General features: G+C 46.9%; 2 protein-coding genes across 2 annotated transcripts in view; both read right to left on the bottom strand.

Annotated features, from left to right (window-relative positions):
- Nucleotides 1–15,225, bottom strand: part of PPCDC (phosphopantothenoylcysteine decarboxylase) — a 28,431-nt gene extending 13,206 nt beyond the window's left edge. Inside the window, exons 1-3 of the mRNA XM_066592450.1 lie at nucleotides 15,092–15,225; nucleotides 2,720–2,870; nucleotides 1–59 (exon numbers count right to left, since the gene is read on the bottom strand). The exon at nucleotides 1–59 is cut by the window's left edge and continues 37 nt beyond it. Of these exons, the coding sequence (XP_066448547.1) occupies nucleotides 1–59; nucleotides 2,720–2,860 (200 nt within the window). The 5' untranslated portion in view covers nucleotides 2,861–2,870; nucleotides 15,092–15,225. The remainder of the gene's footprint in view (nucleotides 60–2,719; nucleotides 2,871–15,091) is intronic.
- Nucleotides 15,226–28,187: 12,962 nt separating this feature from the next.
- Nucleotides 28,188–60,414, bottom strand: SCAMP5 (secretory carrier membrane protein 5). Its single transcript, XM_066592449.1, has 7 exons — nucleotides 60,200–60,414; nucleotides 49,400–49,459; nucleotides 45,673–45,801; nucleotides 42,818–42,974; nucleotides 38,823–38,924; nucleotides 34,335–34,452; nucleotides 28,188–31,535 (listed from the first exon to the last, which is right to left on the bottom strand). Exons 2-7 carry the CDS (start codon nucleotides 49,404–49,406, stop codon nucleotides 31,341–31,343), a joined length of 708 nt encoding a protein of 235 aa, XP_066448546.1. The 5' UTR covers nucleotides 49,407–49,459; nucleotides 60,200–60,414; the 3' UTR covers nucleotides 28,188–31,340.
- Nucleotides 60,415–72,089: the final 11,675 nt, after the last annotated feature.

The following is a 72,089-nucleotide window of genomic DNA, read 5'->3' as shown; positions in this document are numbered from 1 at the left end:
ATGTCCTGTATGTTGTAGAAGTGCTTCGCTCTCTCTGTGGTCACAACCTGCACCTCTACCTGCAGGGAGAGGGAAATAGTTAGACTTTCAGTATAGAATAATAGTACCACAAAGAACAGTCAAAACTATATATTGTATGTAAATTCCAGATAATGCAGGATTTAATAAGGGTTAGGAAAATGGCCTCAGAAATCACTATTCACCAACTACTACCAGTTAAATCTAAAACCATTGTAGAGAGGTGCAGCTCAGACAAATGTGGTTTCTGCTCCTACATAACGCTTAATTATCCCTTAATAAAAAGTGAAGCAACTTCAAACAGTTCATCATTGTTTTCAAGATATTTGCTTAGAGTCAATGAATGGGAAATATCCAGAGGCTAAAACCATAATCATGTCCAGCTGGCACAGTTGCACAGCTTATTAACCATTTTACCACTAGCCGGTTTTCGTTTTCCTTCCTTGCCTTCCAAGAGCCGTAAGGTTTTTTAAAATTTTTTTATCAACATAGTCGTATGGCTTGTTTTAACTTTTTTGTGTGGGCCGAGTTGTAAATTTTAATGGTACTAGTTAATGGACCATCTAATGCCTTGAAAAAACTTTAATTGAAGTGAAATGGAAAAGAAACACAAGTGTGCTATTTTCCGAGGGGTTTTGCCTTTACAGTGTTCATGGTATGGTAAAAATGACATTACCTTTATTCTATGGGTCAATATGACAACAAAAGGTCCCACCTTATCTTCATGTGCTGCAAGCCTCAGTTCCGCAGGCAAGTATACTCACAAGCTGTTGCCATCCGGCTACTTCTGGCTCTGATTAAACGCAAAACAATCCAATTGCAGGAATACAGCTTATTGTGAAAAAACTTGCTTTTTATTTTCTTTTAGGTGCTTTAGCACCTAAAAGAAAGTAAAAAGCAAGTTTTTTCACAATAAGCTGTATTCCTGCAATTGGATTGTTTTGCGTTCAATATGACAACAGCCATACCAGTTTATATACTTTTTAAAGTTTTACTACTGTTAGCCTCATACGTTTTAGATTTTTTCCGTAAATGGGCTGTGTGAGGGCCTGTTTTTTTATGGAGCAAGCTGTAGTTTTTGGAAAACAGAGTTACAAAAAGGCATATCTCTGAGGCTTTATTCCCATGAGTGTATATCAGCCGGTTGGCCGATATACGCTGTGATCTAATGCACTGGAATCCAATGCATCAGATCACATGGCCGTATTCCTGAGACATAAAAGTGCCAGGCCAAGCCAATATAGGGCCGGGCCTTTTTACGTCGGGCCCAAAAGATAGTTCTGGAACTATCTTTTGGGCCAGAATACGTCGGCCGCTGCATAGGTTCCTATGGGAGCCAATGACAGCGGCCGAAGGTGGGAGGGAGTTTAGCAGTGTGGCTGCTAAACTCCCTCACTCTGCTCTCCTCCCCCCCTCGCAGGCCCACCTCTGCTCTCCTCCCTTCTCATTCTTTGCCATGGGAGAGGGTGGGACAGGGGCGGAGCTAAGCACCACCCTGTCTTCTCCCATTGCTGGCTGTGGACAAGGGGTGGGGTGGGGTCAGGCCCCGCCCCTTGTACGCAGACAGCAATGGGAGGAGGCGGGATGGGGTAGCGCTTAGTTTCGCCCCATCCCATTGCAAAGAACACAAACATGAAGCCTGCGAGCGAGGAGGCAGGGGAAAAAGGCGAGGGCATGGTGACACTGGCGTATATGCGCCAGGGCCCATGCTGTGTGAACGGGCGCACAAATGGTAGATTTATGCGCCCATTCACGAGCTTCTATGCCCCAGATGGTAGTGTATATCGGCCGGCCGTGAAAACGCCAGCCGATATATGCTCGTGGGAATACGCCCTGCCATTGTGTTTTTGTTTTTTTTTTATGTATAGCATTCACTATTATAAATAACGTGATACATACGTAGATTGCGCTTTTTTGGTCATGGCAATACCAATTATGTTTTTTTTTAAAGATTTTTTGTGGGAAAAATTGGAAAGTGTCTTGTTTTTAATTTTCTATAGACTGTATGTATTTTTTTATTTTAAAGCTTTATTTAACCTTTTTAATTTTTATTTTCAGTCCTTTTAGGGGAATTGAACTTGTGATTGGTTGATTGCTTCTCCAATATACTGTAATACTTCAGTGTATTGTAGTTTTAATGTTAGCCTATTAAGCCCTTAATAGGCTTAAAAGGCTTGATTCACTTCTAGCGCTTATAGCGCTCACTCACACAAGCATATTTTGGTTGCGTACTATGCACGTATTTTTTTATGCATGTAATATGCAGTTCTAAAACCCTATTGATTTACAATGGGCCATTTAGCTCTGCATTCCCCCCTCCCCCCAAAAAAGCAGTATGTCCTATTTTGGTGCATATTAGTGTATGGTTGTGTAAAATATGTCGTGAATATTATAGTGTTATATTACTTGTGTAAAAAAGTATAATACGCAGCCAAAATACGCTTGTGTGAGTGAGCCGTTACTGCAGGAAGCTGACAGCTCCGTACATTGCAGAGTGACCTGGGTTGGTACCAATTGAAGTGAATGGTACTCAACCTGCAGTACAAACCTGAGCCATTGATCAATGTACGGAGCTGTCTGCTCCTGCAGCTAGACGTGGGACAACTCCTAAGAGGTTTTGCAGTTTTATATAAAACAAGCTTACTTTAGGGGGAATTCATAACAACAGGAATGACCCTTTAAGGATATATGTTGCACATACTTCAGGTATCTGTAGAAGGCCAGACACTAGGACGGGTAATTTCAGAGCCGCCACACTGCCCGTTACACCAACAAGCACACGGATGGCAGAGGGTGAGGATGAAATCACAGAGTCAGGAGATTCTGCGCCAGAACTGTCCATTACTTAGAACCTGCGGAAACATAAAAAACCAAGTAAAATGTGTTTTCTCTATGTCACACAATGCATTTTGAGCCTCCCCACTCCCCTCTCCAATCTATCTTGAATGCTGCAGCCAGGCTCATCTGCCTGTCCAGCCGCTACTCGGATGCCTCTGCCCTGTGCCGGTCACTGCACTGACTGCCGGTTACATACAGAATTCAATTTAAACTCATTACCTCCATCCATAAAGCCCTCCACAGCACCGCACCGCCCTACATTGCTTCCCTCATCTCAATCCACCACCCAGCCCACGCCCTCCACTCTGCTAATGATATCAGACTGAGTGCCCCTTAAATTCGAAACTCTAATTTCTGCACCCAAGACTTCTCCAGAGGAGCACCAGTCCTCTGGAACGCGCTACCCCAAACTATCCGGGCAATCACTGACACACAAAACTTAAGGGTTATTCTAAAAAAGCACCTCTTCAGGGAGACATACCACAGCTCCTAAACCAAATCCTTCTGTACCCCGCATGATAACATACTCCCTGTTCTACTGACTTCAATCCCTGCTAGCCGCCATCAACCATCCCCTACAGTCATACCGATTCAGCCAACACACGGCTTAATGTCTGACCATTGTCTATGAGTATAGCATCCCTCACTCTCCACCTCACCATACTGTGCACATCTCCAGCTCCTTTACCTTCTGTAGCACCCCATTATCCCTATCCCCGTCTTTGTAAACACTGCAGAATATGTTGGCGCTATATAAATAAATATTATTATTAACTGCATTTATAATTCAAAGGTGTTCTCCCACTTCTAGCTATTGATGACCTATATTCAGGATTGGTGATTAATAGTAGATCAGTGGGCCACCACGGCTCATAGTCCCTGATGATCAGTGGATTTCCCGGACTTTCTGCAGACAGCCTCTTACATTGTGCAATGCCCCAGGCTGGAACTGCAAGCTCAATCCCATTCACTTCAGCTAGATGTGGAAGAACTTGTTTAATGACCTTTTACACGGAATGATCGTTCAGAGAATTATTTAAACAAACGAAAATTAACAACAATCATTCAGTGCAATCACGGCCAACGATTGAATGATGAATTCGTCCACTCATTGTGCATTTCACGCAAGCATCAAAATCATTGTTGGCTCAATCGCTAGTCATTCAGTTTAACCCCTTAACACCACAGGACGCACTTTTACGTCCTGACTGTGGGGTACTTAACGGAACCCAGAAGCTGAGCCCGCGCCATTCCGCAGTGCGAGACGGTTGTTTTACTTAACTTTTTATATAACTGGGGGAAGGGAGACTGGGGGAAGGGGATTGAGGGTGAGAGAGAGAAAAAAAAAGTAAAAAGAAGGGGGGGTCAGCGAGACGGGAGGGGGTGTGAGTCGGTTGTTACTAATAGCCAGCCTCCAGCTGCCACAGGAGCGATACATAAGAACAGCAATCCCCGCTATTATCCCGCTACATGCCGCGACATGTAAAAGGTTCACAGAGGGAGCGTGCTTCCTCTGTGACATCATCGGACCCTCACGGTGTAACCACTTATACAGCGAATGCAAAACACTGAATAATTCTGAACGAGCCAACGATGTATCTGCCTGTATAAGCAGGCTGCATGAGTGAGCGAACGAACCAATGGTGTATCTGCCTGTATAAGCAGGTTGCGCAAGCAAACGAGCCAACGATGCATCTGCCTGTATAAGCAGGCTTCGCGAGCGAACGAGCCAACGATGTATCTGCCTGTATAAGCAGGCTGCGCGAGCGAACGAGCCAACGATGTATCTGCCTGTATAAGCAGGCTGCGCGAGCGAACGAGCCAACGATGCATCTGCCTGTATAAGCAGGCGGCGCGAGCGAACGAGCCAACGATGCATCTGCCTGTATAAGCAGGCTGCGCGAGCGAACGAGCCAACGACGTATCTGCCTGTATAAGCAGGCTGCGCGAGCGAACGAGCCAACGATGTATCTGCCTGTATATGCAGGCGGCGCGAGCGAACGAGCCAACGATGTATCTGCCTGTATAAGCAGGCTGCGCGAGCGAACGAGCCAACGATGTATCTGCCTGTATAAGCAGGCTTCGCGAGCGAACGAGCCAACGATGTATCTGCCTGTATAAGCAGGCTGCCCGAGCGAACGAGCCAACGATGTATCTGCCTGTGTAAGCAGGCTGCGCGAGCGAACGAGCCAACGATGTATCTGCCTGTATAAGCAGGCTGCCCGAGCGAACGAGCCAACGATGCATCTGCCTGTATAAGCAGGCTGTGCGAGCGAACGACGTATCTGCCTGTATAAGCAGGCGGCGCGAGCGAACGAGCCAACGATGCATCTGCCTGTATAAGCAGGCTGCGCGAGCGAACGAGCCAACGATGTATCTGCCTGTATAAGCAGGCTTCGCGAGCGAACGAGCCAACGATGTATCTGCCTGTATAAGCAGGCTGTGCGAGCGAACGAGCCAACGATGCATCTGCCTGTATAAGCAGGCTGCGCGAGCGAACGAGCCAACGATGTATCTGCCTGTATAAGCAGGCTGCGCGAGCGAACGAGCCAACGATGTATCTGCCTGTATAAGCAGGCTTCGCGAGCGAACGAGCCAACGATGTATCTGCCTGTATAAGCAGGCTTCGCGAGCGAACGAGCCAACGATGTATCTGCCTGTATAAGCAGGCTGCGCGAGCGAACGAGCCAACGATGTATCTGCCTGTATAAGCAGGCTGCGCGAGCGAACGAGCCAACGATGCATCTGCCTGTATAAGCAGGCTGCGTGAGCGAACGAGCCAACGATGTATCTGCCTGTATAAGCAGGCTTCGCGAGCGAACGAGCCAACGATGTATCTGCCTGTATAAGCAGGCTGTGCGAGCGAACGAGCCAACGATGTATCTGCCTGTATAAGCAGGCTGCCCGAGCGAACGAGCCAACGATGTATCTGCCTGTGTAAGCAGGCTGCGCGAGCGAACGAGCCAACGATGTATCTGCCTGTATAAGCAGGCTGCCCGAGCGAACGAGCCAACGATGCATCTGCCTGTATAAGCAGGCTGTGCGAGCGAACGACGTATCTGCCTGTATAAGCAGGCGGCGCGAGCGAACGAGCCAACGATGCATCTGCCTGTATAAGCAGGCTGCACGAGCGAACGAGCCAACAATGTATCTGCCTGTATAAGCAGGCTTCGCGAGCGAACGAGCCAACGATGCATCTGCCTGTATAAGCAGGCTGTGCGAGCGAACGACGTATCTGCCTGTATAAGCAGGCGGCGCGAGCGAACGAGCCAACGATGCATCTGCCTGTATAAGCAGGCTGCGCGAGCGAACGAGCCAACGATGTATCTGCCTGTATAAGCAGGCTTCGCGAGCGAACGAGCCAACGATGTATCTGCCTGTATAAGCAGGCTGTGCGAGCGAACGAGCCAACGATGCATCTGCCTGTATAAGCAGGCTGCGCGAGCGAACGAGCCAACGATGTATCTGCCTGTATAAGCAGGCTGCGCGAGCGAACGAGCCAACGATGTATCTGCCTGTATAAGCAGGCTTCGCGAGCGAACGAGCCAACGATGTATCTGCCTGTATAAGCAGGCTTCGCGAGCGAACGAGCCAACGATGTATCTGCCTGTATAAGCAGGCTGCGCGAGCGAACGAGCCAACGATGTATCTGCCTGTATAAGCAGGCTGCGCGAGCGAACGAGCCAACGATGCATCTGCCTGTATAAGCAGGCTGCGTGAGCGAACGAGCCAACGATGTATCTGCCTGTATAAGCAGGCTTCGCGAGCGAACGAGCCAACGATGTATCTGCCTGTATAAGCAGGCTGTGCGAGCGAACGAGCCAACGATGTATCTGCCTGTATAAGCAGGCTGCCCGAGCGAACGAGCCAACGATGTATCTGCCTGTGTAAGCAGGCTGCGCGAGCGAACGAGCCAACGATGTATCTGCCTGTATAAGCAGGCTGCCCGAGCGAACGAGCCAACGATGCATCTGCCTGTATAAGCAGGCTGTGCGAGCGAACGACGTATCTGCCTGTATAAGCAGGCGGCGCGAGCGAACGAGCCAACGATGCATCTGCCTGTATAAGCAGGCTGCACGAGCAAACGAGCCAACAATGTATCTGCCTGTATAAGCAGGCTTCGCGAGCGAACGAGCCAACGATGTATCTGCCTGTATAAGCAGGCTGTGCGAGCGAACGAGCCAACGATGCATCTGCCTGTATAAGCAGGCTGCGCGAGCGAATGAGCCAACGATGCATCTGCCTGTATAAGCAGGCTGCGCGAGCGAACGAGCCAACGATGTATCTGCCTGTATAAGCAGGCTTCGCGAGCGAACGAGCCAACGATGTATCTGCCTGTATAAGCAGGCTTCGCGAGCGAACGAGCCAACGATGTATCTGCCTGTATAAGCAGGCTGCGCGAGCGAACGAGCCAACGATGTATCTGCCTGTATAAGCAGGCTGCGCGAGCGAATGAGCCAACGATGCATCTGCCTGTATAAGCAGGCTGCGTGAGCGAACGAGCCAACGATGCATCTGCCTATATAAGCAGGCTGCGCGAGCGAACGAGCCAACGATGTATCTGCCTGTATAAGCAGGCTTCGCGAGCGAACGAGCCAACGATGTATCTGCCTGTATAAGCAGGCTGCGCGAGCGAACGAGCCAACGATGTATCTGCCTGTATAAGCAGGCTGCGCGAGCGAACGAGCCAACGATGCATCTGCCTGTATAAGCAGGCTGCGCGAGCGAACGAGCCAACGATGCATCTGCCTGTATAAGCAGGCTTCGCGAGCGAACGAGCCAACGATGTATCTGCCTGTATAAGCAGGCTGTGCGAGCGAACGAGCCAACGATGTATCTGCCTGTATAAGCAGGCTGCGCGAGCGAACGAGCCAACGATGCATCTGCCTGTATAAGCAGGCTGCGCGAGCGAACAAGCCAACGATGCATCTGCCTGTATAAGCAGGCTGCGCGAGCGAACGAGCCAACGATGTATCTGCCTGTATAAGCAGGCTTAGCGAGCGAACGAGCCAACGATGTATCTGCCTGTATAAGCAGGCTTCGCGAGCGAACGAGCCAACGATGTATCTGCCTGTATAAGCAGGCTGCGCGAGCGAACGAGCCAACGATGTATCTGCCTGTATAAGCAGGCTGCGCGAGCGAATGAGCCAACGATGCATCTGCCTGTATAAGCAGGCTGCGTGAGCGAACGAGCCAACGATGCATCTGCCTGTATAAGCAGGCTGCGCGAGCGAACGAGCCAACGATGTATCTGCCTGTATAAGCAGGCTTCGCGAGCGAACGAGCCAACGATGTATCTGCCTGTATAAGCAGGCTGCGCGAGCGAACGAGCCAACGATGTATCTGCCTGTATAAGCAGGCTGCGCGAGCGAACGAGCCAACGATGCATCTGCCTGTATAAGCAGGCTGCGCGAGCGAACGAGCCAACGATGCATCTGCCTGTATAAGCAGGCTTCGCGAGCGAACGAGCCAACGATGTATCTGCCTGTATAAGCAGGCTGTGCGAGCGAACGAGCCAACGATGTATCTGCCTGTATAAGCAGGCTGCGCGAGCGAACGAGCCAACGATGCATCTGCCTGTATAAGCAGGCTGCGTGAGCGAACGAGCCAACGATGTATCTGCCTGTATAAGCAGGCTTCGCGAGCGAACGAGCCAACGATGTATCTGCCTGTATAAGCAGGCTGTGCGAGCGAACGAGCCAACGATGTATCTGCCTGTATAAGCAGGCTGTGCGAGCGAACGAGCCAACGATGTATCTGCCTGTATAAGCAGGCTGCCCGAGCGAACGAGCCAACGATGTATCTGCCTGTGTAAGCAGGCTGCGCGAGCGAACGAGCCAACGATGTATCTGCCTGTATAAGCAGGCTGCCCGAGCGAACGAGCCAACGATGCATCTGCCTGTATAAGCAGGCTGTGCGAGCGAACGACGTATCTGCCTGTATAAGCAGGCGGCGCGAGCGAACGAGCCAACGATGCATCTGCCTGTATAAGCAGGCTGCACAAGCGAACGAGCCAACCATGTATCTGCCTGTATAAGCAGGCTTCGCGAGCGAACGAGCCAACGATGTATCTGCCTGTATAAGCAGGCTGTGCGAGCGAACGAGCCAACGATGCATCTGCCTGTATAAGCAGGCTGCGCGAGCGAACGAGCCAACGATGCATCTGCCTGTATAAGCAGGCTGCGCGAGCGAACGAGCCAACGATGTATCTGCCTGTATAAGCAGGCTTCGCGAGCGAACGAGCCAACGATGTATCTGCCTGTATAAGCAGGCTTCGCGAGCGAACGAGCCAACGATGTATCTGCCTGTATAAGCAGGCTGCGCGAGCGAACGAGCCAACGATGCATCTGCCTGTATAAGCAGGCTGCGTGAGCGAACGAGCCAACGATGCATCTGCCTGTATAAGCAGGCTGCGCGAGCGAACGAGCCAACGATGTATCTGCCTGTATAAGCAGGCTTCGCGAGCGAACGAGCCAACGATGTATCTGCCTGTATAAGCAGGCTGCGCGAGCGAACGAGCCAACGATGTATCTGCCTGTATAAGCAGGCTTCGCGAGCGAACGAGCCAACGATGCATCTGCCTGTATAAGCAGGCTGCGCGAGCGAACGAGCCAACGACGTATCTGCCTGTATAAGCAGGCTGCCCGAGCGAACGAGCCAACGACGTATCTGCCTGTATAAGCAGGCTTCGCGAGCGAACGAGCCAACGATGTATCTGCCTGTATAAGCAGGCTGTGCGAGCGAACGAGCCAACGATGTATCTGCCTGTATAAGCAGGCTGCGCGAGCGAACGAGCCAACGATGCATCTGCCTGTATAAGCAGGCTGCGCGAGCGAACGAGCCAACGATGCATCTGCCTGTATAAGCAGGCTGCGCGAGCGAACGAGCCAACGATGTATCTGCCTGTATAAGCAGGCTTCGCGAGCGAACGAGCCAACGATGTATCTGCCTGTATAAGCAGGCTTCGCGAGCGAACGAGCCAACGATGTATCTGCCTGTATAAGCAGGCTGCGCGAGCGAACGAGCCAACGATGTATCTGCCTGTATAAGCAGGCTGCGCGAGCGAATGAGCCAACGATGCATCTGCCTGTATAAGCAGGCTGCGTGAGCGAACGAGCCAACGATGCATCTGCCTGTATAAGCAGGCTGCGCGAGCGAACGAGCCAACGATGTATCTGCCTGTATAAGCAGGCTTCGCGAGCGAACGAGCCAACGATGTATCTGCCTGTATAAGCAGGCTGCGCGAGCGAACGAGCCAACGATGTATCTGCCTGTATAAGCAGGCTGCGCGAGCGAACGAGCCAACGATGCATCTGCCTGTATAAGCAGGCTGCGCGAGCGAACGAGCCAACGATGCATCTGCCTGTATAAGCAGGCTTCGCGAGCGAACGAGCCAACGATGTATCTGCCTGTATAAGCAGGCTGTGCGAGCGAACGAGCCAACGATGTATCTGCCTGTATAAGCAGGCTGCGCGAGCGAACGAGCCAACGATGCATCTGCCTGTATAAGCAGGCTGCGTGAGCGAACGAGCCAACGATGTATCTGCCTGTATAAGCAGGCTTCGCGAGCGAACGAGCCAACGATGTATCTGCCTGTATAAGCAGGCTGTGCGAGCGAACGAGCCAACGATGTATCTGCCTGTATAAGCAGGCTGTGCGAGCGAACGAGCCAACGATGTATCTGCCTGTATAAGCAGGCTGCCCGAGCGAACGAGCCAACGATGTATCTGCCTGTGTAAGCAGGCTGCGCGAGCGAACGAGCCAACGATGTATCTGCCTGTATAAGCAGGCTGCCCGAGCGAACGAGCCAACGATGCATCTGCCTGTATAAGCAGGCTGTGCGAGCGAACGACGTATCTGCCTGTATAAGCAGGCGGCGCGAGCGAACGAGCCAACGATGCATCTGCCTGTATAAGCAGGCTGCACAAGCGAACGAGCCAACAATGTATCTGCCTGTATAAGCAGGCTTCGCGAGCGAACGAGCCAACGATGTATCTGCCTGTATAAGCAGGCTGTGCGAGCGAACGAGCCAACGATGCATTTGCCTGTATAAGCAGGCTGCGCGAGCGAACGAGCCAACGATGCATCTGCCTGTATAAGCAGGCTGCGCGAGCGAACGAGCCAACGATGTATCTGCCTGTATAAGCAGGCTTCGCGAGCGAACGAGCCAACGATGTATCTGCCTGTATAAGCAGGCTTCGCGAGCGAACGAGCCAACGATGTATCTGCCTGTATAAGCAGGCTGCGCGAGCGAACGAGCCAACGATGTATCTGCCTGTATAAGCAGGCTGCGCGAGCGAATGAGCCAACGATGCATCTGCCTGTATAAGCAGGCTTCGCGAGCGAACGAGCCAACGATGCATCTGCCTGTATAAGCAGGCTGCGCGAGCGAACGAGCCAACGATGTATCTGCCTGTATAAGCAGGCTTCGCGAGCGAACGAGCCAACGATGTATCTGCCTGTATAAGCAGGCTTCGCGAGCGAACGAGCCAACGATGTATCTGCCTGTATAAGCAGGCTGCGCGAGCGAACGAGCCAACGATGTATCTGCCTGTATAAGCAGGCTGCGCGAGCGAACGAGCCAACGATGCATCTGCCTGTATAAGCAGGCTGCGCGAGCGAACGAGCCAACGATGTATCTGCCTGTATAAGCAGGCTTCGCGAGCGAACGAGCCAACGATGTATCTGCCTGTATAAGCAGGCTGTGCGAGCGAACGAGCCAACGATGTATCTGCCTGTATAAGCAGGCTGTGCGAGCGAACGAGCCAACGATGCATCTGCCTGTATAAGCAGGCTGCGCGAGCGAACGAGCCAACGATGTATCTGCCTGTATAAGCAGGCTGCGTGAGCGAACGAGCCAACGATGCATCTGCCTGTATAAGCAGGCTGCGCGAGCGAACGAGCCAACGATGTATGTCTGTATAAGCAGGCTGTGCGAGCGAACGAGCCAACGATGTATCTGCCTGTATAAGCAGGCTGCGCGAGCGAACGAGCCAACGATGCATCTGCCTGTATAAGCAGGCTGCGTGAGCGAACGAGCCAACGATGTATCTGCCTGTATAAGCAGGCTTCGCGAGCGAACGAGCCAACGATGTATCTGCCTGTATAAGCAGGCTGCGCGAGCGAACGAGCCAACGATGTATCTGCCTGTATAAGCAGGCTGCGCGAGCGAACGAGCCAACGATGCATCTGCCTGTATAAGCAGGCTGCGCGAGCGAACGAGCCAACGATGTATCTGCCTGTATAAGCAGGCTTCGCGAGCGAACGAGCCAACGATGCATCTGCCTGTATAAGCAGGCTGCGCGAGCGAACGAGCCAACGATGCATCTGCCTGTATAAGCAGGCTTCGCGAGCGAACGAGCCAACGATGTATCTGCCTGTATAAGCAGGCTGTGCGAGCGAACGAGCCAACGATGTATCTGCCTGTATAAGCAGGCTGCGCGAGCGAACGAGCCAACGATGCATCTGCCTGTATAAGCAGGCTGCGCGAGCGAACGAGCCAACGATGCATCTGCCTGTATAAGCAGGCTGCGCGAGCGAACGAGCCAACGATGTATCTGCCTGTATAAGCAGGCTTCGCGAGCGAACGAGCCAACGATGTATCTGCCTGTATAAGCAGGCTTCGCGAGCGAACGAGCCAACGATGTATCTGCCTGTATAAGCAGGCTGCGCGAGCGAACGAGCCAACGATGTATCTGCCTGTATAAGCAGGCTGCGCGAGCGAATGAGCCAACGATGCATCTGCCTGTATAAGCAGGCTGCGTGAGCGAACGAGCCAACGATGCATCTGCCTGTATAAGCAGGCTGCGCGAGCGAACGAGCCAACGATGTATCTGCCTGTATAAGCAGGCTTCGCGAGCGAACGAGCCAACGATGTATCTGCCTGTATAAGCAGGCTGCGCGAGCGAACGAGCCAACGATGTATCTGCCTGTATAAGCAGGCTGCGCGAGCGAACGAGCCAACGATGCATCTGCCTGTATAAGCAGGCTGCGCGAGCGAACGAGCCAACGATGCATCTGCCTGTATAAGCAGGCTTCGCGAGCGAACGAGCCAACGATGTATCTGCCTGTATAAGCAGGCTGTGCGAGCGAACGAGCCAACGATGTATCTGCCTGTATAAGCAGGCTGCGCGAGCGAACGAGCCAACGATGCATCTGCCTGTATAAGCAGGCTGCGTGAGCGAACGAGCCAACGATGTATCTGCCTGTATAAGCAGGCTTCGCGAGCGAACGAGCCAACGATGTATCTGCCTGTATAAGCAGGCTGTGCGAGCGAACGAGCCAACGATGTATCTGCCTGTATAAGCAGGCTGTGCGAGCGAACGAGCCAACGATGTATCTGCCTGTATAAGCAGGCTGCCCGAGCGAACGAGCCAACGATGTATCTGCCTGTGTAAGCAGGCTGCGCGAGCGAACGAGCCAACGATGTATCTGCCTGTATAAGCAGGCTGCCCGAGCGAACGAGCCAACGATGCATCTGCCTGTATAAGCAGGCTGTGCGAGCGAACGACGTATCTGCCTGTATAAGCAGGCGGCGCGAGCGAACGAGCCAACGATGCATCTGCCTGTATAAGCAGGCTGCACAAGCGAACGAGCCAACAATGTATCTGCCTGTATAAGCAGGCTTCGCGAGCGAACGAGCCAACGATGTATCTGCCTGTATAAGCAGGCTGTGCGAGCGAACGAGCCAACGATGCATCTGCCTGTATAAGCAGGCTGCGCGAGCGAACGAGCCAACGATGCATCTGCCTGTATAAGCAGGCTGCGCGAGCGAACGAGCCAACGATGTATCTGCCTGTATAAGCAGGCTTCGCGAGCGAACGAGCCAACGATGTATCTGCCTGTATAAGCAGGCTTCGCGAGCGAACGAGCCAACGATGTATCTGCCTGTATAAGCAGGCTGCGCGAGCGAACGAGCCAACGATGTATCTGCCTGTATAAGCAGGCTGCGCGAGCGAACGAGCCAACGATGCATCTGCCTGTATAAGCAGGCTTCGCGAGCGAACGAGCCAACGATGCATCTGCCTGTATAAGCAGGCTGCGCGAGCGAACGAGCCAACGATGTATCTGCCTGTATAAGCAGGCTTCGCGAGCGAACGAGCCAACGATGTATCTGCCTGTATAAGCAGGCTGCGCGAGCGAACGAGCCAACGATGTATCTGCCTGTATAAGCAGGCTGCGCGAGCGAACGAGCCAACGATGCATCTGCCTGTATAAGCAGGCTGCGCGAGCGAACGAGCCAACGATGTATCTGCCTGTATAAGCAGGCTGCGTGAGCGAACGAGCCAACGATGCATCTGCCTGTATAAGCAGGCTGCGCGAGCGAACGAGCCAACGATGTATCTGCCTGTATAAGCAGGCTTCGCGAGCGAACGAGCCAACGATGTATCTGCCTGTATAAGCAGGCTGCGCGAGCGAACGAGCCAACGATGTATCTGCCTGTATAAGCAGGCTGCGCGAGCGAACGAGCCAACGATGTATGTCTGTATAAGCAGGCTTCGCGAGCGAACGAGCCAACGATGCATCTGCCTGTATAAGCAGGCTGCGTGAGCGAACGAGCCAACGATGCATCTGCCTGTATAAGCAGGCTGCGCGAGCGAACGAGCCAACGATGTATGTCTGTATAAGCAGGCTGTGCGAGCGAACGAGCCAACGATGTATCTGCCTGTATAAGCAGGCTGCGCGAGCGAACGAGCCAACGATGTATCTGCCTGTATAAGCAGGCTGCGCGAGCAAACGACGTATCTGCCTGTATAATGGCAGATCCCCTCCCCGCTGCCAGCAGTCCTCAGGAATAGCACGGGGTGTTTTAACAGCAGAAAAGGACAAATCATTCATTTATTATCAGTTACGATTGTCTCCCCCCCCCCCCCCCCCCATCTCATATATAAGTATCCCACTCCCTATTCTTATAGCATACACCCTAACATGCTGCACACCACTGAACACTGCCAGCAAGCTACTGTAGTCACACTGGCAGTGCCCGGCCTGCTAGGTTTAGGAAACTCAGGCAGTCTAGTGCTGAGACTGTCCATAGCAACCAACCAGTCCACACAGAAGGGCCGGAACCTGACTGGTTGCTATTGGCAACTTCGTCAACTTCCTGGTTACATGTCGCCAATCACAACATCCGCTTATATCACGTGTCCTGCCGTCTCTATATGGTGGGACACAGCGGCGCTGACCACGGCCGTCAGCCGCCATAATACGTAGAGTAATTAGTGCCATTAATTACCATGTGTCATAGTGGAGCTTTATAAACCACCACGCTCCTTGCGAGGACCCGGACCAATCAGTACATTACCAGTCCCAGAGTGCTGTGCGCGTGACAAATAACATCCGGCTTCAAGACTAGAACTACAAGTCCCGAAATCCTTTGCGTGAAGTCCAGTCTCGGTTTCTGGCGCTGTGATAAGAGAGCGGCTGCATACAGTGTAGAAGGTGGTGGTGTAGAAAACGGTGTAGGAGGGGTGTTCGGGGGGTTGTTGCTGAACTTCAATGTCGGCATGTATTAGGCTCACACATGTGTATGGGGGGGGGGTGTCATTCACAGGTCCGCATGCGTAAAACAGCAATGTATTACGCAGCGTTTTACTGCTGCGTAGTGCAGCGATTTTTGTGACTGTTTTCTTTATTATTTTTTTTTATTCTCTCTATCTACTAGCAGTGTTGCGTATTAAACGCTGCACATACACAATCTAATTGCACATATGCGGTGTTTATTACGCGCCCATTGAGAACAATAGGGCTCTGTAATATGTGGTAAAATAGTACATGCTGCGTTCTATCTTATATGCAATAAGAAAACACTCGTGTGTGTGTGTGTGTGTGTGTGTGTGTCAGTGAAAACCAATGTACTTGTATTACCCCCATTCACTGCATATTACATACGCGTAATCCACGGCAAAATTACATTCGTGTGAATGAGCCTAATACGCAGTACACACAGCAATGTGTCAAAACGTCCACAAATACGCCCGTGTGAAGGAGCCCTAAATCCCCATAGCCTACCGCACACCGACTCCACGCGTGAAAACACTGGTATAAGTGATGCGATAGAAGATGGCGAGGAGTGGAAACAAAACGTATATTATAAATCTACGATGTGCGACTTTTCCACCGCAGGCTGTTTTCATGCGGGCGAGAAAATCGTGCGAGATTTGTGCATTGTGAGACGCCCAAATATGCATGAATATGAACCGCATTCTTTTACAGGAGCAATTTTTTTTTCCTGCATCGTATCGCGATGCGGAAACCAAATTGCGCCACGTCCTATCTCTGGGCACGCCATCGCATCACCCATTGCTTTTAATGGGGCTGGCGGCAGCATCGCACCACATGCCAGCTGCACACGATTCCAGTTCTCCCCATTGAAAGCCATGGTAGAAACGCCGCAATCATACATCCCCAAAGTGATGCCAGGCGGTCTCAAGTTAAAAACGCCTCGCATCCGCGGGGAAAATCTTACGATCCGCGTGCAATTAAAGAACGCTGGGATACATATCACGCAGCTTGTTATGACACTGAAATAGTGTTTGATGACGGGAGTGGTGCATGTGTCAGCGATGTAGTGATGACAGCTGCTGGTGGTGTTCCATCATAAAGACATCAGGCGTACGTTATATCTGTGTAGCTGGTTACTATGTTACAGTATGGAGATATGAGCAGGAAGATTGCATTTAGACATTTAAGTATGCAAGAAAACATATGTTGATTCCAAATGGTTTATGACAGCGGTCCAGCCAACCATTGGTTAGGCTGTGGATTAATATCACGCTATGGTGTGGTACATCTTATGTAGCTGCTAATGTGCCCAGTGGTTAGGAGATGGTGGTTGTTGTGAGGGTTATGAACATATTAATTTATATATGTATGTATCTTTGATACACGTTTCCGGAGGCTTTAGGCCTAAATTGTACACTCTATTCTGTGTCCTATGAAAAGCTCTGATAAATGCTTGTACATTTAGGTTAGTACTTAATTACATTAAGTAGAGGTGTAATCTTAAATGTCCATCATGTCTCCAAGATCTTGTTAATCTCGTTACAATGATCAAAGGATAATGGAATGCTTCGATCATTAACTGCTGTCTAGGGCATGTGATTAAAATGTAGATTGTGATAAAGAATCAAGGTACTAGACAGTCAGTCTACATTCCAACAAAAGAAGCCATGTTTATTGAGAAAACGCAATTATTCACCACCTTAGTACTTTGACCTCAGTATAACAGATTGAACTTTGTAACACTAGCCTTTGCACTGATACGCCTACTGATACTCCTTCTATTTTTTGTATAAGAAATGACAATGTACAGAATAAACACAGATTGCTTCTAGACACAGGCCTGATCTCACGGCGGCCGCCATAACCACCTCTGATTTGGAGCCTCACAGCATATTGACGGAACATTGAATTCCACAACATTGTCATGCCAACATGATACATCCAGCGTTTCACATCGAGGCATGCGTAGCTAACAGGTGGGCAGTGGATGCCGTGATCAATTGGTTTTCCATGCGCGACTTGAGACCTCGCCTGTATAGTGTTGGCATTACAATACGCATGCGTGATAATGGGATGTAGACGTAAACAATATATGTCACACTGGTGATGATTTTCAGGCCAAAGCACCTCACATCATATTTTCTAATATTCCGATCCTCTCAGGTGAGTTTTACACACAATAGAGGATTTGGAACGTTTCCCATTGATTGCAGTGGAAACCTCACGTCGCATGACATGCAAGAGCCATGCATTGCATTAAAGGTCCTATTGAAATCAATGGGCGATGCGTTCCGAGGAACGCACAAAGATAGAGCATGTCACGATAGAACATCGCTCGTGTATATGACTCCATTCAAAAGAATGGAGTTCATATTCGCGCATCTCGTAACGCCCAAATCTTGCGGGAGATTCTCAGCCGCATGAAAGAGGCCTAAACTAGCAGGATTATGTTTCCCACGAGGGTCTGTGTGAGGGGACTCATAACCCCCTTTGATACAATAAAATAAACACAATATCTGATACGAGGATTCTCAAGAAAATCATATCAAGCGTATATTTTCTTGTTTATTTTTTATAACTTTGCTTCATTCCTATTGGCTGCTTGGATTTCTCGTCATTTGCAGTTGTATTCGACTTTCCTTCTAGTATCAGTTCCATAGTCCCTGTATAAAAAAAAAAAAACAAGAACAAATGCTGGATATATATGTCTTTTTTTTTTTTAACAGATTTTTATTTTGTAAAAATAGTAAAACAAAAAAACCTGAATAATTGTGTTTTCGCCATGATCGTACAAACCTGCAGAATATAGATATCATGTTGTGTACGTCGTTAAAACAATACCCTCCCTAAAGGCAAAATTACAGGTTTTTTTTTCTATTTCCATTAGAAATTGTTTATAGTTCAGTAAAAAAAATGCAATTCGTCCCTCAACAAACAAGCCCTCAGACATCGATAGTGACAGAAAAATAAAAGTTGTAATTTTTTGAAAGTGGAGAGGAGAAATCAAAAAGAAAAACCGGCGCATCTTTAAGGGGTTAATATTTCAAGGTAGATGCAAAAACAGAAAAGCGAACTAATAGCATTTTTCTTTTTAGTTCAGTTTGATTACCAAGGACTCGAGTGAAAATCTGTAGCATAAACAGCTCTTTAGGGCGGCCTCACATGGGCATATTTCCACCTGGACTTCAATCACAAGGTACACTCCGCTGTCCCTCAGCAGGCTATCGCCGCCGTAACATAGGTCATATGACGTCATTCACAAGGTACAATCAGCTTTCCTTAAACGGCCATACATTTTTGCCGTAACATGTCGATAGGTTTGTTCACATTTCCCAATCGTACCAATTTTTCACTCACACCAAAAAATAGAACCTGCTCTATCTTTCTGCGTATTTGCCATCTTTTGAGCGATAGCAGTTACATCTAAACGCGCTGACATAGTGCAGTTTTCATGCACTATTCATTCATTGCTGATTTCTTATCAGAGCCATGCGCTGAGTACTCAGTGGGATACCGCTGATAGCATTCTTTGAGCTGGTATTCCGCATGGAGCTCTCAGCGATTGCTCCGAAAACAAAGCAGCTCCTGCCGTTCTCAGCGCTATCAGCTCAGCGGGATACCAGCTGAAAACTCAGAGAACAAAGCAGCTGTTCGCAGATACAAAGCAGCTGCTGTTCTCGGAGCTGGCTGCGGTGCCTCGCTCCGCCTGCACTTAACTCTTAAGTAGCTAATTATCTACTTAAGAGTTTATGCAGGGATGAACGCTCAAAACTGCCGTTTGAGTGATTTTTGAGCGATCATCTTTGAGTGTAAATGGGTCTTTATATACGGACTTCTTTTTTTCATAAAAATAGGACCGATGGATTTGAATGGGTGCATGCACACCAGCTTTTTCCTGATAAAATATAATGGAGAATTAAACTTCAATAATGGATAAATACTAGAGATGAGCGAGCACCAAAATGCTCGGGTGCTCGTTACTCGGGACGAAATTTTCGCGATGCTCGAGGGTTCGTTTCGAGTAACGAACCCCATTGAAGTCAATGAGCGACCCGAGCATTTTTGTATATCGCCGATGCTCGCTAAGGTTTCCATTTGTGAAAATCTGGGCAATTCAAGAAAGTGATGGGAACGACACAGCAACGGATAGGGCAGGCGAGGGGCTACATGTTGGGCTGCATCTCAAGTTCCCAGGTCCCACTATTAAGCCACAATAGCGGCAAGAGTGGGCCCCCCCCCTCCCAACAACTTTTACTTCTGAAAAGCCCTCATTAGCAATGCATACCTTAGCTAAGCACCACACTACCTCCAACAAAGCACAATCACTGCCTGCATGACACTCCGCTGCCACTTCTCCTGGGTTACATGCTGCCCAACACCCCCCCCCCCCCCGCGCGCGCACACGACCCAGTGTCCACAGCGCACACCAAAGTGTCCCTGCGCAGCCTTCAGCTGCCCTCATGCCACACGCTGGCCTCATAGCCACACCACCCTCATGTCTATTTATAAGTGCGTCTGCCATGAGGAGGAACCGGAGGCACACACTGAAGAGGGTTGGCACGGCTAGGCAGCGACCCTCTTTAAAAGGGGTGGGGTGATAGCCCACAATGCTGTACAGAAGCAATGAGAAATATAATCCTGTGCCACCGCCATCAGGAGCTGCACACGTGGGCATAGCAATGGGGAACCTATGTGCCACACACTATTCATTCTGTCAAGGTGTCTGCATGCCCCAGTCAGACCGCGGTTTTTTATAAATAGTCACAGGCAGGTACAACTCCGCAATGGGAATTCCGTGTGCACCCACAGCATGGGTGGCTCCCTGGAACCCACCGGCTGTACATAAATGTATCCCATTGCAGTGCCCATCACAGCTGAGGTAATGTCCGATTAAATGCAGGTGGGCTTCGGCCCACACTGCATGCCCCAGTCAGACTGGGGTTCTTTAGAAGTGGACACATGCAGTTACAACTCCATGTGGACCGACAGCATGGGTGGGTGCCAGGAAGCCACCGGCGGTACATAAATATATCCCATTGCATTGCCCATCACAGCTGAGGTAATGTCATGTTTAATACAGGTGGGCTTCGGCCCACACTGCATGCCCCAGTCAGACTGGGGTTCTTTAGAAGTGGACACATGCAGTTACAACTCCGTGTGGACCGACAACATGGGTGGCTCCCTGGAACCCACCGGCTGTACATAAATGTATCCCATTGCAGTGCCCATCACAGCTGATGTAACGTCAGCTTTAATGCAGGTGGGCAAAAAATTAATTGGATTACACTGTAGGCGAGGGCCCCAAAAAATTGGTGTACCAACAGTACTAATGTACGTCAGAAAAATTGCCCATGCCCAACCAAGAGGGCAGGTGAAACCAATTAATCGCTTTGGTTAATGTGGCTTAATTTGTAACTAGGCCTGGAGGCAGCCCAGTTCAAATAAAAATTGGTTGAGGTGAAAGTTTCAACGCTTTAATGAGCATTGAAACGTATAAAAATTGTTTACAAAAATTATATAACTGAGCCTTGTGGGCCTAAGAAAAATTGCCCGTTCGGCGTGATTACGTCAGGTTTCAGGAGGAGGAGCAGGATGAATATTATACACAGATTGATGAAGCTAAAAGGTCCCCGTTTTTGATGGTGATAGAGAACAATGCTTCCATCCGCGGGTGCAGCCTACGTATTGTTTAGGTATCGCTGCTGTCCGCTGGTGGAGAAGAGAAGTCTGGGGAAATCCAGGCTTTGTTCATCTTGATGAGTGTAAGCCTGTCGGCACTGTCGGTTGACAGGCGGGTACACTTATCTGTGATGATTCCCCCAGCCGCACTAAACACCCTCTCTGACAAGACGCTAGCCGCAGGACAAGCAAGCACCTCCAGGGCATACAGCGCGAGTTCAGGCCACGTGTCCAGCTTCGACACCCAGTAGTTGTAGGGGGCAGAGGGGTCACGGAGGACGGTCATGCGATCGACTACGTACTCCCTCACCATCCTTTTACAGTGCTCCCACCGACTCAGCCTTGACTGGGGAGCGGTGACAGTCTTGCTGGGGAGCCAGAAAGCTGTCAAAGGCCTTAGAGAGTGTTCCCCTGCCTGTGCTGTACATGCTGCCTGATCTCTGCGCCTCCCCTGCTACCTGGCCCTCGGAACTGCGCCTTCGGCCACTAGCGCTGTCGGATAGGAATTTTACCATCAGTTTGTCCGCCAGGGTCCTGTGGTATAGCATCACTCTCGAACCCCTTTCCTCTTCGGGTATGAGAGTGGAAAGGTTCTCCTTATACCGTGGGTCGAGCAGTGTGTACACCCAGTAATCCGTAGTGGCCAGAATGCGTGTAACGCGAGGGTCACGAGAAAGGCATCCTAACATGAAGTCAGCCATGTGTGCCAGGGTACCTGTACGCAACACATGGCTGTCCTCACTAGGAAGATCACTTTCAGGATCCTCCTCCTCAGGCCATACACGCTGAAAGGATGACAGGCAAGCAGCATGGGTACCCTCAGCAGTGGGCCAAGCTGTCTCTTCCCCCTCCTCCTCATGCTCCTCCTCCTCAACGCGCTGAGATATAGACAGGAGGGTGCTCTGACTATCCAGCGACATACTGTCTTCCCCCGCCTCTGCTTCTGAGCGCAAAGCGTCTGCCTTTATGCTTTGCAGGGAACTTCTCAAGAGGCATAGCAGAGGAATGGTGACGCTAATGATTGCAGCATCGCCGCTCACCATCTGGGTAGACTCCTCAAAGTTTCCAAGGACCTGGCAGATGTCTGCCAACCAGGCCCACTCTTCTGTAAAGAATTGAGGAGGCTGACTCCCACTGCGCCGCCCATGTTGGAGTTGGTATTCCACTATAGCTCTACGCTGCTCATAGAGCCTGGCCAACATGTGGAGCGTAGAGTTCCACCGTGTGGGCACGTCGCACAGCAGTCGGTGCACTGGCAGATGAAACCGATGTTGCAGGGTGCGCAGGGTGGCAGCGTCCGTGTGGGACTTGCGGAATTGTGCGCAGAGCCGGCGCACCTTTCTGAGCAGGTCAGACAAGCGTGGGTAGCTTTTCAGAAAGCGCTGAACCACCAAATTAAAGACGTGGGCCAGGCATGGCACGTGCGTGAGGCTGCCGAGCTGCAGAGCCGCCACCAGGTTACGGCCGTTGTCACACACGACCATGCCCGGTTGGAGGCTCAGCGGCGCAAGCCAGCGGTCGGTCTGCTCTGTCAGACCCTGCAGCAGTTCGTGGGCCGTGTGCCTCTTCTCTCCTAAGCTGAGTAGTTTCAGCACAGCCTGCTGACGCTTGCCCACCGCTGTGCTGCCACGACACGCGACACCGACTGCTGGTGACGTGCTGCTGCTGACACATCTTGATTGCGAGACAGAGGTTGCGTAGGAGGAGGAGGAGGGTGGTTTAGTGGAGGAAGCATACACCGCCACAGATACCACCACCGAGCTGGGGCCCGCAATTCTGGGGGTGGGTAGGACGTGAGCGGTCCCAGGCTCTGACTCTGTCCCAGCCTCCACTAAATTCACCCAATGTGCCGTCAGGGAGGTATAGTCGCCCTGCCCACCTGTGCTTGTCCACGTGTCCGTTGTTAAGTGGACCTTGCCAGTAACCGCGTTGGTGAGGGCGCGTACAATGTTGCGGGAGATGTGGTCGTGCAGGGCTGGGACGGCACATCGGGAAAAGTAGTGGCGACTGGGAACTGAGTAGCGCGGGGCCGCGGCCGCCATCATACCTTTGAAAGCCTCCGTTTCCACAACCCTATATGGCAGCATCTCCAGGCTGATAAATTTGGCTATGTGCACGTTTAACGCTTGAGCGTGCGGGTGCGTGGCGGCGTACTTGCGCTTGTGTTCCAACACTTGCGCTAGCGACGGCTGGACGGTGCGCTGAGAGACATTGGTGGATGGGGCCGAGCACAGCGGAGGTGAGGGTGTGGGTGCAGGCCAGGAGACGGTAGTGCCTGTGTCCTGAGAGGGGGGTTGGATCTCAGTGGCAGGTTGGGGCACAGGGGGAGAGGCAGCGGTGCAAACCGGAGGCGGTGAACGGCCTTCGTCCCACCTTGTGGGGTGCTTGGCCATCATATGTCTGCGCATGCTGGTGGTGGTGGCTCCCCGGCTGATCTGGGCGCAACAAAGGTTGCACACCAATGTTCGTCGGTCGTCTGCACTCTCAGTGAAAAACTGCCAGACCTTTGAGCACCTCGGCCTCTGCAGGGTGGCATGGCGCGAGGGGGCGCTTTGGGAAACAGTTGGTGGATTATTCGGTCTGGCCCTGCCTCTACCCCTGGCCACCGCACTGTCTCTTCCAACCTGCCCTGCTGCTGCACTTGCCTCCCCCTCTGAAGACCTGTCCTCAGTAGGCGTAGCAAACCAGGTGGGGTTAGTCACCTCATCGTCCTGCTGCTCTTCCTCCAAATCCTCTGTGCGCTCCTCCCTCGGACTTACTCCAATTACTACTACCTGAGTGATAGACAACTGTATCTCGTCGTCATCCTCACCCACTGAAAGGTCTTGAGACAGTTGCCGGAAGTCCCCAGCCTCATCCCCCGGACCCCGGGAACTTTCCAAAGGTTGGGCATCGGTCACGATAAACTCCTCCAGTGGGAGAGGATTCGGAACCATTGCTGCCCATTCTGGGCAGGGGCCCGAGAACAGTTCCTGGGAGTCTGCCTACTCCTCAGAATGTGTCATTTTCATGGAGTGAGGAGGCTGAGAGGAAGGAGGAGCAGCAGCCAGAAGATTCAGAGTTGCAGCAGTGGACAGCGCAGAACTCTGGGTGGTCGATAGATTGCTGGATGCACTTTCTGCCATCCACGACAGGACCTGCTCACACTGCTCATTTTCTAATAAAGGTCTACCGCGTGGACCCATTAATTGTGAGATGAATGTGGGGACGCCAGAAACGTGCCTCTCTCCTAATCCCGCAGCAGTCTGCTGCGATACACCTGGATCAGGAGCTCGGCCTGTGCCCACACCCTGACTTGGGCCTCCGCGTCCTCGTCCTCTAGGCCTAGCCCTACCCCTCAGCATCCTCTATTACCAGTAGTGCAGAAACAGAACGCTGTAATTAAATGTGCCGCTTATTGGCCTGTGGTTGGAGGCTGACTTCCCTTAGGGAACGCACAGCAGATCCAGGAAACAATTTTGCGCAAGCCTGCTGTAACGCTTAGCTGCGTATTAATTAGGACCACTACCCCCAGCAGATAGATACTGGCAGCGTATAATATTATGTATACTGTTTCCCTCTGGCGGGATGACGGCGCTGATGTGACAGCAGATCTAGGAAACAATTTTGCGCAAGCCTGCTGTAACGCTTAGTTGCGTATTAGGACTACTACCCCCAGCAGATAGATACTGTAGGCAGCGTATAATATTATGTATACTGTTTCCCTCTGGCGGGATGACGGCGCTGACGTAACAGAGACAGATCCAGGAAACAATTTTGCGCAAGCCTGCTGTAACGCTTAGCTGTGTATTAATTAGGACTACTAGCCCCAGCAGACACGCAGTAAACTGAAGACGGTCACAGGCAGCCCAAATATAGTATTTTTCCCCAATTTTTTGGAAAAAGCCCACTGCCTATATAGCCTGAATATCTCTTTCCCTGCCTCACCAGTACTGGCCCTATACTCTGTACAATGACTGCAGACTGAGGACGCAATGCTCTGCACGCCCGATATACAAAAAAAAAGAAAAAGTGCAACACTGCAAAAAGCAGCCTCAACAGTACTGCACACGGTCAGATGTGGCCCTAAGAAGGACCGTTGGGGTTCTTGAAGCCTAAAATCACTCCTAACGCTCTCCCTATAGCAGCTCCGGCATCAGCAGCACTTTCCCTGAGCTATGTCAGAATGCATCTGTGGCGAGCCGCGGGAGGGGCCGATTTATATACTCGGGTGACACCTGATGTCGCCAGCCACTCACTGCAGGGGGGTGGTATAGGGCTTGAATGTCGCAGGGGGAAGTTGTAATGCCTTCCCTGTCTTTCTATTGACCAGAAAAGCGCGCTAACGTCTCAGAGATGAAAGTGAAATTAACTCGAACATCGCGTGGTACTCGCCTCTAGTAACGAGCATCTCGAACACGCTAATACTCGAACGAGTATCAAGCTCGGACGAGTACGTTCGCTCATCTCTAATAAATACATAACATGAAAACATCTAGCATCTCATTTGAGAGTATACAAATACTGCCACCTAGTGACCAGATGGTTTGCAACACTAGAGAGACAATAGAGTCCACAGAGAGGAGCTCCATTGTGCCACTTTTAGAAGTGTTGATTTAATATGCTTCTCATGAAATTACTTGTTGTGTATTTTTTTCCAGCATCTCTACAGGATACGATCATCTATAAAAGGCAAAATGATGGAGATGCTTCTATATGACTCTTGCCCTCTGATAAAGGCATCTGATCATCAACCTGTATATGGCGCCTTTGACGTCTCAGATGAGATGTTAAGTGTGTGTATGTTGTATATGTTCTTAGAATGTATCCATCACTAATTTTGATTCTCTAGTAGGAGAATGTCCAGGAATATCCCATTGATCAGTTCCTCAAAGATCTGTCGTCTTCTCCTATTACCCAAATATAACGCTCACTCTTTTCTGGTATTGACCTCTGATCTGATTATATGGCTTCCTACATAATTGTTATTTGTATAGTGCCAACTTATTCTGCAGCCAAGCTGGGTACTCATTTTACAGACTTCAGAGGGATAGAGGGCTGAGTTGGCCTTTCGCTGGCTACCTGAACTTGCAACCTTCAGGAGATGAGTGAGAACTTAAGACTGCGTTTCTGCCGCCTTAACACTCTGAACCACACAAGGCTCTAAAGAATTTGACATATATAGTTGGTTGGAATCAGACTTTGTCATCAAATTCTAGGTTTCGGTTCCTGTTCTGATGGAAGTTATTTCAATATTTGGATGTGGAAGAAGATAGTATAACATTTCCACTAAGGGAGTATAACATTTCCACTAAGGGAGTATAACATTTAACATTAAGGGAGTATAACATTTAACATTAAGGGAGTATAACATTTAACATTAAGGGAGTATAACATTTAACATTAAGGGAGTATAACATTTAACATTAAAGGGGTTGTCCCGCGCCGAAACGGGTTTTTTTTTTTTTTTTTACCCCCCCCCCCCCCCCGTTCGGCGCGAGACAACCCCGATGCAGGGGTTAAAAAAACAACCCGCACAGCGCTTACCTGAATCCCAGCGGTCCGGCGTCTTCATACTTACCTGCTGAAGATGGCCGCCGGGATCCTCTGTCTCCGTGGACCGCAGGGCTTCTGTGCGGTCCATTGCCGATTCCAGCCTCCTGATTGGCTGGAATCGGCACGTGACGGGGCGGAGCTACACGGAGCCAGCATTCTACACGAGCGGCCCCATAGAAGACTGCAGAAGACCCGGACTGCGCAAGCGCGGCTAATTTGGCCATCGGAGGGCGAAAATTAGTCGGCTCCATGGGAACGAGGACGCCAGCAACGGAGCAGGTAAGTATAAAACTTTTTATAACTTCTGTATGGCTCATAATTAATGCACAATGTACATTACAAAGTGCATTATTATGGCCATACAGAAGTGTATAGACCCACTTGCTGCCGCGGGACAACCCCTTTAAGGGAGTATAACATTTCCATTAAGGGAGCAAGCAGGCTTTAAGTTTGCTACTCTTGCTAGCGGTTTCCAGGGACCACAGGTTTCCACTCTCAAACCCTTTTTTGAGGGATTTGGTCTTCACTACTACAAATCCCTAGGGTGCATCACTAGAGCGGCCGATGATTGGTGGAGCAAACAGGTGAAATCAAACAGATCAGAGGTCAATACCAGGAGAAAAGAGGGAGCATTATAGTTAGGTAATACAAGATAGGTTTTCTCATCTGTTGCAGTGTAGTATCATAAGACCATTGGCTTTGTCTTGTCAAATTTCCAAAGTGCATCATCCCATGCCCATTTCAAACATTGAAATTCACAGCATACTTTATATGATGCAGCGTTAGAATCCTCAACGCATTTCAAATATGCTGCAGATTCTGTGCAGACATTTTCCTCTCCATGTGGACAAGCTTTTTTAATTTTTTTAAATCGTGTCCACATAGTCTGTACTGTAACATTTCTGCAGAAAGATCCACTGCAGAAATTCTGCAGCATTTACAGCCTGTATGAAAAGTACCTTAACTGTGGCCTATGGGCTGCCCTATCTGAGAGATGCAAGTAAAATAATACACTGTAATATAAAAGTACTGTTCGGCGCGAGACAACCCCGATGCAGGGACTTAAAAAAAAACCAGCACAGCGCTTACCTGAATCCCCGCACTCCGGTGACTTCTATACTTACCGGTGAAGATGGCCGCCGGGATCTTCTTCCTCCGTGGACCGCAGCTCTTCTGTGCGGTCCATTGCCGATTCCAGCCTCCTGATTGGCTGGAATCGGCACGTGACGGGGCAGAGCTACACGGAGCCGGCATCCTGCACGAGAGGCTCCATTGAAGAAAGCAGAAGACCCGGACTGCGCAAGCGCGGCTAATTTGGCCATCGGAGGCCGAAAATTAGTCGGCACCATGGAGACGAGGACGCCAGCAACGGAGCAGGTAAGTATAAAACTTTTGATAACTTCTGTATGGCTCATAATTAATGCACAATGTACATTACAAAGTGCATTAATATGGCCATACAGAAGTGTATAGACCCACTTGCTGCAGCGGGACAACCCCTTTAAGGCAGGAAATGACCCAACCACACTGAAGAAGGGAAAGGCATCCAACGGACAATACCCAAGACCCCAAAACCACATTCAGGCAGGTGTTTAATGAGTCACAGGAAGCGCTAGTTTGAACGCTTTCTTTATTTTCTTATAGAATCACATACTTTGTTCTGCACAACTTTTCTCACCAAACATCAATAATTTAAGAGAAACTACACATAAAATGACAAAATACCAGAGTTTATCATTCGATTTTGACATTACAAATCAAGGATCCCTTGAACAGAAATATACATGGCGCTTTTATTATCCGTGGATTGTTCAAAGGAAATGGAACGGGGAGCACTTACTTTTCTCTGTATAACTCTGTACGTTCCCCAAATGTACATTATAAGAGATGGAAAAAAAAGTGGTAAACCTTAGACAGGGAAATTCCACTAAACATGTTAACAAGATAGTTCTAGGGTCTTACATTTACATTAGGGCTTCTGTACTCCTAGGAAATCCTACTAGAAGAGCTGGAAGATAAAGGTGGCGAAACCATGTAATATACACTCTGTTCCACTTATGCCTCTGAGAACAGTTTGCAGGGGACGTGTAGAACATTTAGTGTCACGTGTTCCTTTACGACGCCTTGCAGTCTCTTCCATTAACCTCTACTCAGAATTGCGACTAGGTGTATATTAGAAAGTTTCAATTCAGCCACCGTAGAACTTAGAGGGGTTTTCCAGCACTAAATTATTGATCACCTATCCACAGATTAGGTCATCAAAAGTTGAGGGGGCGTCCAACCCTCAGGAACCCCACTGACCAGCTGATTAAAGTGACAGCGGTGCTCAGGGTGAACACTACTTTCACTTCAGTATAGCGCCATGTCGTATAGTGGTTGTGCCTAGTATTGCAGCTCAGTCCCAGTCACTTAAATGAGACAGAGTTGTTCTCAGGCCATATGAATGTAATGCGCGAGAAGGAGGTCGTAGCACTCAACCTAGCGCCGTGGTCTCTTCAAAACAGCTGACTGGCACGGATCCCGAGTGGCGGCCCCTACTGATCAACTATTGTTGACCAATCCTGAGGATAGATTATCAGTAGTGTAATCCTGAAAGACCCCTTCATTATAGAATGGTTGGCAGACATCCACATAAATGGTATTTGGGTGCTGCGTCAATCTCAGCAAAAAACTGAATTTAACAGAAGAATTCAGGCTTTTTAACACTGAATATGGTGGAAGCATCAACGACACTGGATGTACAATCTAAACAGAAAGTGCTCAGGCTTGTATAGTGTTCATTTTCTTCTACGTAACACATACTTGTAACCTGCTTTACATTACAGGCATATTGCAACACATGAAGAAACAGATTAGAACATGTCTTAGTATATGACATACTAGAAAGGGAAATATATGCCATCGCCTTGAATATAGAAAAAAAAAAAAAGTCAGCTTTCATCAAAAGAAGCATCTAAGCTAACATTTTGATGGAGTACATCTTGTAGTGTATAAGTAGCCAAAAAGAAAAATGTAACAGCTCAAGAAATTTAAGACTTTTCTTGTAAAACTTGATTAGCTTAATCAGTTTTCAAAAATGTAAACAAGTGCAGCAGATAGCGCCAAATCATGTGGATGAGTCTATTCATTCACATTGTGGATTTTGTCATTATTCTAGAGTTCGGTCCTGTAGCTGCCCAGTCATCAATTGAAAATTAAGTGCATTTCAAAACACAGATAAATACCTTGTGTCAGTACTTAATTGGTCCCAAAATTGTAGTGTATGAGACATTCATAATATAGTAGTTGGAGAGGTAATTCATATCTTGTAGAGTAAAACAAATACCTACACACAAAGGCTTATTATAGTAAAAGATGAAAAAGCTGTTCTTAAAAGGGTTGATGCTGCCGAACCCGGGACAGGTATACCTGCTGCCCCCAGTCTATGCCGTGGCATTTCAGAATAAACACGTTTGAATTTTGACTTGGAATGGAGCGCCAAGTTAAGGCGGGCGAGGCCTTGCTCTCTCTACCCGCAGTATGTTGGATTACCGTTCCCATCCTTTACACAAGCAGGGCGAGAGTGGTCAGCCAACATGCTGCGGGCGGCGAGAGACAGGAGCGGGCCGCCTCTTTGGCTCGGAGCTCTGTTCTGAGTCAGACTTCAAAAAGTGTGTTTATTCTGAAACGCCAGAACACCACATACATTGGCATACCTGTCCCAGGTTCACGATGCCTGTGGTTTGTAGCATACACCCGGTGTCCGGTTCCCTTTACAAGGAGGAAAAAAAAAAAAAAAAACATGACATTAATGCGCTATTAGTATACTATACTTGCAAGGTTTCAGGTTTTCATCCTTTAGTAAGAACAGGCCAAAGTGCACACAGCTTTCTCCTGCCCTGTACATATGTAGCATAATTAAACTTCCCAGACTTAGCCACAGAATAAGAAAAGCCCAGCATATAGCACATTTATTCTCCCGTCTGTGCTTTTATGTAGCCCGAAACCCAAGGTACTACTGGAGTTTACATCTTAGACAGTGCATTAGTATGTAGTTAGTTTGTAGAAACATATAGCGCTGCATTTCCCATAAAAACACATGATTACAGTTATTACACAGCACTGTTCAACAAAACACCAAAATGTTCCTGCAGGTAACAGGACAAGGTCTGGCCAACTATCACTGCGATATGAGCAGACAATTTTATACAATTCCATATGCTGCGTAGAAGGATAGGAGGTATAAAAACCAAAACTTTAAAGATGGCAGCCGTTTAAAGAAGCCAATAGGGAATGCTACTGTAGTCCCAAGTTTGGGAAAGTCTGCAAATTATTAGAATATGCAGCAACAGGTGTAGCTTGCAGTTACAAACACCCACAGCCAAGGGAATTACATAGCCAGTTCAGTGCTAAGCAGAGATACTGACGGCCTGATGCTACATAAACTTGGATGGCTACCTGTTGAGTTTATCCTTGTCACCGCTAATTTATACAAATGCCTTTTATTTATTTTCTCTTTTTTTGTACTTTCTATATAGTATCCAATAGATAGCTCCAAACACATGACTGTTGCGCTATGTGCGTGGAACTCACATGTACGTATTGTCCCTTTTTAATCGGGGTTTGGATTCTCTCTGGAACACAACATACACACCACAATCAATTATGCACCATATCAAAGGGAAGTAGGTAAAATGTTAAAGATACAACTGATCTACTAGAGGACAGCAGGAATGCGAGGTCCTTGTGACCCTAAGGAATGTATTCTTGCAGTCCTGAGAAAACCTTCACATTTGATTGGAGTAACCATAATTTGGTGTGGCGGAGTACTGAGGTTCTTGTTGTGTCATGGCACCATGTGCTGCTCCAAAGGCGGCATCCTGAGCTGCTTGTTGGACATGAGGATTCTTCCAAGCACCTGTGGTCCACTCCTCTTGAGCCTTACTAAGGCTGCCTCCAGCACCCCGGTAAAACTTGTGTACCTGTGTGAAGGGGGGAAAGAAGAACATTAACTTTTTGATATTTTTGTTATTTAATTTATGGGACTCTGGTTACTAGTCGAACCAGAGACATTTATCTGTAGACAGGTCTGTTTCAAAGCTGGTAGGGAGAGAAGAGCTTTTAGTGCTGCAGCTCATATACCAGGTTTCTACAAGTGCTCCGTATTGTGCCATGTATAAAAGGCCTTTATCATTTGACTTTAATAAGCTTCTTATGATACAGCACAGAGGTCAGACAAATGAGAGAAACCAGAATAAGGGCCTATGCACACGGACATATATTTGGACAATGTGTTGTCTGTGTATTCCACGGACAGCACAGAACTCCGCAATATCCTACAAAGTTATTCACAAGCCCGATTTTTCATAAAGACAGATAATTTGTGTAAAAAAAGAAAAAATAATCACTGCATATCCTATTCTTGTCCATTTTCACAGAGCAAGGAAGGACATGCAATGTGCAGGGTCCGTGTCGACTGGACGGCACACAGATCGGTGTCCATGAGCATTCCCATGTGGGAAGTGCCCAAGCCTCTCAGGCAAAACTTGTATATGGCCGAGTACATCCAGCCCAATACTGATGGCTCTCTAATAAAATCAGGAATACATGGCTACAATATGGTCCTTCATTAAGCCTCTGAGTCACCTTACAGACTTAGCAATTTTCATAGCCACATATTGAATCTGCATCACCACATTCTAAGATCCCTAACATTTTTATTTTTCCAGCAATGGAGCTCTGTGAGGGCTTGTTTTTCTTGCAGGAATAGCTGTACTTTTTATTTGTAACAGCTGCGGGTACATATGACTTTTTGATTACTTTTCATTACTTTTTTAGGAGAACAACAAAAGAAAATTACCGATTCTGGCATTACTTTTTTAAATTATTGTTACAGCGTTCATCATGCAACATAAACAAAATATTTCCATCGTCTGGGTCACTACAAACAAACGCGATAATGCCTATCATGTGTTGCTTTTTTTATCCATATGGGTTTTTGTGGGGAAAAATGTTTTTTTTTTCTTTAAACCGGATTCTTTTCCCTTTAAAATAAACTTTTATTGAACTTTGACAGTATTTTCTAGTTCCTTAAGGGGACTTGTAAAAAAGCGATAGCAGAATGAACTACATAAGTAATGCAGTGCACCAAGTCTATGACAGCATCCTGTTGGACTCTGCTGTAAGCTGGCTCTAAGGGTGCATTCAGAGGAGTGTATGCGTATATAGGTGTGCACAAAACACACGCCCACATACATGTACAAACATGCGTGAATGCATGTCTGTGCAGCATTGCTTTTAATGCAGCGGCCCCATTGAAAGCAATAGGATGCCAGCAACCCCTGCAGTGATTTTCAGGGAAGGGCTTGAATACATACACACACTCACCTCTCCTCAGCTGCCGGGGCTCAGGCACATCCAGCCTGTCTTCTCCCTGCACTGCTTTGAATCTGTTTCAGCAGGCAGGAATCCCTGCCTGCTGAATGGGCTGTATCTGACTGGCTGAGCACTCAGCCAATCACAGGCAGCACTCAGTCACTGAATGACAGCTGAGTGCTGCCTGTAGATTGGCCACAGCACTCAGCCAATCACAGGAAGCGCTTAGCCATTCATTGAATACAATGGGAGAACATTGCAATCCTCTGTCACAACTGTGGCAGGGAATTCTTTACTCCCCGCAAGGAGTCCCCTTGTCACTGAACACTGTGACAGTGCTGTCACAGTGTTCAGTGACAAGGGGACTCCCTGCAGGGAATATTTACACCCACCAGGGACCATGCACGCATGTCCTATCTTTTACAGGTGCACGCGTTTGCACGCCTGTAAAACACGGACAGGTGAACTCATCATAGGGAACCAATGGTTCTAATAGACGCATGGCTTTGTGTGCACATAAACATGTTTGTTTGAATCCACCCTCATAGACAGAGTTAGATGGCAGACATGGAGTCCTTTGTCACACTTCTGGCTGCCATGGGGACCCAATGGTACCTTGAAATCTCACTGAGGGGTGCCAATGGGTGACAGAAGAATCCCTCTCCCACTGTCATCTACTTACATACTGCAGTTACTATTGATTGTGGCATGTAAGGGGGTAAACTGCCAGGATCTGAGGTTTCTTTGCTACTAGCTGTCATAACAGAAGCCTGGCTGTCAGTAGGCAGCCAAGTCACCGCCTTAAAAAGATATATTAGTAGAGAGAGAAGAAGGGAAAAAAAAAAAAAAAACACTGATGGGTTGGTGTGACCTTTTAAGACACATATGCACATGTTTAGGTTTAAAAAGAACATATCTTGGAAGGGCACCGGTTTTTATCAAATAAAGATATGTTCTTTTTGAACCTAAACATGTGCATACGTATCTAAAAAGTTGCGCCAACCCATCAGTGTTTTTTCTTCTCCATCAACTATTGTACCACTGTCCAACCTATATGGGTTGCACAGCCACTGTTTTGGCAGCACCTCGAATTTAATGCACACAGCTTTTTTTCCACCAAAAAGAGGAATCACCCACCGGAAATTACACCCAACTATCCTCCGCACTGGACTTTCATCTAAGTAGCTCCACCTCCTCCGCTCTTTTACCAGTACCTCTTCTATCTTAAAAAGATATATGTGGGGGTTTAAAGCCCAATAGTGAAGTCAGTAAAAAGGCGTATTGGTTGTCACTAGAGGGGGTTAAACCATAATCCAGAAACACATGGATATAAGGCGACAAACAGAATGAAGTATCATATCACCTTGTATGAAGGGCAAATAAAATCCTTAACATTTTCTTTATACCTTGGTCAATGCCACAAAGGAGAAGACAGCCACAGCTGTGAACATAATGGTCGGTATTAGCATCACCACTGCAGATCCCACATTTGTTCCAAAGAAGGAGATTGTTGCAATCCACCCGCTGCAAGAAATAGGACAAGGCAAAAAAATAGTCATTACAAAAAAGTAACGAGAACAGGCATCTGTTCCTCCACCTGCTGTGCCCCATTATAAACACATATAAAATACAGCATCAAGTGGCTTGCTCCACAAGTATCCTGCATTATCAGGAAAGCCGGACACATAGCACTTATCACCTTTACAATCCTTTTCCCCACTGCTTCTAATATAGATTACAAGGCTTTGCAAATAGTCTTGATTTAAAAACATCTTAGTGATTTATATGTATACGTCCTATACAAACCAGTGGGGTCTACATGGTAACAGAAGATTAACTGTGAACGCTCTTGATCCTGCAGTCATACTGCCTTCCATATATCCCCTTCTCAGTGCTAGATGCACAGGTGGCAGGGGAAAGCCAGAAAGGTGTAGGACTACATGGGGATTGTAGTTTCTATTTGAGCTATAGACACACAGCAGCAGGTCATTTTTAATTAACGCTTTTTGCAAACTTACTTTAATTTTAGGAATCACAGAAGACAGAAAAAAATCCCAATAACCTCAAACGTTTCTTCACAGAATAGGATTAATAAAAAGATACAACATTAACAAGAAGAAAGCCCAGGTATGGACTCGTCCCTTCAATACTTTCTTATATCAGGGATTCTTACCACCAAAACAACGCTACACTTAGGGCTTATTCCCACAAGCGTATATTGGCTGGCGTTTTCACGGCCGGCCGATATACGGTTCCATCTAAGCAGTTCCCCCCTCTTCTCTTCCCCTCACTGGCTCCCTGCCTCTCTCCTCTGGGGGTTGCAATGAAGGGGGGCCTTATCTGTCCTGCCCACTTCCATTGTTTGCTATGGACAAGGGGAGGAGTGGGTTCTTAGCTTTGCCCCCGTCCCGCCCACTCCCATTGCAAATCGCTCAGAGGAGGGGACAGAGGCAGAGAGCCGGTGAGGGGGAGGGGGGAGAGACTGCTTAGTTGGAAGGGTATATCAGCCGGCTGTAAAAACGCCCACCGATATATGCTCGTGTAAATAAGCCCTTAGGTGGGCTTTGTCAAGTCAGCACTAAATCTGTCTAGCAATCAGATCACTACCATAGGTAGAGTCTTTGACATAATATTGGAACCCATTTGTGAGTGTCATGTCTAGTTAGTATCCATTGGACTGGCACTCACTGGGTCTCCACAGAGGATAAGAGCGTCCATAGGTATATGGTCGTATTTTGCCAGGTGGGTCATGGTATGTCATTACTCAGTCTGACTAACAGCTCTATTTCCCACCATAGGTATCCACCAAGTGTCTAGAGGAATCTAGTAAAGTGGCCTTTCGGAGACAATATCTGATGCCTCTATGGTCATAAGAGAGTCTCTTCTTAATTGATTTTCACTTAGGACGGTACCCCTGAGGTAACACCATTTCCACTGAAGTGGCCTCTCCTAAGTGTAGCATCCTTTTTGGTGGCAAGAATCCCTGATATAAGGGGATATCGGAGGGACGAGTCCATATTTGGGCTCCTCTCTCAGTAATGTTGTATCCTTATCTGGCACTAATTGTCAGATTGCTCCGATTTTACTTTTTAGGAGGTAATATTTTCCATTTACTCCCAAAGTGGGATTACAATATCTGCTGCTTTTTCTTAAATTTTGAGTGTAATTTATCAGAGCGAGTTGGACACAGCCTAGCTGTAAGGGCCCAATACACACCGGTGTTTCAGGGCTCCGTTAGGGCTTTACATCTCTTCATTCCGTTTTTCGAGCAGAAAAACTGGATTTAAAAAACAGAAATAAAAGAGGTTTCCAACCCCCCTTCTCATTTTAAAATTAAATAGTTGAGGTTTGGTTCCTTTTTTTCTACACAAAAATAGTGCAGTCTGCAGAGCTATTTGTCTCCCCCACCCAAAAGAAAACTAAATTGAAAGCAAAGCAGGTTTTTCCATTATATATATATATATATATATATATATTTTTTTTTTTTTTTAATTTTTTTAATTTTTTTTTTTTTAAATTACAATTCCCTGGCGCAGACAAATACAACTGTAGGTTTATAGTTTTTACACACCTGCAGTTTTAGGCCCAATGTCCACAGGCAGGTCAGTTACTGCATGTGGGAAGCCGCAGCGCAATCCAACCCTGCCCGCAGCCGAGGGCCCTGCTGACCTGTTCGGGTCTTTTTACTGTACTGCAGAAGCGCCGGCTGGCACACATGTGCAGTACCTTTTTTTTTTTTTTCAAACTCCTGCTTTCCCGCTGAATCCGTGGCTTGGATGGCTTCCATTGCTCTGTGCGGGAACTGCAACAAAATGGAGCATGCCGCGATTTCATATCCACGAGCGAAAACTGTAATTCGTTTCCGCTCGTGGACATGAAGGATCGTTTTACCATAGCCTGCCAGAATCCAGAGTGGAATACCCGCTCGGGATTCTGCAGCAAAAATCTGTCCGTGGACAATGGGCCTTACAATGGAATATGAGGAAGGTATCCTTCTACCGATGCTTGTCTCTAGGCTAGGCTCATAGGAGAATGTGGTAAAATGCTACATGTATAAAAACGCTGTGTGAGCCAGCGTATCGCCACGGATGGCAGCGATTTTTGACTGCGCATGACAGCGTACCTCACACATGCTGTCACAGTGGCTTAGTTTCATTATTTATTTTCCCGCTCTGTCGTTTAGTGACAATATGTATGAGTGCTGCACGTATATAAAAGTAATTGCATATGTACTGTGTATTACACACTCGCAGAGTACGGCTCTATCGTGTGTAGTTCACAATAGAATGGAATTTGCTGGGGGGGGGGGGGGTTTATGCATGTATTATACGCAATGAATATACGCAGGTGAGAACTGATCAATGAAAATCAATGTACTTTCATTGACTCCATTCACTGTGTGTTATGCAATGAAATTACACTCATGTGAGTTACGGCTAATTTACACAGGCCAATGATCACTAAAAGATGGCTCAAACGACAGTTTGAGTGACAGCTTTGAGCGATCATTTTGCATTAACTATTAAGTAGCTACTCAGCTTCTTAAGAGCAATTAAGTGTGCAAATGAAGCCTTAGCTGAATGCAGTTAACAGCCGGAGGCCATTATCTGTGCTCAGATGCTTTTTTCTCCACAAGGAAGCAATGCTATCAGCACTCCCCGTGGAGAACTGCCGATAAGGCTGACAGACGATTTTTAGGTTGGATTGAATTTAATGATTAGCCAGCAGTGCTCGAAAAGTGCATGATGAGCGCATATTTAGATGCAACGGTTATCGCTCAAACGATCGCCTTTTAGTGATTTTTTTTTTTAGCGATCATCGACTGGTGTAAATGGGCCTTTCGGCCTTAATGAGGTTCAGACATGAAAAAAAATTTTTTACTCACCTTGCCTGGCCAGGAGAGATTGCTAGGCATGTCCCCTCCATCCGGCATCTTCTTCTGTGACTTCTAGAAGCAGAGCAGGAACGGTCAAAATAACCGCTTCCTGCTCTGCTCTGTCCGTCAGCCACCTCCGAGGTGAATGGACGGCCCGCCCACAGCAAGCACGTCACAAGCAGTGCTTGCTGTGGGCGGCCCATCCGTCCTGGCTGAACTCAAGAGATTCTGAGGGTGCGCAGTGGAGACGCGGCCCATCCTCACTCCTGTCAGAGGGCACCACTCCACTGCGCACGCGCACAATCCCGGAGGGGGTGGCTCGTCCTTGGCTCGTCCGAGGAAGAAGACTGCCTGCTGGGAGATGACCCGCTGATGACAACAACAGCACACAAGGTAAGTATTATGTTTTTATGCTTTAACAGCCAAAAATCATGGGTTCCCTGTGTCCATTGGGCAGACCAGGGAACAATGGCTGTTAAAGCATAAAATTGTTATTTGTGTGTCAACCCCTTTAAGCCCCATTTACACACACAGATGATCGCTCAAAATTCATCAGAAACTGACAGTTTTGAGCAATTTTGCATTAGCTACTAATGGGCTAATCAGCCCATTAGTAGCTAACTAGCTTGATTTGCATGTATTTAGAGAACAGCAGGTGGTCTGTTCTCTACATACATTGCTATTGTCCAGCAGCTGAAAGAATTTCATCAGCGCTGCCTGCGGAGAACTCAGGGTGCAGTCCGTCTTATCAGGGAGGAAGGATTTTAAGCTGAGCTGAACTCATTGATGGACGGAAAGTGCACAGTAAGTGAACAATGGGCACACATTTCCAAACAATTATTGCTCAAAAGATGGCTTTTGAGCGATAATTGTTTGTAAAAGGGCCTTTACTGCAATATGCAGATTGTTCAGTTTATGGTTATCTAAAAAAACAACACAAATGTGCGGCAACCTTGTATCCTGAAATAACACCATTTTCTTCTAGGGTGCTAATGTTGATAAATCTCTAATGACTTACCAGACTCCCCAACCAGGAATACCAACAGCTTGTATAATGCTGATGACCAACTGCGCCATAAAGGTGAAAAAGAACGCCATGAAGTTAAAGGAGCTGTCCGTCCTGTACAAAGAGGAAGGTAAGGAGAAAAGAAATGTAAAAGGCTTCAAAAAAGTTAATACTATAAAGACAAAGCTTATTATTATGCAGACATAATAATCTTCACCAGACATACAAAGATATCGGAATGTTTTATTAGAGAAAATGTTGCGACATGAAAAAGTTTTAGGTGAACAGAAGGGTAACAACAGAAAAGATATGTGCAGAAATGCAAGAGCTAAGGCCAAATGCACACAGGAGGAAATTTTGCAGCGGGATTTCCCACAGGATTTCCGCCCGTGCCCGCTGCCATAGGATTGCATTAGATAATGCAATCCTATTCAGACTGGCGTGATTTGACCGTGTGAAAACTTGCGCAGTAAACAAATCGCGGCATGTCCTATTTCTGTGCAAGCCACCGGGTCATTGCAGGGGCATGGCTCGCATTCTGCTACGAGAATTCTCGCAGTGGGATCCGACGTGGCCCTCTGCAGGAGGCCTTAAAAGGGGATGTGTTGTCACAAAATTACCTATTCTTCAAAGACTGGCTTCACAAGCATGCTCCATTTTACTGCACGGGCAGCTTCCATGGAAGCCGTCTGACCTGCAGCCCGTCCGCAGTTTACATTGTGGACGGGCCGTGGATTCCGAACCGCGCATGTCTGACGACGAGATGTGAGGATCATCCACAGACAAAGAAACTGGAAGCAGAGAGGTCCACACGGACGCCGCCACCTGCACACACAGGTACGCATGGTCACCTGCCAGATTCTGTGCGGGATTACCCACTCGGAATCCGTGCGTGCTGTATGCATGAGGCCTAAGTCAAGTTTTTGTGTTAAACATTTTTTAACAAGACTTTCGTAAAACTTACAAAGGATTACAGCCCTGTGGGTACTTAGATCAATCTCTGTCTATCCATCTATAAATTATTTTCCTGTTGTCTGTTCTCTATGCACAACCAAACTACGGGACTAATCTACATTAAATTTGCCACATAGGTAAATCAGGCACTTTGGAAGGTTTAGGACTAGAGATGAGCGAACGTGCTCGGCCACGCCCCTTTTTGTCGCACGAATACCGCGATTTCCGAGTACTTCCGTACTCGGGCGAAAAAATTCGGGGGGCGCCGTGGCGCCACGGGGGGTAGCAGTGGGGAGTGGGGGGGAGAGGGAGAGAGAGAGGGCTCCCCCCTGTTCCCCGCTGCTACCCCCCGCACCGCCACGCCTCTCCCCGCCCCCCGAATCTTTTCACCCGAGTACTGAAGTACTCGAAAATGTCGGTACTCGGGTGCGTAAGTACTCGAAACGAGTACGTTCGCTCATCTCTATTTAGGACCAGGCCTCAGCCCTACCTTTTAACGGATTCAAAACACACACAAAAAAATTGGATGCGAAAACTCCTCAGCAGCCTGAGGCACGACTGTTGCTCGCTGCTAGGGAACTGCTCAGACCCTGCTGTCCTCCTCCTAACCACCATAGGCTTTGTGTACTGCAGTCAACCAACACATCTAAAGTTACACCTCACTCACATAGGTGTTTATGCTAATGAGAATATACCTTACATATGTGTATGTACTGATGTCAGGATCACTCTGCACCAAATTCATCACTGAGGTAAATCAGGCACTTCGGAAGGTTTTACAATTGGTTACAAGCTCTCTAGGACCCACCGTATTTGTAAAATATCGGATGTCTCCAGCAGACTGAGGGCCGACTGCAAGAATGTTGTCCTCTTCCTAACCTCATTACGAAGGTTATACAATCATGAAAGTCGTTGAACTGTTTATTTCCTTTTCTGTATAATCAGACTCTTCCAATTCAAATTTTGTATTTTGCAGTAAAAGGTTTACTTTATTGGATATGTTGGCATGAATACACATTCAGTAGCAAACAAAGTTCTACCCACACGTACAAACAACAAACACACCCGTACAAAGTTGGGTAATTCTGATAGTAACAAAATAAAAAAAGTTAAAATAAGACTAAAGATTTTTTTTTTTAATTGCAAAAAATAAAAATAAAAAGGTTTTAAAAACATTTCCCAGCTGCTGCATCAAAAAAGAAAAATCTATTAAAATATCACATTTACCCCACTTGGTTAATAAAGTCAGAAAAAAAAAATGTCGAAAATGCACGTTTTTGGTCACCCAGTCTCCAAGAAAAGAACTGACTAAAAATTTTTTTAAAAGTCATCCATACCCCAAAATGGTTCTAACAGGGGCTACAGCTCACTAGGCAAAAAACAAGCACCGCAAAGTCCTATTGACAGAAAACTAAAATAAGTCATAGGGCTCAAAAGATGGCCAAAGAAAAAGAGAATAGCATTAAAGATATTTTAATTACAATTATATATATCTGGTATCACTTTAATCATACTGGCCCACAGAATAAACAAAACTCTCAAAGAATGGTGAAACGGTTTTCTAAAACTGTAACTTTTCTAATACATTATGTGGTATGTTAAATTAGATCACTAAAAAACAAAGCTCGTCGCACAAAATAATAGGCCTCATGCAGCTACGTCGCTGCTAAAAGAGTTAATTCTTTTGAAAGTTGGGGTAAAAAAAAAAAAATTAAAAAAGCACAGTAACCCCTGCACTGGTCACAGAGCCCACACACAGCACTCTCCTATAGAAGTCAATGAACCTCTCCAGATTACAGGTATGTTCAAACGGGGCGGAAAAGCTGTGGAATGTCTGCTGCAGCAAATTTCACATAAAAACCTGCACAGTAGGTGTGCATTTTGTCCAGGATTCCACAGCGTATCCAGCGGAGTGGAACCACCAGACCAGCGGCTCAGCGCTCATTCGAGGCTGCATATGCTGGGAGGCACTGACAATGCCTTGTATTTCAAGATGAGGGGGAGCGATGCATCTACTAAAGTCAGCTGCGGAAACGCAGCCATATCCTGATCGAAACCCAACCCTAAGGTGAGGGTTTTATGCCGAAATGCTGCGAGATTTTCAACTACTTCCACCCTATGTGAACATACAGGTTCCTATGCCCCATGTGACTGCTGTAAAGCATATCTCTGACTGCTCCTATCAGCAGCCCCATAATCATGTACAGAAATTAGGAAATAAAACAGAATGGAAAAAAAAAAAACAACTATGTATTTGTATCGGTCATTAAAGGAGATGTCCCGAGGCAGCAAGTGGGTCTATACACTTCTGTATGGCCATAATAATGCACTTTGTAATATACATTGTGCATTAATTATGAGCCATACAGAAGTTATAAAAAGTTTTTTACTTACCTGCTCCGTTGCTAGCGTCCTCGTCTCCATGGTGCCGACTAATTTTTGGCCTCCGATGGCCAAATTAGCCGCGCTTGCGCAGTCCGGGTCTTCAGCAGTCTTCTATGGAGCCGCTCGTGCCAGAGAGCGGCTCCGTGTAGCTCCGCCCCGTCACGTGCCGATTCCAGCCAATCAGGAGGCTGGAATCGGCAGTGGACCGCACAGAAGAGCTGCGGTCCACGGAGGCAGAGGATCCCGGCGGCCATCTTCAGAAGGTGAGTATGAAGACGCCGGACCGCCGGGATTCAGGTAAGCGCTGTGCGGGTGGTTTTTTTAACCCCTGCATCGGGGTTGTCTCGCGCCGAACGGGGGGGGGGTTTAAAAAAAAAAAAAAACGTTTCGGCGCGGGACATCTCCTTTAATTAGTACAATATATATAAGTGATACATTCCCTTTGAAAAGTAGGAGAACAGACTAGAGAACAGAAATCAAAATAATCTTAAAATCCCGTCCACTTTTAGAATGCACATTCACAGATGGCAGTAACATGTTCACACATTTCAGTGCCTATACACATTAAGAATGACTGGCTGAAGGACATGCACAGCCGCTCTTTAGAAATGAATGAGACTTCAAATGTAACATCTTTATTAGATTGGGATAGGCAGATAGATACTTACTTGAAAGCTTTGTAAATAGGTCTGAACCAGCACACATAGGAGCAGGGAGTGAAAAGGATGAGCCACAGAAACGCCAGGCCGAAATTGACAGCTCCACCTCCTCCAATCATCCACGCTAAGCAGCCAATCAGATTCACCGCCAGTGTGATACTGTTCACTGCATGCACACACGAGGTTACGCAGAGGCACACATGTGCAGTAAGGAGAAGAGAGCCAAAGATCAGAGTGAGGTTGAAGAAAGCCAGGGCAAAGGAGTTGGGATCCACAAAGTTGCTTCAGTTATTACTTCTAATGAGGGGAAACTCTGTTAATGATATTGTAATACATTCGGCTTCAAAGTTACGTGAAAACGTGCAGAATGTAGACTCAAAATGGATACGATAATCTAATAATGTATATGTGCTGCAAATCTTCACCCAAATATATTGCGGTATGTGACTGTAAGCAAGATCACACCTTGGAGAATCAATAGAGTTGTAAAGAGAAGACTGTGCATGATATGTTTAGTGTGTAACATAAGGCTAACTTTTTACGGGGGAGCGCAATATGGGGCCGTGAATCTCACCCCTATATAGTGCTCACCATCCATGTGAAATCCCTGAGGATGCAAGAAGTTATCATGGCGAAACAGCCTCGCATCACTTTGGTGATAAAGGGATCCTCCGGAACAGCCATCACAGCCGTGACGGAGGATCACAGAGTTTCTCCCATTACTTTCAATGGGGCCAGCGTTGCTGCCATCGGCCCCATTAAAAACAATGGGCAGTGCGATGCAAGACCATGAGCAAGATGGAACATGCCACGATTTGTTTCCTGCATCACTAATGTGTATGAACCCATTCAAAAGAACAGGGTTCATATCTGTGCATCTCGCAATGCACAAAGCTCGCATTTATTTTCTCGCCCATGTGAATCCAGCCTAAGAGCCCTGACACATGAAGTTTATCGGCATGTACACCGTATGAATTCAGGGTTCCTTGGCACATTAGGGTATATGTGCCAAAGATGCATATTCACTAACATGACTAGGCCCCACACAGCAATAGGCAAAAACATGACTACTGCATAAGGATAATTGTATACACCAGATTTACTGCAGTTTTTGCCACAATTCTCAGAAAAACCGTGACATGCGCTAGCTCCTTCACGCCCCAGGGCATACACTTACATCCTGAGTGCACGAGGTCTATATGAAGCGGGATTGGGAGCTGATCCTGCTCCGTACACAGTCGATGCTGGTTGTCTTTGACAGCGTTCATGCTGATCGCCGCTGTTAACCCTTTAAATTCCACTTACAATTCCAACAGCAGCATTTGATTGCCAAGAAATTATTATTTTTTTGTTATTAAAAAAAAAAAAGCGATCAAAAAGTCATATGAACTCCAAATGGTACCAATAAAAGCTGCAGGACATCCCGCAGGAAACAAGCCCTCCATTTATCCATTGACGTAGCTGCTTGAGGGCTTATTTATTGCAGGACGCGTTGTATTTTTCAATGGTACTATTAAAAGTACCTTATAATGTACAGAAAAACTCTTTAAAAAAATTCTACGTGGAGTAAAATAAACGACATCCCGCCATCTTTTGGTGCGTCTTGTTTCTACAGCGCACAAACTGCAACAAAAATGACATGACTACTACAATAACCAGCATATAGTTTTGGATGTTTTGCTATACTACTTTAGTTTTTTTCCAAGAACTTTAATTTTTTACAATTCTTTTCTGCCGCCATCTTCTGCACGCAATAACGTTTATTTCTCCATCGACCTAGTTGTGTGAGGGCTCATTTTTCGCGGGACGTCCTGTAGTTTTTGTTGGTACCATATTGGAATACACGTGACTTTTTGATTGCTTTTTTAGTGCATTATTTCGACTGCAGTAAAATCATACGTTGTGATAAGCCCCACCCCTGACCACACACCCCTATGTCTTGCTTTAACCCTGGGAAAATCTGGTCACCTTACATATATGGATGAATGCCCTAACCAAAGATTTCTGTAAGTGTATCTTAAAGAGGTATTCTCATCTTATAAAGTCATCTGAGACTTATTGCTACGATATGCAATGACTATGATTGGTAGAGGTCTGGGATCTAGTAATCTATTGATCCTGGAAAATTAAGCGGCTTAGGTGCTGGTTTACTGTTCCTTTCCCTGTAAAACGGCTCTCCCTACTGTGAAGAGAACAGCGGCACAGCACCATTCACTGCAATGGGAGGGAGCTGCAATACCAAATTTGGCCAGTGCACTAGACAGCGTTTAGACAGTTCCAGCCATCCATAGTTGCTTGTGATTAGCTGATCATGGGGGTCCTGAGCGGTGGACCAATGCTTATCTACTACTGGTACCTTATCCTTAGCATAGACCGCCAATAGTTTTGATCCTGGAAAATAACTTAACGCAAGAGAAGTGAACGATTCTCAACAATGCATCTGTCCATCTAAACAGGCTTTACGAGCGTGAATGAGCTGGTGATGACGACACCAGCTTGTTCGCTCGTGCAAACGAAAATCGTGAAGTTCTCGTTCAGTGTAATAAGAGCATTATATTATAAGTATGTGATTGGAATCTGGGAATCAGCAGCGTCTTCATAACCGGTGTGATCTCCTTACACTCCCAAACATCTGTAGTATATAGTGTGAAGCTTAGGAGGACCAGTAACCACAAATTGTGGCTTGATGAGTATACCGCTAATCTGTAAGGAAGAGTATTTACCAGAATTTCACTGTTTACAGGATTTCCTTTAAAACACTCATCGGCATCTGTAATGGATCCCATTTCCTTTGCCACATTTTATCGGGAGCATGTACAGTGATTAATAGGCGAGAGGACATTTAGCACGTGTGCTATACTCACACATCCATAGGTAGTAGAGACGCTTGGTCGTGGTACGATGCTGGTCAGGAATATCAGTCTCAAAGTCTTGATAGAAGCAGGGCTTGAGTGGTATGAACCGAGGCAGCGGGGGGAAGTTATTCTGTTTATCTGCATGGACACCAGATCAAAGAGGGAACATGTAAATGCCTAAAGGGATGCATTGTGATGGTTATACTAGTCAACCTGTGCAGTCAAGAAATGAGGGAGATAGGCATATATTACAATATTACATATTCACACACGCTGTATTACAAGATTAAGTGAATATAAATTTATTCCCATTTTGCTTTACAGATATCTGAATACCACAACAAACAACATTCCCTACTAATTGCCCTGGTTGTGGCCAGAAACATACAGCTATATATTCTTCACTAGTCAGTACTACATATGCTGTATATGTAAAAAGCCAGCCCTCTGGAACTATCTGGATCTCTGCCTAAAGGGGCATTTACACGGACGATTATCGCTCAAAATCCGTTCGATCAAACAAGATTGAGTGATAATCGTCCAGTGTAAATGAAAAAAAAAAAAAAATTTAACTATTCGCTCACCTCTCGCTATCATTGACGTTGTCAGCATAAACATCAGTGGATCGCGGGATTCTTGCTTCACTTAGAAGGTGAGGTGCTGAGTGAGAAGCCAGCGATCCAGCGGTGTTTTATGCCTATCATAACACTCTGCACGAGCGCTAACGACCTTAGCAGTGACGTTAGCGCTCGTGCAGTAGTTTAGACAATGGTAAGTTGTCTCATTATATTTGTCTAATTGTGACTCAGGTAATATAACTAAACAAACCCCACACAAACAGTAATGGGTCTTTTACATGGCCGGCAGTCTTTTAAACAACTGCACAAGCGCTGACGTCACCACTAAGGTCGTCAGCACTCGTGCAGAGCGTTTAGACTAAAAGACATTGCAGACTTCTTGCTCAGCGCTTCACCTTTTATGTGAAACACTGAGCGGAGAGCGTTTATGCGGAATGAGAAGCCCACGATTTAACAATGGTTTTTCTGCTGACTAAAAGTCAGTGATAACCAACTGCGAATGAATAGTGAGCGGTTTTTTTCACGTTTACACTGAGCGATTATTGCTTGAATTCATTCACTTAAACAAATTTTGAGTAATAATTGTTCAGTGTAAATGGACCATTATAGTGGTCACGTCTTACTGAGCACATTGAGAAAACAACCCAAAGCACAAAAGTAAATTAACGTGAGATGCCGTGACAGGACTCGTAGAGGGATGTGAATGTAAGGCATCTCAGAAATACTGATGACCTGAAACACATTTGGGCCAGAATCCCTAATCAATATTGTGCATATCTTACTTGGAGCTACAATTAACATTTAATGAAGGGGGTTGCTGCTAAATGTGGATCTATAAGTTATTAAAGGGGTATTCCCATCTTTGGAATCCTATTTCAAGGTATTTGAAATCGCAAAACTATGCACTCACCCATAAGATGTTTATTTCTAAAATGCCCTAATTCTCAAGATCGACTGCTTGTTGCCGGGAAAACAAACCACCTCCACAATGTAGCAAAGGTTGCTGCTTGCGCCCTTATTACTCCTCCATTCATCTAAATCTGGCGGCCGGAATCTCAGGACTGCATGCACAGTACCCCTGGCCACCAGCTAGCAATGTGCTTTGTTGTTTTCTTCCATAAAGGGGCTTCTGGGTAGCACAAACAAGTCCTCACTGTTGGCACTGCCCAGAAGTCCTTCTATGGAAAGAAAGAGCACAGAGGCCAGGTGCGAGGGCACACATGCTGCCGAGATCCTGGCCAGCAGCATTAGATGAAAGTAGTAAGCTCAAGCGTCAGACCCTCTGCTCCACAGTGGAGGTGGCCAGTTTGTCTAACAAGAACCAACCAACCATAGGGCAGAGGAATCAATACCTGGAGAATGGGGCATTATGGAAGTAAACATATAATGGGTGAGTGCATTGAACGCACTAAAACAGGATTCCCAAGAAGGGTTCGCTTGTGGGCCTTTACTGAATGCGCTCAATAAGACATGAATGGTACAACTGTTTGTGTGATTAGATTGCATTTATCAGTAATTAAGGCAGAAATGCAGACAATTACAAAGGGTTCATTTAGTGTTTCTTCAGGCAGTATGACCCGTGATGTAATCATGGCAGCTAGAATGAAGCCATCCCTTGTTTACAACGCTGGAGACACGAAGATCTGTAAAATTATGCAAAATAGATACAAGCTTTATACTCCAAACTCTTACATATGTCATAGTTAGCTTCGTGACGGACCCATTTTATGCCCTGTGGACCAACCAATTTTTCAGAGCCATAACTTTTTAATTTTTATATCGACAAAGCCACATGAGGGATGTTTTTTGAGAGACAAGTTGTATTTTTTTTAATGGCATCATTTTCCAGTACATACAAAGTATTGCACAACTTATTCATTTTTTTGGAGGGGGCGGGGTGGGGGGTGGAATTGGGTAGATTAAATGACACCATTTTTTTCTATTTTATTTTTATGGCATTCAGCACGATTCTGGCAATACTAAGTTTATATTTTTTTTAGGTTTTGCCATTTTAGTACAATAAGACCCCCTTTTTTTGAAGATTTGCCTTTGTGTCGCTGAATTCTAAGAGCCGTAGCATTTTTATTTTATTTTTTTTTCCATGTGAGGACTTGTTTTTTGCGGTATGAGCTCTAGTCTTTATTTATCCCATTATTGGAAGGATTAAAATCTGCAACTTTGGCTTTTTTACAGCTTTCAGTGTATAATATAAATAGGTTAAATAAAATTCTGTGGGTCAATACGATTTCGTAAATATCAAATTTTTTTTATCATTGTATTAAAGGTGTTCTTTTTTCCTCCGTCAACGATGCGGTTTGAGGTTTTTGTTTTGCGGGACGAATTGTACCATTTGGTGATCCATATGACTTTTTGATTGCTTTCTATTCCGCTTTTTTGTGAGGAGAGATATAAAATTAGCCATTTGTGGCATGTTTTTATTATTATTTTGTTCTCACAGGGTGCACCATGCAAGTTCAATAATGTACTAGCTTTTTTCTGTAGGTCATTACGAATGTCGCCATACCAGATGCAAATTTTTTTCCGTTTGTTTTTACATAGTAAAGGTAGAAAGATGGTGTTTTGACCTAATTTTATATATTTGTCCCATCATGGGACTTGAAGATCATCACTTTTGAGCGTTGCTATAATACTCTGTCATACATCAGTATAGCAGTGTATTACATTGGTTAATAAGGCTCAGTCGGAGGCTGAGCCTCACAGGCCACAGTAGAAGTCAGACCTGAAGTCCAAAGCAACCCATTGGGACCCCGTGATCACTTCACAGGGAGTCCGATGAGTGACAGAGGGAGCCCCCTTCCTCTGTCAGCCTTTCAAATGCCTCAGTTGCATTACTGCAACATGTAAAGGATTAAACAGCAGGTAACAGTTTTTTTTCCGGTCCCTGCTGTTACAACAGGTTCCTGGTTGTCACCAGACAGCTGGGACCCCGTTCCTCCTGGCTTGGCGTACCCGTGCCAGTATTCTGATGCAGCAGTAAAAAAGGCGTATGATTTACAATAAAGCCTATTAGTGACCACTGTAAAAAGGTGTATGGTGGTCACTAAGGGGTTAAAACGAATTTATAAAAGGGGTTAGGACTCCAATTAGGACTTGCATTAGTGTGCACATAATACACAGAGCAGTATTTAGTATCTCACCCGACATGGCGGCGACTGTAGTTCTCTAGCTTGATCCTGAATCCTCGAGTCAAGGAAAGCCTATGATAACAGAAAAAGCCACGGTCAGTATAAGCATGCAGCATACTTCTCCGTAGCACCGACCGTACACAGCTAGGGATAAATGGTGAACTTAGCTTCTAGAGCAGCTACATAACACACCAAATCTTTTGCATCAGACATTTTCTTTCCTTATTCCGTATCAATTTATTTCCATAAAACTTGGAGGTCATCCAACAATAAGATACTTTTTGTACAAAGCTTACCTGTTGGGTACAGGCGACCCATATACCATTCAGGACCCTAAGCAGAGGCATTCTGGCAATACAATAAATGGGAGAATCTAAGCCAAAAGATAGGGAGTTCCTAAACGTATACGGACGGCTGGTGTGTATATAGTTACCTCAGTTTTTAGATATTGTTGGTTTCATGGGAAAACATCCTGTCATTTTTCCATTAACATAGCAGTTACCTGTATTCATATTCAAGAGATTAAAGCAAAAATATACTATCCTTCCAATTTGGACACCTAAGTAGGAATGGAGCATAATACACAGCTTGTCTGCAGTGGTATAACTCGTATATCCAACGGGGTGCAGTTCCTGCAGTGCTGATACTGAAAGATTCTCAGTGTGCGCCTGAATGGTGGAAAAATGAGCGCGGCAAACAATCCTTCCCCGCTGTCATTAGTTCCTTTAGGGTAGCCTTTTCAGTCGTCCGGTTCTTGGTTTAGGCGCAGTATGTCCCTCTGTCCTCCACCTTGTGGTCATGTAACTCACTGTTGATGTGGCGATCTGAGTTTTAGCGGAAATGTTACAAACAGACCACTAATGTGACAACCAACAATGATACCACGTCTAAAGTCTAAGGCCTTTGGAATGAGGCACGTTAATCCCTCACTAATGGGCTTTAAACCCGCACATACATCTTTTTGAGGTGGTGGCTTAGCTGACAACTGACAGCCAGGCTCCTGCTCTAACAGCTAGTAGTGGAGAAGACTCAGAGCCTGGGAGTATAAACCCTTATGTGCCACAATCAATAGCAACTGTATCATGTAAGCAGATGACACGGAAAAGGGCCTCTGTCAAACCATAGTGTGGTTGCAAGGTATCAATGGGTTCTCATGGCAGCCAGAAGCCTGACAAAGCACACCATGTCTGCCGTGTAACTCTGCCTATAAGGTCCCGCCTGCTGCAGAGTCTAACAGGCTGCATTGATAGGCTTGGTAGAATACACTACATAAGTGATCAAACAATCACATCTTCAAGCCCCCTTTAAAAAATAAATTGCATCAAAAAGTTCAATAAAGTATAATTTAAAAAACAAAAAACCCAGTGCAGAAGAAAAAAAATTATATAATATATACGGTATGTATTACTGCCTTTGTAATAAACTAAACAATGAAAACAGTTTGGTATGTATTGCTCTCAGTGAATGCTATAAAAATACATTTAAAAAGTAATGCTAGAATTCCTATTTGTTTGCCTCACACACACACAAAAAAAAAAAAAATTCAATAAAAAAGCAATCCAAAAGCCACATGTACCTCAAAACATTACTAATAAAAACTGCAACTTTTCCTGCAAAAAACAAAAGCTCATAACACCGCAGCAAAAATGGAAATTTTATGGGTCTTAGAATACAAAGGTTTGTCTTAGGCCTCATGTCCACGGGGAAATTCGGGCCCGCACGGATTCTCCATGCAGAATCCCGCAATGGGTCCCTCCTTTTTCACAGACATGAGGCTAGAAAAATCAATTATACTTACCTGTCCGGACGCTGCGGGGCTCCCCTCTGTTGGATCTTTCTTCGGCCCGGCGGATGTGCTTGGCATGCCGGCAGCGTGCCCTGTGCATGCACCGTGCACACTTTTTTTTTTAAAACTCCTGCTTTCCCACGGCACAGCACAAAAACAGCTGCGGGTGTGCCACGGGACTTGATGGCTTCCATAGGCTTCAATGGAAGCGGAAGCTGTCTGTGTGGGAAACCCACACAAAATGGAGCATGCTGCGGGTGGTTTCCTGCGTGTGTGATCTGCGCGCCAGGGAAAAATTACATCTGCAAGTTTTTAAATTACCTGCGGGTGTCCAATGATTCCCTATGGGCGCAGATCACGCGTGCGGGAGACCCGAGTGGATTTACTAATTCTATTTTGCCTGTGGACAATGGGCCTTAGAATGTGGCGACGCAAATTCAATCGTTTTTAGGAGTAAAAAGATAAATCTATCAGTAATCATGCTGATCGAGATAAGAAAATCATCATGTTATTTGTACTGATTGGTGAATGGCGGGAAAACAAAACCCGAAAAAAACAACAGAATTTCTGGGGTGTTTTTCCTTCCATACTGACCTATGTTCGGCCAGAATGGACTCTTCCTACGTCTAGCTCCCAATGCTGCAATTTGTCAAGTAGGCGGTCTCCACTACTCATTCTCAATGGGCAATGCTCAGCTATTAAATCAGAAAGAAGAAAGAAAACCCCAAAAGAGGGAACAAGGCAGTGGGACCACTGATGCAGAGCCATGGAGAACCAGGGTGACCTCACCCCATGACATCCTCAAAAATCATAGAAAAAACATTGCTAGAGGATGCCGAGTCTCCGTGTAGATGTGCAAACAGATGAGCAGGACCGACTCCTAGGACTGGTGTCCAGAGACCGCTAGGAGCATGATGCTGCAGATGGAGGGATGGAGCAGATGTCACGCTCAATATTTTTGTCATAGTAAAAACACTCCTATTAGCGTTTTTAAAGGAGTATTTTCAGTGAAGCTGTAGTATCTGATTTTGCAATAAATAGGTGAATATTTAATTCAAACTTTGTATGTGTGCATTTATATATGTTATACATACACAGGAATGCGAGTTTGCCAGAAACATTAAGCTTTTTTCAATTTCGCATCAAAATCTGCATATTAAACTTGTGGATTTTGTTGCAGAATTTTCTGAAGGACAGCAAATCTCGCCGTGTTTGGAGGAACAATTTTATCCCATGTGAAACGTCTCTAAGGCCAGCTTCACACAGGCAAGATTTGTCCGTTGTGAGACACACGATTATGAACCCCATTCTCTTGAATGGGAGAATACAAATGAGCGATTTTTGTGCATTGCGGGAGAGAAAAAAAAAATAAATAAATAAAAAAATTATATATATATATATATATATATATATAGCGGCACGTCCTATCTTTGGGCAAGCTATCGCATCTTACACTGTTTTCAATAGGGCCAGCGGCAGCATCGCACCATGTGCTAGATGCCCACGATGCAAGGTTTATCATTGAAAACAATGGGAGAAACTCCCCGATCCTCTGCTGTGGCTATTAGCCACAGTGGAGGATCGCTACTTCCCCGAAATGATCCAAGGTGGTTTTGATATAAAAACACCTTGCATCCGCGGGGAAATCACAAGTTTGGCATAGCGATAGCGGGCTGTGATTCACGGCCTGATATCGCACCCGCCCGTGTGAAGTTAGCCTAAGTAAGCATAAGTGATTGCAAATCAATTTCACCTGCTTTGGTGCAAGTGAGAAGTAAACTGAAGAGACAACAGCAAGACACCCCCAAGAAGGGAAAGGTTTTGCAGGCGATGGCCACAATTACTGCCTCCTTATCCTTCCTGACTGATTCTTCTCTGGTTTGCGCCTTGCGAGGGTTCTCGTCACTACTGGTAGCATGAGGCAGCACATGTCGCCCAATCCGGTTGTACAGGGAGTCCGGCTCCTCCAGGATAGACATGTGCCCTAACAAGAAGGAGGGCTGGACAGGCTGTAGAAGGGCATCAGCCCAACATCAGGACCAGTATCTGCTCCTCTGTGCAAGGAGGAACAGGAAGAGTACGGCCAGGGACCTATAAATGACCAAAAAGGCGTCATGCAAGTGGAAGATGCCATCGTTATGCTGTAAAAAACAAGAAAATCTATCAGAGAGCGCAGAAACTTTAGGATTGTCATAATAATATGATGCATTGCTAAAAAGGAAAGCGCTAGCGATCTCACCACCACCAGAAGGCGTGGGAAAAGCATGGAAAAGTGGATAATTGCAGAATTCTGCTGTTTATTGATGGTGTGCAGACATATGTAGCGGTATTAATTCTGAAGTGGATAGAGCTATGCTGTCTGCTAAGATTTAGTTAAAAAGGATAGAAATAATAGGACAACAGTACAGATAATAACCAAAACAAACTATGAAAGCAACTCAGAGCTTCTTATGGGTGAAAGAATAAAATGACTTCAATGACTGAGAAACTCAACTGACCTCAACCTAATTGAGCATCATTTCGCTTACCGAAGTCAAAAAGATCCAGAAACAAGCAGTAAAACCGGTTTCACATCTGCGTCAGAACCTCCAGCTACAGGTTCCACCGCAGATCCAGCTGAAAATCCCGGAAGAAAAAGTGCTGCATGCAGCGCTTTTCTTCCATCCAAAAGCCGGGCGGACCTCGTTATAGTCAATAGGGTCCGCATGGTGCTGTTCAGACACGGAACCATTTGGCCGCGGGAATTCCCCTCTCCTGTTCCCTGAACAGCGCAGGAAAACGGAATCCCTGCCGCAAATGTGAAACCCCCTTAAATGAAGGCGGCTGTTGTAAAGCCCTGGCAGAGCATCTCAAGGAAAGAAACACAGCCTTTGCTGATGTCCAGGTCTTCCAGACCTCAGGCAGTTATCGATTGCAAAATATTTACACCCATGTAATAAAAATAACCCTTATATCCGTTAGGGCTCCTGCACACTTGCATTTTGCTTGCGCGTTTTTTTAACGCGATTGTCAATGGGACTTTCTAATGTTAAAAAAGCATCACACAAAAATTGCAAAGCACCAACTTGCAATGTGTTTTTAACAATAGAAAGTCCCATTGACAATCGCGTGAAAAAAAAACGCAGCAAAATCGCGTGAAAAAAAATGTGCAAGAAAAACGCAAGTGTGCAGGAGCCCTTAAATTGATACCCACTGAAAGGTAGATCAGACACACATCCCACAGATGTTTGACCACACGGAGATCTGGAGAATTTGGAGGCCAAGTCATCACCTTGAACTATTAGTATTTGTTCCACAAGTCATTCCTGCTTGGTATTTGCACTATTTCATGGCGAATTATCTGTCTGAAAGGCCACTGCCGTTAGGGAATACTGCTGCCATGAAGGGGTGTACAATAGTTAGGTAGGTAATGTGCCTCAAAATAATATTCACATGAACACCAGGACCCACCAGAACACTGTCCAGGGGTCTGTCGGCTTGTCTTCTTCCCATCATGCACCATCTCTCCCCAGGTAGGTGGCTCTCACAGTATTAAAAACATAACCCACCCAGACAAGAGGTTTCCTACTGGACCTTCTATAGACCAGTAGTGGAGAGCAAACCCAAGTAACCTTGCCACGTAGCCGTGTGACAGCAAGTATCCTCCAAGTTGTCATAATACTGGATGCACGCCTTTCACTTTCAATCTATTCCCAGGCCTTAAAGGGGTTGTCCCACGGCAGCAAGTGGGGTTAAGCACTTCTGTATGGCCATATAATGCACTTTGTAATATACATCGTGCATTAAATATTGGCCATACAGAAGTTATTCACTTACCCCCTCCTGGTGCTGGCGTCCCCATCTCCATGGCGACGAGCAAACTGCTTCTCTGGTCGCCAGAACAGTTGCGCTTGCGCAGATATGAATCCCCTTCTGGAAGGTCCTTGCTCACGAGCTGCGTCCTGGCTCCTCCCCCTTCTCAGCATCATCGCGTAGCTCCGCCCCGTCACATGGTGCCGATCAGCCAATGAGGTGGCTGGAATCTGCAATGGAGCTCAGGCAGCAGAAGAACATCCACAGTGCACCACGGGAGAAGACTCGTGGTGCATCGTGGGAGAAGACCAGCAGCAGCCATCTTGGAAAGAAGATTTTTTAAAGTTGCTAAACGGGGATTCAGGTAAGGGAATTTTTTTTTTTAATAACACCTGGCAGGAGTATTCTTTTACAGGTACTGGGGGACTGGGCAAAAAAAAAATATTTCACTTTAGGCGCGGGACAACCCCTTTAAGCGTTTAAATGAAACAAAAAAATGATATCAGTTTAAACACGAGCCAACGACTGAACGAGGAACAAGAAGCGTTAGGTTTTCATTTTGGGCATAAACTTCCCGTTACGTTTAAACACTGATCGTCACATAGGAACGTGAAACACTGAACGATGAGTGAACGAGAACTGCGCCATTCCCAAAGAAAACCATGCTGTCTAAACAGGCAGCCCGAGCGTGGACTAACTGGAGGACATCAACAGCTTGTTCGCTCAGGGGAAGGAGAATCATGAGATTCCTGTTCTGTGTAGAAAGGGCCATTAGTGATGAGGAGGTCTAGATAAGGATTCCTATAAATGTCTGACACTGGAATGTAAAGATCTCCTCATTAGTGAGGAATGAGCCAACAAGAAAGAATCTGAAAGGCGTGTATACTTATTAGTACTAAAGTTAGAGGGGTATTCGGAGCTTTTTCCAACTAATGACCCATCCTGACCGGCTAGACCCATTACATTGGTTCCTACAAAATGCACCACTACATGCATGATGGGACATTCAGAGGAGTAGGTGACGGGCCTGACAACTACAATGACAGACGTACATCACAAGCTGCCATACTGTACACCGAATGGTCCAATGACAAGTCAATCCATGTTCAAATATTACCAAGGGTAATATACCATAAGATATCAAAATACTAACGACGACCTGTCAAACGCACGACTTTCCGTGAGAAGGTTTGTAAGTGACTTACATGCTCCGCCCTGGATCACATGACTGACGTTAGGTCCTTCATCCACAGTGGCATATATCTATATTACACTCAAGTTTGCCACTATTGAGCAATTCCAGAAACCTCATTGGTTCTGATTCACAATTCCAGCAACCTGATTGGTTGTTTGGCTTGTCCGATTCAACCTCATTGGTTTGGGTTCCCTAATTCAACTTGATTGGTTGTTAGGGCCGAGCTTGAGTGTAATATAGATATATGCTCCCCAGTGAGAGCTACATGCTCCGCCCCTGATCACATGACTGTGACATTACAGGTCCTGTACACACATGGCTGCTGTCTGGCTAGAAGTTCGTTAGTATTCCATAGCAACTGAGGCCGCAGGGGGTTTGTAGTTCACCCATAATCTACACAACGATGCAGGACCTGTAATGACATCACCGTCATGTGATAAGGGGCAGAGCATGTAACTCCCTCACTGGCAATGAAGGACCTTTGATGATGTCATCATCATGTGATGAGGGGCGGTACATGCAAGTCATTCACTCAGGATGAGCGTCACTGTCATGTGATCAGGGACAGAGCATGATGGTGATGTCATCACAGTTCCTTCATCTCCAGTGCTGTGCTGCTTCTGATCCCTGTTGTATAGGATGAACAATGCATGTAGCAGAGCTGTGTGGTGCATTGCGCCACCAGGAACACTGGTACTATAATTTCCTAATATACTATATAATGAGCAAATAGGGACATAGCCGCTCTAGGAAATGAATGAAGGTTGGTTAAAACTTACTTGTAAGGCTAACAATATAATACTAAAGCAACTGATCCCAATAAAGCGGCAGCGATGTGTTCGCTCGTTAGCCTGCTATTCTGAGTGCATCTTTCCTGTAAACCATGTTCCCCTTCTGTCGGGTTGCTAACAATCCTACTTGGCTGTTTCTTCGTTACATCTGTCGCTCAGCTGTTTGTACAAGTGTCTGCTAGAACGGCTTTTCTGGACTCCTAGGCGGCAAATGTGAGCAGTTCTGCTGGGCTAGAGGCACATGGGGGTCATTTACACGGATGATAACACTAGTTCTGTGCGACTACGAGATGTGCAACACTCATGCATTGAAATAACCCAGGGTTAATTTACAGGAGCGATTTTTCATTTGCAAAAAATACTGCAAGATCGAAAAATGGCAGCATGAACTATTTTTGGCCAAATCTGCTGTGAGAATTGCCTATTATTTCTATGGGTGCATGTCAATGCCAGCCACTCTCCTCCTAAACTAGCTTTTAGGGTAACTCACACAATCCCAATATCATGGTGGGCCAGATCTTCTGCTTACTGCTACAAAGCAGGACTTTAAGGGTTTTTTTAGCACATGCTACAAAACTGCAAATCCCAGCATCCCTTTGTTTCGATTCTGAGTTTTGCTATGTGTCCCCATGATTTCCATGCACACCACTGATGACAGGCAAAGAGCCAAGTGGCTGCCACTGCACGTGCCACATACCCAGCACCACTATTTCCATGAAGGCCTCACTGCTCTGTACCCAGAGACACCTCTCATGCCCAGTACTACAGCGCTGAAGCTGCAGTACCGAGCAGATACTACAGGATGTATGGTGCTGATAAATAAAGCCACTGCAGCGCTTGCCTGATCATTCCCGCACCCTTTTATCAGCTGATCAGTGGGGGTGTCAGGAGGCAGACCCTCAATCTGAGATTGGTGGTCTATCCAAGAGTAATCCATCAATATTAAAGGGGTATTCTGGGTATTTAACCCCTTGTAGTACTGATGACCTATCTTCAGTATAGGTCATCAGCTCAGGACTTGCAGCGATCAGCTGATTTCAGCTCCTGGGCTCACTGCAGCAGGGCTAGACGTCCACATTGGAGTTTGAACTGGAAGTGTAATGGGAGGTTTCGTTCCCACTGAAATCAATGGGATCTATAACTTCTATTGCACTTCCGGCTCTGACCCCAATGCGGACGGAGCTGTCAACATGCGACCCACTGCAGTGAGTGGAGGGGCTGAAATCAGCTGATCGCCAGGAGCTCTAAGCTCAGACTCCTGCAGATCAACTACTAGTGACCTATCCTGCGAAAAGCTCGTCAGTACTACGAGGGGTTAAATGCCCAGAATACCCCATTCTAAAGTGTTGATAACTTTAGAGCATATACAGCACACATTTCAAACACAAGGCCCGTGGACCGAATCCAGCTGGCCACCTCACTTCATGTGGCCGACCGACCGTCCGGCAAAGTAACAGGTATCTTACACATTCAGCCTGCAGCTCCGGCAATAACCGCTCAGTGAGCAGAGATAGAGCGCCCTGGAGATCTCTTGTGGCCATCCAACTCCATTCAGAGTTAACCGGCAGGTCACAGACGCACGGCCGCCTGTCTCCGCGGACCGCCAGGTCACAGACGCACGGCCGCCTGTCTCCGCGGACCGCCAGGTCACAGACGCACGGCCGCCTGTCTCCGCGGACCGCCAGGTCACAGACGCACGGCCGCCTGTCTCCGCGGACCGCCAGGTCACAGACGCACGGCCGCCTGTCTCCGCGGACCGCCAGGTCACAGACGCACGGCCGCCTGTCTCCGCGGACCGCCAGGTCACAGACGCACGGCCGCCTGTCTCCGCGGACCGCCAGGTCACAGACGCACGGCCGCCTGTCTCCGCGGACCGCCAGGTCACAGACGCACGGCCGCCTGTCTCCGCGGACCGGCAGGTCACAGACGCACGGCCGCCTGTCTCCGCGGACCGGCAGGTCACAGACGCACGGCCGCCTGTCTCCGCGGACCGGCAGGTCACAGACGCACGGCCGCCTGTCTCCGCGGACCGGCAGGTCACAGACGCACGGCCGCCTGTCTCCGCGGACCGGCAGGTCACAGACGCACGGCCGCCTGTCTCCGCGGACCGGCAGGTCACAGACGCACGGCCGCCTGTCTCCGCGGACCGGCAGGTCACAGACGCACGGCCGCCTGTCTCCGTGGACCGGCAGGTCATAGACGCACGGCCGCCTGTCTCCGCGGACCGGCAGTCTCCTGCTTTCCAAGTGAGCTAAAAACCAAGTGACTCCCTACAAGCGTGTGACTGACGCTCACGGCCCTGTTGGGTCCCGTGTTCATCCAGTACAATAGTCAGCCAGAACCGCTCTTTTGAATGATCACTTGGATGACCGTCAGCCCGTGTAGAAGTACCCCAATAAGTAAGGGGGTGTCTAGTCGGGCAGATTGCAGTGGAATTTCTGTGCGGAATCTTCGCATGGAGATTCCATGTCATTAACACTGAATGAGATTCTGAAACGTTCATCCACAAGGTGCAGAAATCACCGCACAAAACCCGTGTGGAGATGGATATGCAGTATGATATTCAATTCCATTGCCATTTCCGCCATGGAATTCACCTCTTGTCAATGAGGGGGGTGAATTCTGCACAAAAATACATGATGAACCCCGAACCAGAGGGTCCAGGCCTGGAGGCAGGCGCCCCGCGGCTGACCTGCTGCGCACATCCACTATAATTCAGTCCGTGTGAGATGGGCCCAAGGCGGGCTGCAGGATCTTGCAGCAGAATGTGACCCTGTGCCCGGCCGGTGACCCTGCCTACCTGTCTTCTGTACTGTGGATGGTCCAGGCGGCTTCCCGTCGCTAGGCGATAACGCAGGTCCCGCAACCTGTCCGCCGGCTTCCATTGACTTCAATGGAAGGGGCCCGCACAAAAATACAACATGCTGCGATTTTTCCTCCGCAATTGATTTCCGCTCGCGAACAGGAAAAAGCGCTGGGTCTATTATCCCAAAGGCACAACGGAGGATCCAGGACTAGACAGGGTCTGTGGGGACAGCGTCACATCTACCTACTAACACAGCAGCCAGAGACATGAATGCAGGAACCCGAGACAAGCATATATATATATACATACACACAGACTAACCCAGAAGCCCCTCAATGTCAGCCTGTCATTGTGCTGAGCACCCTCCTGTATGCAGCACGGCCCCTCCATCACACCGCACAGCCGGTCACCCCGACACACCGCTCGCACAGCCAGCACTCACCCGGTTCTAGCGCTGAGCCGCTGCCGCACTGATTGTCATTTACACGCAGCGGCCGCCGATACTTCTCCTGCGTCTCCTCTCCCGTCTCTACCCACGTCCTCGTCTCGCGAGACTTCCACACGTCGTTGCGTGGGTCTATTGTTCGTGATTACAGTGTCAATAAAGTTTATACAAGGATAATCCGGACCGTAAGATTCTTCTGCCTCGGCAGTGTCCTTATTACAGAGTGTAATAGGATTCTAAGGAGTCTTCTGCACACTGGGCGTGGTCTCTTCCTAGTGGGCGTGGCTCCATCATACTAACGGCCAATAGAAACCAGACCTAACTGCAGGAGGCGTGTAATTAGCACTGATTGGAGCCACCTGGTTGCATGTTGGTTTAATCCCTTAAAGACCTGAAGGATGGCACTGGTGCTTTTACCCATGGGGTGGGTTTATGGCCTTATTTTTTTTGTTTCCTGGCCTGACAAAATTATGTTTGCTGCATTTTTATATTCATCACACATGGAGCTATTTTTTAATACCTTTTTTAACTGATTGTTTTTCTTAGTTTTTTTATTCTATTAGGGGTAATGTGTACAAAAAGTTTTTAAAAATTCGCACTTGTCAACGTGCGTTTCGAGGCTAAAAAGCCTCATATCTCTTTTGTGAAATTCTGATCCCGTCGCGCATTTCATGTTCAATAGAGGATAGGAAGTGTTTCCCATTGCTTCCAGTGGGAAACCTCTAATGGGATGTGAGAGCCATGCAATGTATTTCAGGTCCCACTGACATCAAGAGGCGTTGTGTTCCGAGGAAGGTGAAAAAATAGGACAAGCAGTGATTTTTTTTTTTCCCCCTTGCAGTGTCGCTCATGTGTATGACTCCAATCAAAAGAAGGGAGTTCATATTTGCACAACCGCTGTGCATCTTGTAAAGCACAAAACTTGCGCAAGATTCACGCTGGTGTGAAAGTATCCTCAAGCTCAGACTATAGCATGTTCTAGTTTGCCTTATAAGTAGAGATGAGCGAGCATACTCGCTAAGGGCAATTACTCGATCGAGCATTGTCCTTAGCGAGTACCTGCCCGCTCAGAAGAAAAGGTTCGGCTGCCGGCGCTGATGAGAGGTGAGTTGCGGCAGTGAGCAGGGGGAAGCGGGGGGAGAGGGAGAGAGAGAGAGAGATCTCCCCTCCATTCCTCCCCGCCCGCCACCGGCAGCCGAATCTTTTCTTCCAAGCGGGCAGGTACTCGCTAAGGGCAATGCTCGATCGAGTAACTGGCCTTAGCAAGTATGCTCGCTCATCTCTATGTATAAGGGCTTATTCAGACAGGCGTATATCGGCTGGGTTTTCACGCCTGGCCGATATACGCTGTCCCTCTCTGCAAGGGGAGGAGGCGGGCCTGGCCGGGAGCTAGTACACTGAGCTCTGCTCCCTCTCTGCCCCTCACCAATGCTTGCAATGGGAGGGTGGGGTGGAGGGATTGAGGTGGAGCTGAGCTCCACCCATCCCCCCACCCCCCATTGCAAACAGTTGAGAGGGAGCGGGAGCTCAGAGCACTGCTCCCGGCCCGCCTCCTCCCCTTGCAGAGAGGAACAGCGTATATCGGCCAGGCGTGAAAACCCAGCCGATATACGACTGTCTGACTAAGCCCTTAGACTGCTGTATATATGTGGGTTCAGAAGCTGTCTGCACAGGAAAGATCCCCATTTCTATCATTTCCCCATAGGCCGCTTTCAGATGAGCGTATTTTACCTCTGTATTTAGTCCATGTTTTGTAGACTGTAATATGAAGTTTCTGGAAATCTATGTATCTATTTACATGGCTGGATTTTTTAAAAATGCACCACAATAGATTTTTACCTTCATATTTGCATTTATAGGTATTATTTTGTACTGGGCAAATACAGATCAGTATTGGCCCAGTAGTAAATAAAACCAATGACAGCAAATCCAGAGGCAAATACTGATCAAGCAGTGCTGAAAATACTGATGCATACAGCGTACTGTCATCTGTGACACCTCCATTACAGACCTATTACAATGCGCTCATCTGAAACTGGCCATAGGTGGGATTTATGCAACTGATTTGTCAATTCCCTTGCCATATAATTAAATCCCATCAACCTCTGTGTAGGTGTGCAGTCCGCAAGGGGCACACAGATTGACCTTTTTTCTCCTCTTGGAGATAAGCAGTACCAGTGCTGCTGGCTGCCACTTATCCCTTTAGATGCTCAGACCAACTAAACCTACATGTGTGCTTGGGGAAGGGGAGGCTGCATCAGAGATGATAGTTTTCAGACAAATGGCTTCCAGACATTCAGGCTGCCTTCACACAAGTGTTTTATTGCAGCAACGTTGCAACCATATGATGCATTGGGTTCCAATGCACTTGCCGGCTGCTTTTATGTTGACCAGAAAAGATAGTTCTAGACCTATCTTTTGACCGGAATACGACAGCCGGTCCCATAGACTCTTGTGGGAGCCTATGAGAGCTACTGGCAAAGGTAGGTGGGAGGGAGTTTAGCAGCGGCTCTGCTAAACTCCCTCCCCCTCTCTCTGCCCCTTTCTGGCTGCCTGCAAAGGAAGCGGACGGGAGATTAGCACACTTGTCACATATACACCACAGCTCCGGTTTGGTTGTGGCTGCCTCTCATTCATGCGATTTTTGGTCGCGACGCATGTGGACGAAAATCGCATCGGCTGTGTGACGGAGCCCTTATTCTTATGTCAGTCTTTGGAAAGCTATCGTTGTTACAGCACAGCACACCGATGAATCTTCATATCACTATCATGTTTCAGATGCGCCTATCTCACCCCTTCACGGCTCAATGTTATTTCTTATCTAGTTGTCAATGATTGCGGGATTCAAATCGCAGATTCAAATCTGTCAGATAGGCTCAGTGCGGAGAATCATCAGCATCTCCTGCTCCCCGGCGACGGCTCCCGCGGCGGAGATTTGCCGCATGGTATCACTACGCCCATAGACAGGCAGCCTTACACTACCTCCAGGCTGACACTTACACTCTGTAGGAGCTGCATCCCTCCTCACAGAACACCAAACGTCGTAGACGTCACCAGCACCAAGGTCTCTCTCATGAAATATATAGCACTTCCATTACATTGGGTTTCCACATCCCCAACCTCTCCAGCTCCGTAATAGCCACGTCCTTAGCACACGGGACGCCTGAAATCGTACACATCATTTTCACGAGATCTCTACCCACAAAACAACTTCTTATGTGGCCAAATTACTGCATCATGTTCACCTTAAATATACGACAGTACTGCTGCTGCTCGTACAGTACTCCTCTACCAATCAGGTGTCTTGCTGCGCCATTACGAAATAATACACACTTTACATCATGGATACATTAGACTAGAACATAACTATTAACTCTGTGAGGCCTCACACTCAACTATGGCGCAATAACTCCATTATACTTGCATTATTACAGTCTTATAAAGTTCACATCTCCCTCCCTGACCAGGGATTTTACTCTACACAGTCCCAGAGGAACAAGTATGCTTACATCCATGCAGCATCCCCTTCGCCGAGTATTGACTTCTCAGTAGAGATGAGCGAACGTACTCGGATAGGCACTACTCGTCCGAGTAATGTGCCTTATCCGAGTACCGCTGTGCTCGTGCTCAAAGATTCGGGACGCGCTGCGGAGCGGGGAGCTGCAGGGGAGAGCGGGGAGGAACGGAGGGGAGATCTTTCTCTCCTTCTCTCCCGCCCGCTCTGCCCCGCTCCCCGCTGCGACTCACCTGTCAGCAGCGGAGCGCCCCGAATCTTTCAGCACGAGTACAGCGGTACTCGGATAAGGCACATTACTCGGATGAGTAGTGCCTATCCGAGTACGTTCGCTCATCTCTACTTCTCAGTCATGCTGATCCTTCTCTTCTGCGCTGATGGTCCTGTTGCACTTCAACATCACCACCTTAGTTTCTGGCATCTACAGGGAGGAAAACCCCTCTCCTCCCATGCGCTGCAGGGTCCTTTGCCCCAGTTTTCTGGGCGGTCCTTCCATCAGCCATCTACTCACCCCCTGGGTTATCAGGGCCCTTTTGGCCTCGGGCAGTCTCACTCCCGGCAGCGCTCCAATAGCTCCATTTACTTCTATTAGCAACAATGTTTGCTTCTGCTGGAGCTCCCTCTTGTGGCTAACTTTAACAGCGCAGTCTGCAGTAAATATAGAGCTCTATCCAGAATGCCAGAGTGGTCAAGCCATGATTGTAAGGGAGCAGGGCACTGTTCACTCCCTTTACAAAAGTAAAATTACTGTGCTCTGATAGGATGTTGTTTACAGACTTAAACTGTAAACCACATCTGTTTTCTATATCATGTATTGCCCAATACTATAACGTATATTTTTATATCATGCTGTAAATTGATTTGGACTTGAAAAAGTGTTGTGGTGTGATGTATGCATTTTTCTGACTGTACCAGTAGAAGTTTCTTCTTTTTTATATTTGTTGGTTGCAAACAAAAATGTTGATAAAATTATTGATTTGAGGGTGAATTCACACGAACGTATATCGGCTCGGTTTTCACGCCGAGCCGATATACGTCGTCCTCGTGTGCAGGGGGGGGGAGGATGGAAGAGCCAGGAGCAGGAACTGAGCTCCTGCCCCCTCTCTGTGTCCTCTCCGCCCCTCTGCACTATTTGTAATGGGGAGAGGCGGGACAGGGGTTGGGCTAATTCCTGGACCTTAGCCCCACCCCCGTCCCGCCTCCTCTCATTGCAAATAGTGCAGAGGGGCAGAGAGGAGGCAGAGGGGGGGCGGGAGCTCAGTTCCTGCTTCTGGCTCTTCCATCCTCCCCCCCCCCCCTGCAGAGAGAGACAACATATATCGGCTCGGCGTGAAAACTGAGCCGATATACGTTCGTGTGAATGCACCCCAAAAGAAAATCCACCGTATGAAACAAATCTGCAAGTGGATCTTGCTAGGTGAAAAACTGGACCGCACTATTGATCCATCCATTTCAATGGGAGATAGCTGAGCACTTGTACTCAACTATCTTTTTCAGTTGAAATGAATGGACAGGTAGTGGACACATGGGGCCACCGCTCCATTCATTCTGGTAAACTCAAGAATTCCACGCTCGTTATCACTGGGGATGCCAGCAGTTCAACTCCCAACAATCAGATACTGATCCCCTATCCTGTGAATAGGAAATGTCTGTTTCATGGGACAATCTGTTTAACTTATGACTCAGAGGACTCACCATTTTTAACTTATGTGACCAAATGAATATTTGATCATCATTTAAATAGCAAATAAATATAATTGTAATATAACATAACAAAAAACATCAGCAAATTAACTTTTCAATATTTATTAAAGAGGTTGTCTCACCAACGATAAATTTTGTCTTAAAATACGGCCTTATCTTAAAATAGGGCCTTAACCCCTTTAGTGGCACACCCAGAAAATCCCCGAGGTTTGCCGCACTGACCATGCAGTTAAACCCCTAGAAGATTTCCGTGGACAGCTCTAGTGCTGAAATGCTGGCCAGGAAACACAGTTATTGTGCCACTGTACACGTTTGCCATTTCGAAAATCTCCGGGGCTTGCTGCGCTGACAAGGTAAAAATATACCTGCCACTGAAGGGGATAAGATGCACTAATAAACCACAAAAAATCCTGCTTAAAGAGTTAATCCCTCAAATATCTATAGGACATTCACAGGATATTTTGCAGGATATGCCATAAACATACTAAAGGTAGGACTCCCACCTTATCAGGAAGTCCCAACTGGCAGTCTGTAGTAAATACCTATTTTATTACATGCTGCACCACAAAAAAAAAAAGATTTAAATGCATGCATAAAAATGTATGGGGGGTAGTATTATCAGGCAAACGTGGCATGCATGCACATTGAGGCCCCTTTTACATGGCAGTATCTTGGCCAGTATGTTTGCATCAGTGTTTGTGAGCCAAAGTCAGGAATAGGTCTAATAAGCAGGAGAGGTAAGAATCTTTCCTTTATTCCTTTTCTACATACGTTCTGTCCCTAGTGCTGGCTTACAAATACTGAAACACAATTCTTACACAAATACTGCAGTGAAAGTGGCCTTGGTTGGTAGGAAGAATGGATTCTATTTTTTATTGTGTACGGTTTTAATTCCTGGAAAACCGCTGCTGTTGCCATGAACATATAAAACACAATAGTCTAAAGCATCAGGTGTAAAATCATGCAGTTCTTCAGAGAATTTCCTCAGCTGATCAATGGAAGTGTAACCTGTGAAGACCAGAATAAAAAGTACTTTAAAAATATGGAAAACATACAGTTCCTTGTGTGATTCTTCTTGGTAGGTGCAATACATCTATTTTATTTCAAATGTAGATTTTAAAAATGAATTTAGCTCTGTTGTCACCGGTAAGTTTTTGGTTCCATTTTTAATTTTTTAACAGAAGTAGAGATTTTATTAGGATTTTTGAGCTGTCACTTGGCATCACTTAGCCTCTATTCCATTAGTTTTCCATTGCTCGAGCGAGGTGGAACAGCCAATCAGAGCCAGTGCTGGATGAACCAATCACAGCCATTCAATGAATAAATCAACGGCTGTGATTGGTTCATCGAGTGCCGTCTCTGATTGGCTGAGCCACGGTGCTCGTGAACATCACGGCCAGCCCTTCCTGAAGGTGAGGATTTTGATCCTCCAATCCAGGAAGGGCCGGCAGAAGACTGAAGACAAGTGCTGGAAGTGAAGAAGAGACCCGCTTTGGATCCAGACAGCGCGTCTTAGGCGATGTATTATTATTTTTTTTTACTGTAGCTAGGGCTTATTTTTGGGGTAGGGCTTATATTTATATAGTCAATGGGGTATGCACGGCGCTGTTCGGTTTCAACCAGAGATGGACCCACTCAGCCGTGTGGATTCCCCTTTCCTGCTTGCTGAGTGGAGCAGGAAAGAAGAATCCCCAGCGCAAGTGTGAAACCACCCTTGAATGATGTGAGCAGGGCCTAAATTAATAGTAATAAGAAAGTTATAAGAAAGATTAGGTAATGAAATACTATGCGCTACTTATAACCAGAATTAATTAAGTTATTTTACAGGTCGTAAAACAGAGGCCCCCCTCACCACAAACATAGCTGGGCTATAGCTTTTTTAAATTAAATATTTCCCACCACTCTGCAATATACATCAGTTATTGTTTTTGTTCTCTTCAAGCTGTATTGTTTTGATCACAATATATATTTAGTTTTTGATATTAATATTGTCAATTACAGTTTGCGTTATAATTATCATATTACCTTTTCATTTAAAGCAAAAATGTGTTGGTGATAAAATCTAATGTACCAATTTTACCTGAAAACATGTTATTTTCTGGGTACTTATGAAGGAGCATAACATCCTCTGAATGTTCACAGTCAGTTGTGTGCCTTAATAGAAACAATATGGGTATTAACCACAAAAATAAATGTTCTACAAACATTGCACAGGGTATGATAATATTTACACGTGTTGGGTCATATTTCTAAGCACTCTTGATTTTGTTTATTTTTAACAATAATTTGCCACATTTTCTATAAAGATAAAAATGGAACTTAGGACGGCTTCACACCTGCATCAAGGGTTCCGGTTTCTTGCTCCTTTCGAGGAGCATGAAAGGGAATCAACAGAGCCGAACAGCTCTATCTTAGGATGGAACGAAACAGCGCCAAACAGACCCCATTGATTATAACGCAGTATGTTCACTTTCCGCTCAGCTGCCCAGCTCTTAGCCGGAAGATAAAGCTATACGAGTGTCAGATGTGCGTCGGAACCTCCGACCAGAGGCTTCAATGCAGATGTGAAACCTCCCTAAGTTCATAGTGGCAGGGCTGTAGACTCAGAGTCAGTTTTGGGTAGAGTCAGAAGAAATGTACTGAATCCAAAAATATTAAATACTATATAAATATACTGTATAACCTGCCTGATCTTACCATTATACTACAGTAAATGTGTTATTACTAATTGTTATTACCCATCTTGTTCATTAGCCATGCATAGCTGGCTCAGCTAGTTGACTAGTGAAATGTAACAAGCCACTCCCAGCTGAAGTCCTGTAGCCACAACTTTAAAGCCAGTTATAGCCTCTTTGCCTCGCCTGACATGTCCAGCACTAAGTGTCCAGAAACAAGTGTCTTATGCTGTCGAATAATGCAGGTATACAGAGCGGTTCGCCAGAGCAGGAGACAGGTATAATCCACAACCACCCATAGTCTGGAGGAAAATACTCTCCTCTTTGCACTGATCACCATCACTATCCTTCTTTCAAACTTTAACACGCTCTTCCAACACCCAGCCCCAACTCACTTCATCCACATCAGCCCCTCCCTCCTCTCCTCACCCATGCACGGTTCCCATGCACTTTTCAACTTCCTCAGTCGCCTCTAACCCCCCCCCCATACTGCCAAGAAACACCTCAGCCACCCGCACATATCCCCTAACCATGTACTCACTCTCGCTACCCTGATACTCCTAGCCGCAGGGGACATATCCCCCAACCCAGGACCCGACTGATGCTGCCAACTACCGACCCGTCTCAAACCTCCCCCTCATGTCCAAATTACTAGAATGCCTTGTCTACTCCCGCGTCACACGCTTTCTCTCTGACAACTCACTCCTCGACCCCCTCCAGTCTGGTTTCTGCTCTCTACACTCGACCGAAACTGCCCACATAAAAGTATCAAATGACCTGTTGATGGCAAAGTCAAGGGGCGACTACTCCCTACTAATCCTCTTTGACCTATGTGCTGCATTTGACACTGTCGACCATGACCTTCTTACTATGCTCTGCTCTATTGGTCTAAAAGACACTGCTCTGTCCTGATTCTCCTCCTACCTCTCTGACTGCTCTTTTAGTGTCTCCTTTGCTGTCTCTATCTCCCTCTTGCTGTCGGGGTACCCCAGGGCTCGGTCCTTAGTCCCCTTCTCTTCTCTATCTATACAGCTCCAATTGAACAAACTATCCACAAATCCGACTTCCAATACCATCTCTACGCTGACGACACCCAACTATACACCTCTTCTCGTGAGATCTCTGAACCATTCCTCCAAAATATCACCGACTGTCTGTCCGCTGTCTCTAATACTATGTCCTCCCTTTTTCTCAAACTTAACCTCTCTAAAACTGACCTCCTCATCTTTGCGCCTTCCAACAGACCTCCCCTCAGCATCTCCATTCCAGTGTCGGGTATCATCATAACCCCCAGACAGCATGCCCGCTGCCTTGGGGTCACACTGGACCCTGACCTTTCCTTTACCCCCCACATCCAATCTCTGGCCCAAACATGCCACATGCATCTCAGAAATATTGCTAAAATATGACCGTTCCTCACCACAGACACGCTAAAGACACTCGTGGTCGCCCTCATCCACTCCCCCTTGACTACTGCAACTTGCTACTCATCGGCCTCCCCCGCACTAGACTTGCTACACTCCAATCCATACTAAATGCGGCAGCTAGTCTCATTTTTCTATCCAGCCGTTACTCAGACGCCTCTGCACTATGCCAATCACTGCATTGGCTGCCCATCCACTGCAGAACTAAATTTAAACTCCTCAACGTCACCCACAAAGCTCTGCATGGCGCCGCGCCACCATACATCGCCTCCCTTCTGTCCATACACCACCCAGCCCGCTCACTCCGATCGGCTAACACACTCAGACTAAACACCCCTGTAATACGAACCTCACATGCTCGCCTACAGGACTTCACTAGAGCAGCACCCATCCTCTGGAACGCTCTACTGCAAGGCATCTGGACAATTTCTGATGCACAAAATTTCAGATGTGCTTTAAAAACGCACCACTTCAGGGAAGCATACCAAATCTCCTGACCTAGTCCCCCGCTCCTCCCTATGGCTCCCCACACCTTCCACCCTGCCTATTACATACGACCTCTACCCCTGCACCTCCTTACTGCCTCACCCCGTTTGCTTTCTAATAACTGATTTCCACATGAAATCCTCTACTGCCTGTGTTGCCCCATGCCTCGCTCCCCCCCCCCCCTTGTACCCCCTGTACCACCCCCACCCCAATTGCTTCAAACTGCTTGTATCTCACATTGTAATTGTTGTATTGTTTGCATTTATCCCATGCTTGAAAGCGCTGCGGAATAAGTTCTATACAAATAAAGATTATTATTATAATTATGATATGAGTAACGTATAAGGAAGCCAGAGCTGGAGCTGAGGTCGAAATGTGGACAAGGGGAAAAGTCAAAGAGTTGGAAGTTCGGCTTCCGGTATAGTGGGCTTAGAGTTGCTTTCTGTGTTGGTGTTCTGCAGAAATGTGTTTGTAGATGCCCTGCAATGACTCAGGGTGTTCCTGCACCTCAAGCAAACAGTTGTATAGGACTCTGTACAACCTCTGAGTTGTGTATCCCTGTATGCCTTTGTGGTATTACACACAAAGTTCCCATTTACTTCAAAAGGAACTTTATATGTAATACAAACTTTGACCACTACAGTGCGAATGAAGCTGCCCACTGTACACATCAGCTCTGTGCACAAGTGAACTGCTGATTGTGGGGGTCCTAGGCAGAGGACCCCTGCTGATCCACTACTAATGGCCTATCCGGAGGATTTAACCCAGCTAAAATTAATTCTAATAAAGGAGCCTTGCATAATAAAAAAACAAGTTTTAACATCTTTAAAAAGTACAGCTGATCCTTAAGGTGACTCAAAGAATACAGTATTTCACAAAAAGACGAGCACTGGGTAACTCCCAAAGTGTTCACAGACACATCTTTATCACCATTTTCCATCTATTAACTAAAATTTTTAACATGGCAATGGCATAGCCTCTGGACTCCAGATGGCAACCAAAGGGGTCACTAATGTGCCCAGCATTTTACAGGATGAGAAGTAGGTAGGGGAAGTCACCCGGAAAGCCACCGATTCAGCTAGCAGCCATAACGATGATATAAACTAGCAGTTTAGAGGTGTGATGGCATACTGTTTTACATTTTTAATATAGACAAATAGTTATAGAAATATCATATACTATATGACATCATTGCAATCTTGGAATTTTCCAGTAGGGTTCTTACGATTTGCCCTAATAAAGAAAGATGACTTTGAACTGCGACTACGGTATTTAACAGAATAAAGTGACTCCTTATGGGGTGGGGATGGTAAATGCGGGTCCGTTTATATGACACATGATACTGTACTGGGCTGTTCTCATCACTGTACATCTAACCCAGGGCACACTGCAGTATACTGAGCTGTAACATAGTGAATCTACCTCTCATGTTCAGGGTTCATTGGCTCATCCTCTTGATCTCTGTCCTGAAAGAACAAAAATCATTTATCTACTTACACAATTTGGAATTTGCGGTATGAGATGTAGGATTATTGTCATAGTAGATGGAAGATGTAGTGACTGTATAGTAAGCTGCTCGCTCACAGCTAGGGGTGCTATATTATATCAACTTTGCTTTGAATAGAAAAATATCCAGTCCTGATGCGTATTTCCAACATTAAACACAAACTTGGAGGGTAAGAATATTTTTAATCAATATTTTCTGAACTATTTTTCAGTCAGTTTTTCTACTAATAGTTTTTCTATCCACTTCCAAAAACTATTACTAATGTTAATAAGCTTTTAGGGGAATGTCCACACCTAGCATATAGCTGCCTATCTTCTGTTGCAGATTTGCTTGTGGATTATACATAGCATATCCACAACAATTCAAGAAAACTCATCCACATGCTGCTGAAAAAATCCCCAGTATGTCTCATTTTATATATATATATATATATATATATATATATATATATATATACATAGGTGTACCGGCAGGGGGCGCCGGGGTCGCAATGGCGACCCGGCCCCTGCGCTTGAGGGGGCCCAGAGGCTGCCCTCCAGCACATACTTTCACTTCTCCCTGCACTGTCAGCGGCCGC

The sequence above is a fragment of the Eleutherodactylus coqui genome, chromosome 2 (assembly GCF_035609145.1).
Source record: "Eleutherodactylus coqui strain aEleCoq1 chromosome 2, aEleCoq1.hap1, whole genome shotgun sequence".
Lineage (NCBI taxonomy): Eukaryota > Metazoa > Chordata > Amphibia > Anura > Eleutherodactylidae > Eleutherodactylus > Eleutherodactylus coqui.
Note: the sequence above shows the minus strand (reverse complement) of the source record. Positions and strands in the feature narration are given on the sequence as shown.

Coding starts and splice junctions, on each gene's coding strand:
- SCAMP5 (XM_066592449.1), bottom strand. Junction 38,925..42,817: donor CCTATTTACAAAGCTTTCAA/GTAAGTATCTAT, acceptor CTCTTTGTACAG/GACGGACAGCTCCTTTAACT. Junction 31,536..34,334: donor CCTTTGTGGCATTGACCAAG/GTATAAAGAAAA, acceptor CCCTTCACACAG/GTACACAAGTTTTACCGGGG.